We start from the raw sequence: 72,089 nt of genomic DNA, 5'->3' as shown, positions 1-72,089 counted from the left end.
TATATCAATTAGTTTTGCTATGTACGTTTTCAAGACAAAACAGTCAACCCAAACACGCCTGAACATAAAAAGATGTACCTGACTTTTTTTTTCGATGAGATTGTTGCCCATTGTTAGGATTTTTTCCAAAAACAACTGTTACTCGTGGCAGAGAGGCAAATTCATGCTTTTAAAAGATCAATTTTTTTTTATCTTTCTGTGGACTTTTTTTCGATAAAATTTATGCTTTTGCACAAAAAAGATCTATATGTATTTGCACATACCATTATCGACTGTTTTGTGAAAATTTGTCTTTAATTTTTAAGTTGATAAATATCTCGATGATCCATACTATAGCTTAAGTATATAATATGCAACAAAATCCTAAATTAAACACCTACATTAAAATTTTAGAGCCCATAGAAACAAATGTTATCAATCCAAAAATACCAACTTGGCCATTGTTACCTTCTGTAATAAAGATTTATATTTCTTTTGTTTAATTTAAACTGGATATCAGGTTGCACTTTAATATTTATTTTTGGATCTTCCAATTTTTGAATTTCAAGGTACTGAAGCCGTGCTGTACGTAGGTTAACAAATGTTATATTATAGATCAATGAATGTTATAAGATGTGAGGTTCACTTCATAAAAGCAGCAATTGTGCAGCGTATTCCTAATTCATGCCATTTTTTAAACTCTCAATAGCACAGAGTCTAGTCGAGATATGAACAGGTTCAACTTCCAGTAAGGGTTTGCATATCATATATCCCAGTAAACCTGAAAGTACGGATAACACCGAAACTATAGGCCTGCTTTTAATCTGGATCTTTTTTATTGACATACACACAGATCGACGACCTTTCACTAGGATCTATGACACATGTGACAATTTCATCTGTCCCATTGTCAGCCTCTCATTCCTAGCAGTAACATCTCCAATTGATACGTTACGTGGTGCATGTTAACATCTAGCGACCATCATTAATAGGTCTATGCTGCTAACACAAAAACTGTAACAATCAGGGTTATGTGAAAGAACGACTGAACTCGAAATTAAAACATATTTCGGTAACCATCATACGATGTATCTGCGATTCAAGTCATAAGTGACATGTTTTCACGGTCTTTAAAAAATTTAAGATACCCTGAATAGTCGTTTGAACTGTATATTGACCTCTTGTGTCGTATTCCTTTTAGTGAGGTTTTGACTGAGTGTAAATTAGCATGGGGATGATTTATGCTTAGCAGGAGACGCTTGGTTGGGTTCGTTCCGTTTGCGATTACCTTAGGTTTTGTTTTTTTTATGTTGATTTGCATATCTATGAGATTTGAAAATCCATCGGTAAACAACTGTTGCATTTAATTCAACTCTAACTTTTAAAGATATGCATACACCCACCACTAACATCAAAAATAAATAAAAAGCTTCTTAACTTTTTTTCTATTGATTTCAGAGGGAAGAGGTAATGTATGTGAGGTATGTCCACCACCTTCATATTACCATTCTAGGCATTGTGGTTGCTATAAAAGCGGTCAGTGTAAATGTAAACACGGATATTATTGCTGTCCTGTCATGTGTGGTTATGATGGAGCTTCCTATAACGGTTACACTTGTAGGAAGCCAGTACAAAGTAAGTTTATAACGAAAGAACGACAGTTTTGAAAATAACGTTCTTTCACAGTGTGATGCTTATATTTCAAATGAGGATGGAGCATTTTTAGAAGGGTTGTGATACAAAAATGAGAAAGATTTTAAACATAGAGCTGTTGTTAAGGCTTGGTAACCTTGGTAACGACACAACGATACAACAATACCTGCAATTTTTGATAGTATGCATAATAAATATAAACAGGTAAGGGCCAATGAGACATCACTTATTAAACACAATAGACTAGAAAAGACATCTGGATTGCAACAAGGTATAAATCCGTTCAAGTAAAGACAAGTTATGAATATTTTTTAAACTACCAATTCAAATTCTTTTCTCGAAATTACTTGAAGCAAAAGGCTGCAGGTAGCAGTAATAGAAAAGAATAATAAAAGGTAATAACTCTTTCTGAAAACATATATATGATCATTATAGATAAACTTTAATGTAATTCAAAACCAAAATCTATGAATTATTTTGCAAAGAAATCAACACGAAACTGGTATAGACGTATATTGTTTAAAACTTTTAGATTTGATAATTTTGTATTCCGGCATTTAAACATGTAACGATAAATCTATCTTCCTTTGTAAATACAGCTGCCTAAATCATCTGCATCGTTGTTCAATATTTGAAAAAATAAGAAAAAAAGTGTTGTCGTTTCCTTTTTGTACATAAACTTATAGTGCAAGTATTGTTTCTTATAAGGTAGAAATATACATTACAAAAATTCAGGTATAAAAACAAATGTACCCTTGGTAACCTTGGTAACGACACAATAATACAACAATACCTACCATTTTTGATGGTATGCATAATAAATATAAACAGGTAAGCGCCAATGAGACATCACTCATTAAACACAATAAAAATAATCTAGCAATCATACCACATCTCCTTATTTTTATATGAACTGCATAAACTTGCATAAGCGTTCCTTTCCAGGAAAATTGCTTCAATAATATAGTCTCGCATAATTTGATTTTATGTATAAACTATTGTATTTATATCAGTTTGATTTGGCTGTTGAACTATTGTATTATTTATGTTATTTGTTTTGTATCTTGTTTTTCAATTAATGTGCTTCAATAAGTTAGTAAAACATAATTTGTTTTTGCTGTTTCTATCATATTGTTTTGTATCTGTCTTTCAGAAAAATGCGCTTCAGGTCATGTTCATGGACACGGCAACCAAGGTCATGGCCACGGAAACCAAGGTCATGGCCAAGGGAACAAAGGTCATGGGCATGGCAACCAAGGTTATGGTCATGCCAACCAAGGTCACGGTAATCAAGGTCATGGCCAAGGAAACCAAGGTCACGGGCATGGCAACCAAGGTCACGGTAACCAAGGTAATGGCCATGGCAACCAAGGTCATGGCCAAGAAAACCAAGGTCACGGGCATGGCAACCAAGGTCACGGTAACCAAGGTTATGGACATGGCAACCAAGGTCATGGCCAAGAAAACCAAGGTCACGGGCATGGCAACCAAGGTCACGGTAACCAAGGTCATGGCCATGGCAACCATGGTCACGGGCATGGCAACCAAGGTCATGTTCATGGCAACCAAAGTCACGGTAACCAAGGTCATGGCCATGGCAATCAAGGTCATGGCCAAGGAAACCATGGTCACGGGCATGGCAACCAAGGTCATGGTAACCAAGGTTATGGATATGGCAACAAAGGTCATGGCCAAGGAAACCAAGATCATGGTCATGGCAACCAAGGTCATGGCCATGGCAACCAAGGTCACGGGCATGGCAACAAAGGTCACGGTAACCAAGGTTATGAACATGGCAATCAAGGTCACGGACATGTCAACCAAGGTCATGGCAAACAGGGTCACGGCCACGGTAACCAAGGTCACAGTAAAGCTGGAAAAAAGAGATACAACTAAGGAATTAGGCCAAGATGATGCAAAAAATTATTATGAACAATGTTTGACGAATATGATAAAAAAAACAGAGAACTTTCACACCATGTATTTGGCAGATTTGAATTGATGTTAGAACTATAAATAAAGTTGTCTCATAATTTTTGCTTCATGCTATACTTATTCCTTAAATAATGTTAGTTTATTCAAACTTACAAAATACAGCAGTTCTTTTTTTACACCAAATGGGCGAATTAAAAAAATTTATAAGCATCAGTTTATTCTCGAAACAAAATATCTTAAAATACTTATGAGTTACAAACGAGAAATGAAGATAAAGAGAACGCATGAATCACCTTATTTAACAATAAGGAGAAAAGGTTTTGCTGACGAGGACGTAAACAAGAATAGGGCGTTATTCGCCCCTTAATTAGGAGCAAAACCCTTACCCTGTAATAATAAAATGTGAAACCAACAGCCTGGTTTGTGTTAAACCATCAAAAGACAACCACTGGATTACAGGATCCTGGCTAAGGGCAGGCATTTAAAAGAATTTGGCAGGGTTAAACAAGATTGTGAGCTTCCCATTCTTTCTCTTGCCTGGGACAGCGGCGTAACAGCTATTATAAGAACATACACTAAACCAAATCAGCTTTGAGGACACAAAAAAAAAAGACAACATAAAGAAGACACCGATCCAAAAGTACTCGCAGTTACTAAACACTAGTCTTTTTGACATTATTGGTGAAAGTTTTCTAAAGTAACAAAACAATAGACAATGATATAAATAGATTAAATGGTAAATCAACAGTTGAGTTATGACGCAAATCAGTTAGGTTTGCTTCATTTTTGCAAATATATTTTTATTTGGAGGACAAAATTCTTGAATGATACTGATCACTATTTAAATATTTCCAGCCAAATTTTAACAAACTTTGTTATCCAAAAATGCATCGTTTTCTCACTAAATAAAAAATAAAATTCAGAAGATTATCTGATGGACATCAACATTGCTAATTAATTCAAAGTCGCTGGACCATGAACTAGTGGGCAGCGCCTCGAAATGGTCAACAAACTTAGATGAACAGACATTAATGTAACTTTAGAAAATATCGTTGTCTATTGTTAGTAGTTCCTATCAAACTAACTTAAGCAGAAAACTTAACATTGAGCATTGCTAATTAATTCAAAACCACTGGACCATGACCTAGGGGGCAAGGCCTCAAAATAGTCATCAAACTGTTATGAACTGACAGTATTGCAACTTTATAGAAAGTATCATTGATCGATCACAAGTAGTTCCTATCAAACTGACTTAAGCAAAAAACATAACATTGAAAATTGTTCATTAATTCAAAGTCACTATACCATGACCTAGGGGGTAGGGTCTCAAAATAGTCGGCAAACTGATATTTAATGATAGTAATACAACTTCATAGAGACGTCGCAAGATACTGGTGTCAATTACCGTCACAAGCTTACGACGTTTTGATTTTTACGAAACGTTAAGAACAGATTTCTGCAGAACATTTAATTAACGTTTCTTTCTCTAAATAAAGCAATTGTATAATATTTGAAGTGTGATGCGCTATTAACAGACTGTGGTTATGATCTACAAGTAATCATTGTGACTTTCTAAAATGTCTAAACGTTATGACATTAGTAAAAAAGTCATTGTTTTCGTCAATGTCGGAACAGATAAAAGTAACCGATGTAGCAAGTATAATGGCCGTTTTATAAAGATAAGAAGATGTGGTATGATTGCCGGTGAGACAACTCTCCACCTGAGATGAAATAACAAACAAGTTGTACTTGTTACAAGTTTGCATCTTTGCGAGGTGTGAATACGAGTTATATCAACTCTGAGTTGATTTAAGCATACTCCGCGGCTTGTTTCACAAGTGGAGTCACTGTTTTGATTTTTCTAAACTAAGGAAGTTTTTTGTAAAATATGTTATTGTATTAACACTAGTGCTTAATGTATACTGTGTCATTCACGCTTCTCGACGTTCAAAACGTTAGAAATGAGCTCAAGAAGGGGGGATATTGGATTGGACACAACTGTTTATTAATATCTTCTGTATTCTGTAGCGCACTATAAACATACATGTACCAATACGGGCTTGAGTATTTGCACTTTCAGGTCTTGTGCAAATTTGAATCATATATCTTGTTGAATGTTGTCATCTAATTTCCATATTTTTCTATTCCAACCGCCTTTGAAGGGAAAACATATATTGCGCTATAAAGGTGTTATGTCGTTTATGAACGGGGAAACAACATGGCGCTATTTCGTGGAAGAAAAGATCCACTACACTCGTTTTATGTAGATCAGTATCATGCAAAATGTAACGCAAAACAGGACACAAATTACAATTTTCACGAGCTTTGGACTATTATTTCTCATAGATTTGACATTGCACTGCATTATACTTGCAATATATAAAAAGAGGATAAATAAGCTTTATTCAAATCAATCAAATCAAATCAAATCAAGTTTATTGTACAAAAAAGGCCTCCAGCCCACGGTACAAATATTAAATTACACAATTTATAATTTTGCCATCTACAGTTACATATTACACAATAAACAATAATCACATTACATATTCACATATCATCATATTTATAAATCAGTCATCAGTAGTGTTCATTTCCACTTATATTTTACTATACATTCAAAATGTCAAAACTTCATCTCGAAATACTTTAGCTTTCATAATATATATTGCCAGATTTTTTAAAATACAAAAATCATCAGTTTTAAACAGATTAATCAGTTTTTCTTTGTTAGGATTATTATGACACCATATGGGTAAAAAATTTCTCCTTATATCACACAAAATCGGACAAACAAGTATAAAGTGGTATTCATCTTCAATTTCATTTGTATTACAAATTCTACATAATCTATTTTCCCTAGGTTGATTTTCATGTCTACCTTGTTCTATAGCAAGGCTATGATTAGAACATATAATGGAAAAAATTTCATGTTTGAGCTTAAATGACAGCTTTTGAATATTTTCATTAATAATAATAACATCTTTAATTTTCGAATAAAAAGAACATTTGGAAGAATTACCAATATAATCTGACCAAGTTTGTAAGTTCACATCTTTTAGTCTTTGTTTAAATAACAACATAAACAGTTTTATATCTCCAACACTTTGGTTTTCCCATACATATCCAAATCCATATGAAAATAATAGTTTTTGAATTTTCGTACACCAGTTTATTTGTCCATTTTCATTCATTTTGAACATCATACGGTAGCATTGTTTTGGTAGTCTGCTATCATCAAGGTTTTGTAGACTTAGAAAATATTTAATAGGCTTGCACATATAGTTTACGTAGAGTTCATAACGACCACATTCACCTCTTGCTATGTGATGATTAGTTTTTTGACCCATTCCAAGTAGCCATTTACAAAATTTATTTTGAACAGTTTCAATGTCTTTCACTTTATCTGTACCCCATATTTCCGCACCATAATAAAGTATTGGAGCTACCATGGAGTCAAATAATTTAAATCCAAGACTTATGTCTCTAGTTCCAAGTTTACACATACAATGTTTTATCATATTAAGGGCTTTATCACATTGCATACTTAATGTTTTGCAGCAATAAGTCCATTTAAGTCTGTTGGAAAAATAAACTCCCAAATATTTATAGTAGCTGACCACTTTCAAAAGTTCTCCTTTAAAATACCATTTCTCATTAGAAGATAATTTTCCACCATTTTTAAATACAACAATATTAGATTTGTCCATATTCACAGTCATATTCCACTTATCACAATATTTTTCTAAGCAATTTAAACGTCTCTGAAGATCAATCGGAGTATCGGCTATAAGCGCAAGATCATCTGCAAACAGCAGCAGCATAATGTTATGAAAGTCCTCATGAATAAAAATGCCATTTCCACCACAATGTTCCATTTCTGTTGCCAATTCATTTATGTACATAGCAAACAACCATGGACTTAAGGTACAACCTTGTCTTACACCAAAATTACATGTAAAGGTATCAGATAGTCCATCTGCTGTTTTAACTTTAGCTTTAACATTACCATAAATATTTTGTAATAGCTTTATCATTTTACCATGTAAATTTTTACACAACAATAAATAAAATAGCTTAGAACGATTAATACTGTCAAAGGCTTTTGAAAAATCAATAAATGCACAATACAAAACACCTTTTTTCTTTGATAAATATTTCATTATAATACTACACAAAATAAAAATATTGTCTACAGTAGAGTAACCACTACGAAAACCTGCTTGCTCTTCTATTATATGCTCATTTAAATCTGACCATAGTTTTAATCTATTACTTATAACACCCATACAAATTTTACTCATTACAGATAAAAGTGAAATACCACGATAGTTACCACATTCATTTCTATCGCCTTTTTTAAACAATGTAATAATTATTGCTGTAGTCCAACTTTCTGGAAAAACACCTGTATGCAAAATTTTATTAAATAATTTTAATAATACTGGCAATAGTTGTGTTGATAAACATTTATACACTTCACCTGGTACACCATCTTCACCTGGTGATTTATTATTTTTAAGCTTTTTAATTTCACTTAAAATTTCTTCAATAGTAATATCACTGTCTAAATAAGAAAAATTTTCCTCTTCATGAGCAATACATATACCACAATCAGTATTGTGAGATTTTACAAAATTGTCTACAAATTCAGAAAAGTCCTCATCTTTATCTAATATTACATCAGGGTTCAAAAGGTTAGAAAAATAGTTTTTCCATTCATCACTAGAAATATTTGACCTAGAAATACTAGATTTTTATAACTGATTTTATCAATTTCCAAAATTTGCAACTATCTCCACTTTTAGCAACATTACATAGTTCAGTTCTCTTTTCTTCTTTGTATTGCTTTTGCTTATTATCACACAACTTATGAAAAGTTTGCTTTGTTGATACATATTCATGTAGTATGATACTGTCACTTGTTGCATAAGCTTTATTCTGATATATGTTAGAAGTAAATGTTTATATTAATACTGAAAATGTATTAGAATAGGGAAAAGACGTTTTTTCGTAGTAACACCAGTATCTTGCGACGTCTCATTAAACAAAATATCATTGATCTATCGAAAGTAGAACCTATCAAACTAACTTCATTTGAAAACTTAACATTGAAAATTGCTTATTAACTCAAAGTCACTGGACCATGACCTAGGGGACAGGGCCTCAAAGTATGGTCAAACTGATATGTACTGATAGCAATGCAACTTCATACAAAATATCATTGATCCATCACAAGTGGTTCTTAACAAACTAACTTAAGTTGAAATTTTTACAATTGTTGACGCTAACTGCGACGTCCTCGTCGCCGGAAAAGCAATACAAATGTCTCGTCTTCCGCGACTTTCTTTGCAGGCGAGTCAAAAATCTTTCGCTACATTCCACCTGGTTCTGTAGGTTTATTCCTTGAAAGCCAACATCCTTTGATCTACCGACAATTTACCTGTAAAATTATGTTGGCGTTCGAGGAATAGGTGAAAGTAGTTATCACAACAAAGGTGCATGCATCAAATCAATCATACTAATTAAACAGATCGGTAAATTACAGGTAGCTAAATCTAGTTCATGTTTGTCAAGTTGTTGAAAATCATTTTTTGCTGTTACTGCTTGAACAAATATGGATTCTCTTAAAATGAAACATTGAAGAGTGTTGCATCACAAAGTCAACATGTGCATATTGTCAGGAATTCCAGTTTGCACAATTCTACAATAGACTCTTTGGACTTTGATATTTTTTCAATATTTCTATAGTTGTGTGTGCTGTAATATCCTCCCATATTACTTGATGGAATTTCTTGAAACTCGTGTTATATTAGTATGTTTTGTTTTGTTCAGTTGTTCAGGATATTTTTCTTGGTTATGATATTACACCCTTTTTTATTGAAAGTGATTCATAATATATTGTTTAGGTGTTTGCTATGTTCGCAACTCATCGGAATTCTTGTTACCCTATTTTATCGGTTTTCTTGAAACTTTGTAGAGTTGTGGAAGATATTTTCATACTTTTTTCATAGCCTAAAAAGAAAAAATCAATTTTGAATAATAAATTATTTATTTGTACACAGAGTACACAGAAAACAATACATATAACATAAGCAAACATTTAGCCGATTGACAAAAAGCAATGTGTGATCTTGCGGTGCTGATGTCGGTATCTGCATCCTCTAAGTCTTGGAGAGCTTGAAACCAGACGTCCTTCACCTCCTCAGTTGGTACCATGGGAAGAACTGCTGCTCTTCTCACCAGTCTGTTGATGTCCTCGTTGTTCGAATATGGAACTTGCAGGCCACACTCTTGAGTTTTCCGCCAGATACACTTGGTGTAGTGGAAAAAGCAACCTTTCTTGGTGATGCCAGGAAACCCAGTAGATGCTGCATTGTGTGCTGCTGTCTCGTAGTCAAGTACTATAGTCTCTAGTTGAAGTTGCAGTTGGTGTTGTTGACAGTAATCTTTAAGTAGTTGGAAGAAACGGATGTAGGTTGCTTGGTCTTTTCCTGGTAGTAACGCAAAGACGAGTGGGTACATAGCTCCATCCACAAAGCTATGTAGGGTGTTTAACTGCTAAAACGTAGAGGGACAACTGTAATAGGTACCATCACCATAAAGAGTAGAAGCTGCAGTCAAGTGGCTCAAGTTGAAGTGGGTGCTGAATATCAGGATACGGTCTTGGTCTCGATCATCAATGAGTAGGAAGTTATCACCAGTTGTCGTCTCTCTCCATTTACCCTCTAAGTTGATCTCCTGTCTTGAACTTGGCAGTTGATGTATCGTCTTACTGCGCTGGTTGTAGAGTGATGTCTTGCAGGTTGTAAATGTTGGTTTTCTCTGGACTAGTCTTTCAGAGTCGTTGTCCCAGTCTCTGTTGCGTAGTTTGACGAATTCGTCTTCATAGATTGTTGGTACTGGAGTGCTTTCAACAAGTCATCTTTCTATCATTCTTTTGAGTACTTGATCAACATTGAGTTGAACTGGATCTGATGGATGATTATGTTGATCTCTGATGTTAACTGGTATTCTATTTAGTGTGTTGATGGTAGCTGTGCAGTCAGACTTTCTGTATTGTAGCTCCACGGACTCTGGTGTCATAACCTTCTTTCTGTCTAAGTTGTGACTTCTTGAAGGCTTCTGAAGCAACTTTGTAGGCGTGACCTAGTCTCTGTTTCAGGTCCTTGGTGTAGTTGGATCCTGTGGCATCTTTCCTCAAGCCAAAAGCAATGTCCACTGGTAGTCTTGGGTTGCGGCCGAACATCAAATAGAATGGTGAGTAGCCGGTGGAATCATGTCTGATGCAGTTGTATGCATGAACGAGTGGTCCAACGTAGACTTTCCAGTTTCTCTTTTGCTCTGGCTCTAGGGTTCCTAGCATTCCAAAAAGTGTGCGGTTAAATCTCTCGCACATACCATTACCCTGCGGATGGTAGCTTGTAGTGCGAGTCTTTTTCATTCCTGTCAGGTTACAGAGTTCCTTGATGACTTTTAACTCGAAATTCGCTCCCTGGTCTGAGTGTATCCTCTCAGTTATCCCACAATGTAGTGGTTCAGTAATGCCTCGGCTGTTGTTCTTGCCGTCTGATTTCTGGTAGGAATAGCTTGTGCGAATCTGGTGAAGTGGTCGGTGATCACAAGGATGTGTTGCAGTCCTCCTTTAGATGGTTCCAGTGTCAGGTAATCCATACATACTAGTTGCAGAGGTGAAGTAGTCTCGATGCTAACTAGTGGTGCTCTATGGTTGGATAATACCTTTCTCTTGGTGCAGCGTCCACAGTGCGCAATGTACTCTTCCACATCCTTGACCATACCAGGCCAGTAAAACCGGTCTCTCAGTTGTGACAAAGTCCTGTCCCTAAGTGGACGCCAAATTATGTAGTAACACTTTCTAGGCTAATAAAACACAATAATTCTTCTGAGGAGGATTCGTTTTTAATTCTTGACAAAATAAGTATAATAAACAATGACTAAATAAATACCCTCGCATGAGGTGCAAAGGCCTCCTGAATTATCTACATGGAATTATTCAAATCTTTCCAGGATTACTAAAAATATACCTGTATATAGAATATAGAAAACTAAGAAAGAATATTATATCAAACTTCGAAAAATATCAAACACATATGACTATGTCCACCATTATATCAAAAAGTGATGACCAGAATAAAGAACAAAAGAAATATAGCGCCAAAACATAATGACCAATAGAAATATAGAAAGTGTGCGGTCCAATGAACCATGAAAAGAAAGCATTTGAAGTAAAATACAGAGAAACCAAAGTTACCCAAACCAGTAGAAAATGTCATCTGTCAATAATTCCAAATGTCAAATCAGTAAATAAAATAAACTAAGCAAATGAATATACAAATCAGTTAATTACAATCTGTAATTAATATACTCATACCTTTAATTATTCAATAAAAGTCATATGATATACAAAATACAATACTATAAACTAAATATAGAAATATACACAATTACTGTAAAACCTATAAAATACAGTCTACCACATATACTCGTGTGTAAACGGCTTTGTGGACAACCAAGAAGAGTGTATGAAGAAAGTAGCTCCCTCCGTTTTAGGTCGTTGTTGACAATGGCTGGGAGAGGTAAAGTTATCAGTACACATAGGGAGGGGGTTCTCTAGTGAACTAGAACCTTATGAGAAAATATCCCTCTAATAGAGAGTCTCAACTCAACCACCGACTCGAATAATTAACCTGCCAAATTTGTTACTGGTGTTACAGGAGTTTTGTATCTAACTAATTACACAAATTTCCTGTACTGTCATGACCAGTCATACAGTAACAAAAACAAACATCATTGTTAGTAGATTATACAATTGTTAGGTTTATGAAGTTTGTACCCAATTTTATTTCTGGTGTGTGGATGAGAGATAAAATGTCTGATGACTTAGTATTGAGAAACATGTCAGGCTATTCGAAAACTTTAATTTCTGATCAGTTTAATTATATTAAACTGACTGAACCCTACATAATTTATGATTTATTTGGTAATTGGTTCTGACTTGATAAATGTCATTTTTATTAATGAATGGTGAAAAGTGGTAAACATGGTAAGATGCAATCAAAATACTTATGTGGTTATGATTGAAAATTTGTATTAAAAATTTACTTATTTACTATTAATATTTCATGACATGACTATCCTCCCCTTGTAGGCTTGGACCTGTGCTCACTCAGTGTCAGCTTGGGCTGTGCTCAAACTCATGCTCACCCAGTTTCCAGCTTGGAAGTTATCAAATTTACTTAATTATTTCTTATGATTTTTAAAGTTTAATTAATTGTTCAATTAAAAATTTCATACAATTCATATTAACTAATAAAATATTTAAAATGATATGGAATTATAAATAAATCTCTAATATCCTTTTTTAGTTTGAAATAATTGTATTTAACTTAAATTTGTTAATATTTCTAATATGTCTTATGTTAATAAACATTTCCATTCCCAAAATTATTTTTTTTTAAATAAAAAGTAAAAAAAAATTAATAAAAATGTTTTGATTTTCTTTATTTCTTTAAAATTCATAATAATTTTAACCCCAAAATCTACTATTTTTCCTTTTCAAAAAGTGATAAAATGTTGCAATTTTATCAAGTTCACTAATTATTTTTAACAGTTAAAAACATATAAAAACATTCAAATAGTTATAAAACACCTATTTTTATTATATAAACATCTATTGAAATATTTTTGTTGGCGTTCAAGGAATAGGTAACATATAAAATGTTGGCATTCGAGGAAGACACCGTCTTGTAACTCGAATATTTTTATTATATAAACATCTATTGAAATATTTTTGTTGACGTTCAAGGAATAGGTAACATATAAAATGTTGGCATTCGAGGAAGACACCGTCTTGTGACTCGAATAATTCAGACCCTCCATGTAATTTACGACATAATATAAATATAATAGTATGTCCCGGTTGCAATCGATCTCTCCTTATCGCATAACTGAGCAGCGGAATAAACGATTGAATAGTTTAGGTAACCTGGCTTTCCTGTCGCGTAATGAGCTAGAATTAGACGCGCAAGATGTGGGATGGACATCAAAAACTAATAAACGCCTTTTTCAAACTTATAGTTTTCAGTTGTTTTTTTGTCTATCTATTTGTATTTTTTTTAAGTTGATGACCAAAGGGCGTATGCTCTACATGAAAAAAAAAACAGCAAAAAATTATCTGTCAGTATCAACACAATTCAAAATGATATTTTCAAGCATTCGAAAACAGATAATTTCTCAAATGTAAACAGTCATAATTCTTCTTCGTGAAAAATATCTCCCCATCCACTAGCTAATTTAAGCATCATTAGTGTACTGGTGTGCTTTTTGTCAACTGTAAATTATTGTCTGATTCGTTGTAACGGGGGGTGTTTTCGAAAATTTTATTAACAATAAAAAAAAATTTCAAACAAATTCGAAGAAGGGCAGATTAGAAAATTTCGGCGGTTGAAGACTAATTACCCTAGATAACACGCACAAAATAAAAGATTTTTTTGAAGTTAAAGCATTTTCAAAATCCAAAAATTAAGTCTGTCGTCGAGGGCTTTTAGAAAAAATTAAAGGGGGTGCAAGTGAAAGGTGTGTCCTACTTTCTCTTTTTCAGTACATTTGATTTTGGTTTTAACATTTTTGTCGAGCCTTCGACTTTAGTCGAAAAAGCGAGACATAGCGATCCTACATTCCGTCGGCGGCGTCGTCGTCGTCGTCGTTGTCGTCGGCGGCGTCCACAAATATTCACTCTGTGGTTAAAGTTTTTGAAATTTTAATAACTTTCTTAAACTATCCTGGATTTCTACCAAACTTGGACAGAAGCTTGTTTATGATCATAAGATAGTATCCAGAAGTAAATTTTGTAAAAATTAAATTCCATTTTTTCCGTATTTTACTTATAAATGGACTTAGTTTTTCTGCGGGGAAATATTACATTCACTCTGTGGTTAAAGTTTTTAAAATTTTAATAACTTTCTTAAACTATCCTGGACTTGTACCAAACTTGGACAGAAGCTTGTTTATGATCATAAGATAGTATCCAGAAGTAAATTTTGTAAAAAAATAAATCCATTTTTTCCTTATTTTACTTTTAAATGGACTTAGATTTTCTGCCAGGAAACAACACATTCACTCTGTGGTTAAAGTTTTTAAAATTTAAATAACTTTCTTAAACTATCCTGGATTTGTACCAAACTTGGACAGAAGCTTGTTTATGATCAAAAGCTAGTATCTAGAAGGTCATTTTGTAAAAAAATAAATCCATTTTTTCCGTATTTTACTTTTAAATGGACTTAGATTTTCTGCCAGGAAACAACACATTCACTCTGTGGTTAAAGTTTTTAAAATTTTAATAACTTTCTTATACTATTTTGGATTTGTACCAAACTTGGACAGAAGCTTGTTTATGATCAAATGGTAGTATCCAGAAGGAAATTTTGTTTTCTTCCAGTTAACATTACATTCAGTCTGCAGTTAAAGTTTTTAAACGTTTAATAGGTTCATAATAAACTATCCTGGATTTTTACCAAACTTGGACAGAAGCTTCTTACAATCAAAAGACAGTATCAAGAGGAATATTTTTATTGATTTACTTCCTCATTTTTGTTGAGCCTGCGATTAACAGAAAAAGTAGGCGAGACACTGGGTTCCGCGGAACCCTTACGAATTTTTAGTTGCATAAAGCCTTTTTGTTGTTATTCAAACACACTTAATCTATTGTTATGATTCATTACAAAGGTACTTCACTTGACCCATATATTTCAATTTTGCTACTGTGAGTTTTTAATGTTATAACATTGACATATCGAGTAAGTCTTAATATATGGAAATAATGGAATTTGAAGCAAGATGATATATAAGATATTTCTATCTTATACGTTTTCTTGACAAAATTGTCAACTAAAACATGCCTGTCTTTTCGATAAGATTATTTGCCATTTTGTGAAAATACTGTTGCCGAGGGCAGAGGTGCAAGCTAATCCTATTCATAGATCAATCTTACAGCTATCTGTGGATTTTTTTTAGTCGAATTTACGCTTATGACTGTTTTAAGATCCAAAAGTATAAGCCGCCATCTAAGGATTTGTATAGTACTATACAAATCCTTGCCCCATCATAATGAGCTGTTTTGAGAAAATTTGTCTTTAAGAGTTTACAAATATCTCTTTAAGTCCATTCTATAATCAGAGTACAAACAAGTATTTTAGTATATTAGATGCAAAAAATCCTAAATTATGCACCTACATTAAACTTTTAAATACCAAATAAACAGGTTAAATAATCCAAGTATACCGATTTGACCATTTGTGCCTTCTCCAATAAAGACTTCCATTTCTTTTGTTTAATTTCAACTGGATGTCAGCCTTTTAAGTAATATCATGCAAGTACATAAATACAGACCTTCAGAATTGTGTTACCATAGGCCAAATTGAACCAAATGTTGAAGGAATAATGTTTAGAAGGGTGACTATGACAATTTCACATTTCTTTCTGATTGGAGGAAAAGCATGGTCACCAGAAGCAATTATTAGTTCTGATTGGTCAAATTTATAAAAAATGAAGTCTCCTTTAAAGCTTCAAGGTAAAATCGTTTAAAACCTTATAGGATAGATGGCTGGGATATCTTCTACAAAAAGCTTCATTTAGTGCTGATTGGGTGACATGCCTGGTGGCTACAGTGGCAAATAGGTTTTCATTGAAGCCTACAGGAAATAAAATTTTCATCATCCTCAAAAATCAAATTCCTCATTTCATTGTCATTGCTGCCAGAGGCACATCCTGATTCTGATTGATTTTATTTCAAATTTCTTCTCTGAAATAACAATGCCAAATCTTTTCAAACTTTTTAGGAATGATGATCAGGAGACTCTCTACAAATTTTCCTCATTTACTGCTGATTGGGTGGCATACCTTGTGGCTACTGAGGAAAAATTAAGCTGATTCCCAGGTGAGCAATTTATGCTCCTTGGAGCCTCTAGTTGTTATTGTGTTACTGTCTCAATTGACATATACCACAAATCTCCTTTGATAAATATAGCTAGTGTAACTAATAGGTATATCAGAAAACCTTTAAGAAATTTGGGTATGCATGTACTATAGAGGCCATATAAAATATATGACAAAGTAAACATGTCTATGGTATGTTAAGACACCAAGAAAATTTTGCAATGATCAACCAATTCATGTTGAAAGCCATTAAACTATATAATATTGTAAGAATGCAATCTTCTTTTAGCTCTGTTCTACTACCATCTCTAGCTTTGTTGCAGCTCTTGCATGTCAGTTTGGTAAAATATCTTACCACCTTCACAGTTCGGCCTGTAGTAAGATTTTCTCCTATGAGGTGCAAAAGAAAACACTAATGGTCAAGAGAACGTGGCTACCTTTTCTTTAAAACACTAAGGCTCACAACTTGACAGCTAAATATGTATGATTGTGTTTACAGTCTTTGGACCTCAGTTTTGTTCGTTTAAGAAAACCTAAGTGTTGGAATTTTGCTATTGAATCCTCTGAAGTCCTCCACGAATGCTTAACAGACATCTTATACGTTCAGATATTTCACATTCCATCTTTTATGGTAAAATTCTATACAAAGCACAAAAATGTCGTCATTCACCTCAAAAGATAACCAAACCTTTAGACAGACTTATTTAGAAGGGATATAGTTACGATACTGTTGTCAAGTCATTAAAGATGGCATTTTTTGGAATTAATATTGATTTACGCATAAGGTCTTTGCATCGGAAATATACACATTTATTCTAAAACCAGTTGTTGGCATGATACAGGTTATGTTATATCGTATATTCTATGATTGTATGATACTACATAACAGGAGGAATTGTGCTTGATTTTCATATAATGAAGACATAATCTTTCAATCAGTATAATTGAGGTCTGGAGCTGGCATGTCAGTAACTGGTAGTAGTCCTTTGTTAATATATGTTGATTATTGTCATTTTGCTTAGTTTCTTCTGTTATCTATTCTCACATCAGAGTTGGACTTCTTTTAAAACTGAATTTTACTGTGTGTATTGCTGTGGGTTTGTTTATTCTACATTGGCTAGAGGAGGGTTGAGAATCTCACAAAACATGTTTAACCCCGCTGCATTTTTTAGCCTATCTCAAGTCAGGAACATCTGGTATTTGTTAGTCTTGTATGGTTTTTTTTATTTTTGATTCATTTATATGTTTCGAGTTTAGTGAGACATTATTGTTTGGGGGCTAGCTGAAGCCCGCCTATTGGTGCAGGATTTTCTCGCTGTGTAGAAGACCCATTGGAGGTCTTGGGCTGTTTAATGCTCTTTGGTCTGGTTGTTGTCTCTTTAAAGCAGTCCCTGTCTCCATTCTCAATTTTATTAAAAATGTTCAATTTCTTCTGCACGTTCAAAACTCTTCACATCATTTTAGATTATCTTTAAAAGCTATCTAAATTGAAGTAAAAATAATAACATGAAAGGACATATTGTGACTGTAGGATCATTGGTTGATTAATAGTCAATGACAGATTCATAAAATTGTGTTGCTTTTCAATAATGTGGTATTCCTTCTCCCGGACAAAACGACTTCCACTTATAATTGAATTGAGAGAACTTTATTTGTATTTCCTTTTAATACAATAAATAGACTCTATGTACAATTTATTACAATCAATGACAATTTACAATGATATACCAGTTGCAACTTACAGTTGAATTCTAGCCATTCTTATATACAATATTACATAGATTAGGACAGTCTTCATATAAAGATAAGGGGATGTGTTATGTTTGCCAATGTGACAGCTACCTATCAAAGACCAAACAATATGTAATTGTTGGAAAAGAGACTTGAGAGCAACTTTGGCATCCAATAAATGCAAATCCAGTCTGTAATATCATTTTCATAAAATATTTGTCAAAACCAGAATAATAATACATTTTCATGTTCAGAGAATGGTGAAACCCTAATTTGGCATATATTTTAAAAACCTCACATTATAATGAACATTTGTACTTAGTTTCAATTTTATGTAACCACAACTTTATGGTCAGCAACCTTAAGCCATACAAAACTTTAACCTGAACAGGACTGATGAATAGATGGAGAGGCCCACAGATTAGACAACAATATGTGCCTGTATTGTATTTCAGGCATAAAAATCGGCATCCTTTGTTTTAAATCCATTCAAGACTATAATGGTAATTAATATAAATATTCAAATTTTTTGGTGTAAAGTACACGTTTGTCTTTAAAAATTCAAAATATCCATTATTACAAATGTTCTACATCTATCATATCAATGTTTTTAACAAAAAAACTACTAAAAACTCATTCTTTGAAACTTTTTATGTATAAATATAATTATAAAGCCACAGATCCAGAAATTGCAAGGAAAAGAGGGGGTGGTTGATGGATAAAAAAAATCATGAATTTTAACCCCATACCCCTGTTCTGGAACTGCCAATGTCATACCTTAGTAAACCCAATAGTATCTAATATATTTCTTAAAAATACATCTAACTCACTGTATGCTAACCTAACCCACCACATATAAGAAAACTTAAGACTTTATTTTAGTCTAAGAATAATCTTAATACTTTATATAGCAAGAGCACCTTTTATAAACATGACTGATTGAAATAAACCTTATCTCCAAAGGGATTAAAAGCTTTGATTTTATTCCTTATCTGAAATTGATTATAAAATGTTATGGCAGTATTGTTTATTAAATGCAAGAATATAATCTAGCTTGACAAAGATTTGGTCATTGGACGGATACTAAATTTTTTTGGTTATTCACAAGGTACAGCTGGTGGCCTTTTTGATCTGTTCTCTAAGGCAAGTCTTTGTCTTAATCTTCTGACTTCATTTAATAGAGCTATTTCCTTCTCATCAAAAGCACGACCACTTCTTTCTAAAGAAACTGAAAAATAACGAAAATAATTTAAAATGTACCAACAGTCATCGATGTAGGGGGGGGGGGCTCCTGTAGGAAACACCTTAGGTCACTTTTAAGCAAACTAAACAGTTTTAAATAGATCTGATATTCGGTTTGGAACATGTCCTATTAAATTAGACATCAAGTTGCAATGTCACCAACCAAACCAGCCAAGGTGGCAGGTCAGATTTGAACATGTTGGAGCCATAAGTAGGAAAAAAAACCACTTTTTTCACTATCTTCCGTTTCATTCCTGTGTCTTTAAAGTTACATAGAGTATAATATTTCATTTGTCAGTTAAGGTTTTTTTAAGGATAGTTAAATGTACTTCAATTTCATATTTTGAGCAATTCACAAATAAAAATGAAATTAAAGAAGTGCTTTGTCTCAGTTGCAATCAAAGATTCCAAAAAAATTACATTTCTAACTGAATGTCCAAAAGGAATATCACTGAAACAGACATACTGAAAATTAGAATATGGTTATCAAAAAAATTGAGGTAAAAAAGATATTTTTGGCTAGTTCATTTTCCCTAACCTAGGTACACTTTTTTAGTCCTTTAAATTAGTTGAGGAAAATCTCTCTAATTATCCTGTCATCAAAACAGTTACTATTTTAGTCTACTTATAGTTAATATGACATTAAACATTGACTTAACGATAATAAAATCAACAGATCTTACCCTCAACAAAGGGCATTTATATAAGTTTGGTGAAACATGAATGAATAACTGACTGAAATTTCCTGAAAATTCAGTCTTTTTAGTGCTGATATGATCTTGACCTTTAAAATCGTTAATTAAAAATTTTCTCCAGTGCCAGAACTGAGATTTACCTACCTCCAGAAGAATTAGATGTAGTCTGTAAAGTCTGATAAAGATCTGACTGTTTTGTGCTGTTTAATGTGGTATTTCCAAGTCTTGTACCTGAAATATATAAATTGTTTCGTAAAACAACTTGACCCTTGTTTTCTTTCGAATATCTAACATGGGAAATTGTTTACATATGTTTGAAATCATACCTGTCTAACTTAATCATTACTTCAATCAACAGTTATGTTATGTTTTTTTTTTGTCAATGTTTTTACTGCAGTTCTCGCAATAAAATTAAAAATCAAACAAAAATTCCCATGTGTTACCATGCTAAACATACCCCTAATTGTGCTGTCAAAATATGAAACTGTTTGGTTCAGTAGAAGAAATAAGTGAAGAAAAGATAATGTTCATTTAAAAATTGAAAAATTCAAATGATCAGCAAACAGGAAGTAACTGTCTAACAGATTTAAAAAGTGCTCACACGTTACTACTTATTACAAAATGAACAAATTAACAATAAGTCTAAAAGGTAGTTTCTGCAAAGCTTGTTGTCATGTATGAAGGGCAGAAAATTTACACTGCCAATGGAAAAAGATGTTATGTTGGGTAGGGGCAGAAATCTTGTCTTGAAACTGGCCACCGACAGACATCTTAAATGTTTGTGGCAAGGAATCTTTAATGTGCCGTGAGTGTGGCACTCTGCTGACACAAGGAATCTAATCTACTGTGTCCAACCCAACCAGACGCGGCTGTGAATGTGTACATCAGGCACACCTAAAAGGACTCCACTCTTTACAATGGGTTTAAGCGTTGGATGGGAGAAGTTGTGGTGACCATATTACAATACCCTAGTCAACCCTTTAGATGCAAATGGTAGAGAATATGATTGAATGTGCAAATATCTGTACAAGATGATAGTGACTTTCACTGGCATACTCACTATTATTATTTAAATTATATAAGGCATCTTGTGTGAGAGATTTCCCATGCTCATGTGCAACATATCCCTCTTCTTCCAATAATCTTAATCGTCTCTGGCCACTTTCTGCTGCATCCTGTTTCTGTTCATACAGTTCCATGTGAGCAACTTCTGTCTCTGTATCCTAAATAAAAAAACAAAAAATAATAAAACATTGAAGACAATTTCCTTTTATTCATAAATGATTTAACTAAATGTTATGAAAACAACAATCAATCAATCATAAGTAGACTTTTTGACTTAAAGATTAATAATAAATTATAAATGTATTAAAAGTTATTTAATGAAGTAAATATTATATGAATTAGATAATTGAATGAATTCACAAAAAGGTACCCTCAAGTCCGACTTAACTTGATGGACTTAGGGGCACCCTTTTGTGAATTCACTCACAGTTCTAGTTCATATAACATGTACGTTTATCATGTAAAGTAGGACTGCACATACAAGGGAGATAACTGTTTGCTTCTATTAAAATAAAAAAAAAATGTGGTTCTATAAAACAATATTCTTAATTTCTGAATAAATAGCACTCTCATATATATAACTCTAATATTTTGTTATATATGATAAAGGATTTTAAGAAATAGTTGATTTCTGTTTCCACAAATTGTACTTGCAGCAGAGATCATTCAAATGCTAACCAACTTTCTTCCAAGTGACCAAATATATATCAGTACATGTATATGTGATTATTTTTGTGTCAGCTTTGTTTAACAAACAATCTAATCTTCATCAAGCTCAAAGTGCTTGTTTCATAACCATGACAATGGAAAAAATGTGTACGGTAAATTTAGCGGTAAAATGTCTCCTGCAAACAGTGAAATTAGACACAAATTTATTTTCCTGGTATATGGCACAGAAAGATTGTATTTTTAATTATTGCTGATACATCAAAATTGTTTGTGTGAAACTGCTTGCTTTAGGGAACTTCACTTTAAATAGACCATTGTTTAACTTAATTAATTTAAAAACTTCAACAGCTATAATTTAAGTAGCTCTTTCAACACCCTAATATCAAAAGAATGATGAATGATGAATACTTGGTTCATGTTCAAGCAAGATAGCTGTAAATATACTACAGGAAGACTGTTTATTTACCTTTCTATCCTGAACTTTTGTCATTAAATCCTGCACTTCTTTCTCTAATGACCTATTTTCTGCATTCCTCTTGGCAAGCTTCAAAATGAAGATAATAAAACAATAAATTATAAAATACTTTGCTTTCAATTTTTCTTTTTTGTCTACTTAAAAAAATCACATTAAAAGAAAACACTTTACACTGGTAGCAAGAAATGAACATTCTTAGAAGGGATATTCTGACCAAAATGCAACTAAAGATATAACTTGGATGAAGTAAATCACAAAATCATGAAGTAAGTGATACATATTCAAAACATCATCTAATATTTTCACATCAATAAATGTACTGGTACACAAATTGTTTACAAAAGGAAAAATATAAAATTCAATTTTAAAATAGTTATTCATTGTGATGTATTTGTTAATTTTTGTGTGAAAAATTTGACAGAAAAGTAGCTCACATTTTCATGAAAAAAAATAGACTTGACTTGATGTTTCCAAAAAATTAATACATTTACCAGTGATTTCAAAATTTCCAATGAGTTTTCATAAAATGTAAATTTTAAGTAATAAAAAAATGATTTCAATAACTTACTTGTAATGACATTGTCTCTCTTTCTAGATCCTGCAGCCTACGTCTAGACTCATACTCATTTGAAGCCCAAGCTTCAATATTCTGTTGTGATGATTTTGCTAAACCATCTTGTAAGGTCTGTAAATAAAGAAAAAATATAGCTAAAATTTAAGGACTTCATTACTACAAAAAATTACAATGAAAATACAGAAAGAAAGATGTCATTTTAAAACATCTGATAATATCTATATAACTTTAATGATAAGTAAATGTAATTCAAAATTGTTTCTGTTACCATTTTTTTTTTTTGGGGGGGGGTTCAAGCCTTATCAGTAAATAACACAACTATGTACAAATTTGAACTTGCTAAACCATAAAAGTTATGTACATATTGAAATTTCAATTTATGAAGATATCTATGCAAATTTTAAAAAACACTTGGTTCCAAATGAAAATTTGTTGGTTAACATGATTTACAGTACAGCATATAACATACACTGATTTTCCTAGTAGTTCTTTAAATAATTTCCTTTATGTGTATCATATTATCATTAAACTTTACAACAATTACTTTTCATCTTGTGGTTGCTTTGAGAAAAAGTTGTTTAAAATTTCAGATGCAGCAACAAAATAAAAAAAAATTGTAAGTGTGTACTACAGTTTGATCTTTAATGTCATAAAACACAAATTAATGTAGATTTATTCATTTTCATGTGTGTTGATAAACAATGTTTAATCTGGTTAAAATAACCAAAATATCAAACCTTTCTAATTTCCATTTGCCTTTCTCTTTCTGCATCCCTCAATTTTTCCTGTATTCTTTCCTCTAGCTCAGCCTGTTTACGATGCATATCTTGTTCAGTTCTTAGATGATGAGATGATGTAGCAAATTCTCTAAATAAATCCTGCAGAGAAATCAAAAATAATTCTAATCATATACTTCATTCTCCTTTGTAAGGGCTGTCCCAAAATTTAATGAGTGGGGGATGGGAGGCATTCAAATTAATTAAAAATGTGTGGTTGCATTTTCCTTAAAATTTTGTCAGAATTATAAGTAAAAATTCAAAATTTTATTTTATGGGTGGTCTGCTTCTTAAAAAAGTGTATCCAATACCCCCATGCATTTAATTCTGAAACAGCCTAAGGAAAAATATCAACACTTGTCGACACCAATTTTAGTTTTTTGTGGGAAGAAAAGCGGTTTATGAGTTTTTCAATATATAGTTTGAGACGTGATGCACTAAAAATTAAAAAAAAAAATTCTAAAATATTTCTTTTTGAAAAAAACATTAGAAAATTACAGGTTATATCTGAATACTGATTGTGATTTAATAGGTCGAAGGTCAAAAGTCAAAAGATGAGGATTAACCTTGGTTGTATTATAGATTACTGTTTTGATAGATAAGGACATCATAAAGTCTGGGCACCCAAAGTTTACAGAACTATACATAAAAGGTGATGCGGGGAATACTATTTCCATTGGTATTCCATCAAAAACAGTTTTCTTATAGAATAATCAAGCTATAATAAAATATTCAAAAGATGTCACTATTCGAACAACTCCCCTACATTTTCAAACTGTTTCATTTTTAATTGTAAGTTTTCCATACCAATCTAAACACTTGTAATTGTAATTGCAATTTTAAGTTTCCCATACCTGTTCAAACATTTTCTTTTGTAATTGTAATTCTAAGTTTCTAATTTCTGCCTCTTCCATAGCTGTTTCTGTTTCTTGGTCTCTTTGTAAGGCCTGAAAATATCAGAAGAGCACAATCACAGTAAAAGTTTATTTCACCGTATCTTAGCAATTATGTGTTATCAAAATCATCTTTTCATAACCTAGTGAATAAAAAAATCAAGGAATTATGGCATTACCTACTTTTTATTTGTCATAATTTTGTTCCCCTTTTTTTAATATGACTTCACCCAGCTAAAGCTCCATTGGAGCAATTATGTACTTAATGTCAGTTTTATCACTTTTACTAAAGAAAAATCAAAGAAATTTAATATTCTTCTATGATGCTACAAGATTGTCTAATGCATTTGAAGGTTTTAAACAAATTAACCTGAACTTGTAACATAAAAGAAATCAAGCTGCTGCCTATACAATTGAAAACAAATATTTGCTGCCATTTTCTGAGTCAAAATTCCTAAAGTTTATATGCTTTATAGTCTGGTCAAGCTTCAAAATCAACCTGAAGTTGACGAAAATTATCTAAGTAAGGGTATCCATAAAAGATGGATTGTCCAGAGTTTGTTTTACGAGATACAAGTAACCAAGTACACCAATATATTTCTTCTTGAAACATCATTGAACATCCAAATTTGTGGTTTATCTTTACCCACGAAATTAACAAAAATTGGTATCCCACGAATATTTATGAATCCACAGTATATATTTAACAGACCAAAGCTTTGATTTTTATTAGGGCCCCGCCGAAACTAGGGCCCCTCCGAATGGTGGACGCCCTATAGTGATCAGTCTGTCCATCCGTCCGTCTGTCTGTAAGAAATTGTGTCCACTCTATATCTAGAGAACCGTTATGATTTCAAAGTTTATACTTGACATGTATATTGACCAACACCAGAGGGTGTGTCATAATGTATGTACAACTTCCTAGTTCAAAGGTCAAGGTAAAAAAATTTGGTTTTAGTTGACAACCCCATGTCCTATGGTAAAGATTGTGTCCGCTCTATATCTTGAGAACCGTTATGATTTCAAAGTTTATACTTGACTTATATATAAACCAACATCAGAGGGTGTGTCATAGTTTATGTACAACTTCCTAGGTCAAAGGTCAAGGTCATAAACTTCGGTTTCAGTTGACAACCCCATGTCCAATGATAAAGATACAAATTTTTCCCCATGTCCAATGATAAAGATACAAATTTTTTACCACACATTATTCACAACGGGGCCCACAGAGATGGCTCCCATCTCAATGATATCTAGTCTTTCCTACCTTTCTTTGAACCTCATCATCAAGTCTCTTCAGTTCAGATTCTCTTTGTTGTTTCTGGAAATGTAAAAACTTTCTTCTTGCTGCATCTAATAATTGTAGTTCTTTTAATTTCACTTCTCTGTTCATGGCATACAATCTGAAAACAACAAAAGTCATTTGAATCGTTAATGATTAATTGACTGATTGATGGTGTTAAACGCCACTTTATGCACTAGTGGCTATATTGTGGTGCTCAGTTTTTATTGGTGGAGGAAGCCAGAGTGGCCATAGTGAACCACTAGCTTCGTCAGGAAAACTAACAATTCTAGTCAATTAAGATTGGAGTCGAATGCACCTGCCATGTACGGGATTCAAACTCACAACCTCAGTGTTGACAGGCTAGTGATGCGGTACATGGAATCTTTAGACCACTCATCCACAGACGCCCCTTGAACTATTACTGAAATTAACACTTATCTTAAGGAGTGGACTGTACAAAATATTTAGCAAGTGACTAAAATAACTGTGTACACATAAACAACATTGAATTTGGGGCTAGATGATTACCACTGATAAAATGTTTAGAGGAAACAAGTAAATAATAAAATAAAATTTGCAGCAATCTTAACCACTTTTGAATGACTTTTATTGAATACTCCATATAAAAATAAGATGTGGTATGATTGCCAATGAGACAACAATCCACAAGAGACCAAATGACACAGAAATTAACAACTATTGGTCACTGTATGGCCTTCAACAATGAGCATTTTATCCTTTAAATAGCTCTAGACAGAATTTAATCTGATTGATTGATTGGTTTTTGGTGTTAAACGCCACTCAGCACTATTGCCTATGTTAATGGGGCCATTTCTTATTGGTGGAGGAAGCTGAGTGCCAGGAGAGAACCACTGATCTTCAACAGGAAAACTGATAATCCTAGTCAAGTGAGATAGGAGTCGAACACACCTGCCACGTGCAAGTTCAAACTCACAACCACTGTGTTGACAGGCTTGTGATACAGTAGATGTACTACTTAGACCACTCTGCCATCGAGGCCCCTAATTTAATCTGAACAGACCAGTAGAAATAAAACATGTAAATAAATGGGGAATGTGTCCATGGGACACAGATGATGCCCCTGCTTGCATATCATATAAAGTTATAAAGGCATATAACTGAAGAACGATAAAAGTGACACTACCCAAATTTGTACTTGATTTGAGTTTTGTGGTAATTTGGTTGAGGCTAACTTAAGTAAGAGAACAGAAACAAAAAAATTAGCAATTTTTCCATTTGAAAAGGGGCATAACTCTAGAACTGTTAAAGTGACATCACCAAAATTCAAACTTGATCTGTATTTTGTGGTAATAAGCATTGTGTAAAAGTTTCATAACATTTGGTTGAGGCAAACTAAAGTTAGAGAACGGAAACCAACTTTGGGACGTACGTTCGGACAAGGGTAAAACTTAATCCTCCCTCCGCTATGGCGGGGGCATAAACATTATTTTTTACCTCTTTCTTTGATCTACAAGTTTCACTTCCTCATCTTGGATAAGTTTTCTTCTTTTATCCTCTGCCTCCAGGAGGAGCTGTTGTTGTCTGTACCATGCTTCTTCCTCTTGTTGTCGTTTCTGTGTTTCTTTCTGCATTTCCAAAGACAAATGTCTGAAATAATGAAGACAAAATATATAATACTTTGTTAACATGGTTTTGGCTAAGTATAAAAATTAAGACACAATTCTAATGCTTTGCCAATTGGCTATATATAGTTGGGCGAAATAACTTTCATGTTGGAATGCTGTCAACTAAACTTTATTTCAAGACAGGTAGAACATAAATTCTAGCCTTTTAATACTTTTAAACATTATCCAATCAGAACTGAAATTATAAATACAGTAAAACCTGTGTAAACCGGCCGACTAAGGGACTATGAAAAAGGGCTGGTTTGGAAAGTGGGCCGGTTTATTCAGGTTTCCGTTTTGACCGGAAATTAATGACTTGTGACGTCCGATATATTGCATGCGAAAGTTCATTGGCTATAGAAATTGTTCCTTGGAATTCAGGATACACAGGGTATTTTAACAAAGACTTTGAAGGTATAAAAATGGGACTTTAATTTTTGGCCGCAATGGACAGGAAACCGGTTTATTCAGGGTCCAGTTTACTCAGGTTTGACTGTAACGGTAATTTCAATGTTCAACTGTTCAATCTAAAACCATTTACTGTGGATTCATTATTATTCGTGGGATATCAATTTTCCTGGATTTCAAAGGTAAACAAGAACCACAATTTAAATGTTAAACAAAGTACGCATTTTGTATAGGCTATTCAGCAGATGATTGCAAAACCAAAAAATCAAACATTCACAAAAATACCATTTTTCCTTAATCTAGAAAAATTGGTACCCATGAAAAATGAATTCACAGTATCTTAAGCTCCTATTATTCTTTCCTTATTTGAAATGCCTTTTCTTTAAAACTCATAAATACTATAATGAAATTTGGAAGTTGAGTACTTGTTTTTGAAAGGTTACAACAAAATAATATAAGTGTTACCAAATTTTCTTGCTTCAGGCATGTTTCTACCAGTATCTCATTGACAATAACACAGAACCTTCTTTTTGTTTAACTTACTTTTGTCTCATATATTCCATCTCTTCATGCCTTATCCTTTCTCTTTCTTGTACCTATAAGCAGTTAATAAACACAAGATTTTTATCATGATATGTAACCTATTATCAATGAAATAAAATAACAGGCAAAATGGGTTGCAGTTCTCTCCCTTGGGAAGTAAAAAAGAAAGGTCTGTTTATAAATTAAGTACTATTCTTTCAATGCTCTTTTCGTAATTCAGTGCCACCTTATTGACATTTACGGAGGTTTGAAAAGTAAGATTTGATTGAAAATACCTTCTTTCATTAATAGCTGTCTAAACTGCAGGAAGAATTGGTTGTAAGAAGTTGACAATTAGTAACAAATTTGTTATAGAATCTGAAACCAACATATAAGTATGTGCCATGCTAGTCATGTATCAAAATGATGTCTTGATAATTTGTTTTATTGGCTGATTTTTTTCTTGGTACCATGCAAAATTTGTAAATAAATAATCTTTTACACACAGTTTAAAAATTAAGATTTTTTGCACCATGCATTTCTTTCTACCCAAAGATGTCTGTTATGACTTTGTTTCATTCACTATTTTCTAAATTTTTGCTTTGATCTTTTTGTGTGATAATCATGATGAAGTCATAAGCCAACGTCACTGATGTTGCATAGGAAAATAGAGATAAACTGATTATCTATGGTCTTTCATTTCAAGGAAGGTTTTTGGTTACATTTCATCTCAGGGAGATACACCTTAGATGTGATTGTAGAAGAGAAACTTCCTCTCATTTTCAAAACCATAGATAATCTATAATTATTTGTCTCTTTTATATATTTACCTGATAATCCACAATAAATTTAGGATATTTATTGAAGACAGGATATTGTCCTACAGTAAGAGGTTTAAAGTCTTCCAATGTCTTCTCAGGATGTATGTCTTTAGGTGTAGATTCCATCAGTCTGTAGGCTTCCTTGATCACATGTTTAATATCTACTGCATTTCTATGGTGGTAAAAATACTGAAATAGAACAATGGAAAAGATTGTAAGTTTCTACATTTTCAAAATGTGGCAGTACATTATCATTACCGTATAAGGTAATTTAACCATTTTTCAAAACTAGACAAAAGATACATTGAACTCAAAGAAAAATGTTGCTTGTCACTTTCATGAGTTTGCCCCCCTCCCCTTTTTCAGTCTACTCCTATGCCACTGCTGCATTTATCTTTCAATAAACAAGTTTATACTTTCAAATAAATATAAACGATATGAGACTTGATCCTTCATAGCAATCTAAGTGTTTTCATTGTTTAAGTAAATGCAGTACCCGGTAAGCTTCCTTGGTTTATACATACTCTATACATAAGAGATATTTTCTCATATAATATTACCCCCAAAAAAATACTGACATTATCTCTAATATTTGTTTGTCATTTGGAGATTGGGTGTTAATGGCAGATCTTCCATTGTTTTTGTTGAATTTATAAACAATTTTATAGATTTGGGATGATATAGAGCTTGACATATTGTATAGAAACTAGTCTAATGTCAAAGACTGTATGTTGCTCTAAAGATGTCTTTTGATCATTTTTGTTTTTGGGTTGCTGTATCATTGACATATACTTCACATCTTTTATTAAAATGACAATTGATATAAACTTACTTTAAAATCATCTAATTCTATACACTGCATGAGAGGACCTCTGGCTGACATGGCATAGGCTACAACCACCATCAACAGGAAGGAGGGGTGGTTAGAGAACACATTGTCAAATAACATCAACCATTCATCTCTTGTTAGAACTTCTGAGAATAATGTCTCCAGTAATGGCCAAGCATAAACCTGAAATTAACAAAAAAATAGGTGTAATAATCTCAAATAATAGCATTAAGGAGTAAGAGCAAAGACTGGTTGACTTGGAGTCAGAACAATGTGTCCTGGTAGGGTGACAAGTCTTCCTGCGGACTGTTACATTGGGAACTAGCAGGTAAAAAATACAACTCAACATGTTGGTCTAGTATAAAGCAGGGTAAATATTCATATTACAATAACATGTTCTCGTCTTGAATATGCATTTAATTTGCTGCTGGACATTAAGCAGCCATCATCATCATCATCATCAACATCAAATAGTATTCAAATAGATAGTATTCTGGTAAGAGTGGTATATCATCTTTAATCATAATAATTTCAGATCCGTATTATTATTACTAAAGACCATATCTTGTTTGATCCTTTCAACTATATCAATGCAAGAAGGACTGCTGAAACAAATTTTGGTTCTGAAATGGGTAAAAAATTTGCAGTTAAGAAGAGATTTTTTCTTCAAAATAAACTAATGAACCACAACATTATACCCATATGCACATTTGGAAATGTACCAAGTTTAAAATATATACAATAAATGATATGTAAGAGGATGTTGGAATGGTAAGTTTCAACATGGTAAACATGTCTTAGTTCTAAGGGCATAAGTCTACAAAAGAAAACATTTTGTGCATGAGCAAATCTGCATATTAGGATTCACTTCAATATAATAGTATAAACCATTAGGAGTTGGGATTGAAGCATTAGTACAAAAAAGCATAAAAACCTTTCAGAGGGTGGCATATTCCTCAACTACCCATACAGAAAAAAAATCCTGTTTTCAAATCATTATCATTTTTTGTTTACTAAGTTTGAAACAACTGACCTTAGGCCTAAGACATTGGTACTAGCAGAGGGCCTGAGAGACTAATTCCCATATAATATTCCACACATACATTGCATAGATTTACTTGTGTAGAGAAAAACAGGAGGTTAAGTTATCTTCCTTCAAAACCTAACAATGAAATCAAAAAGTCTGTTTTTAACTTCAAACTATGTAACTGACTTTTTTTCTTTCTAATCAAATTTTATCAAATATAAAAATGCAAATGAAAAATATTAAGGGAGAGGCCTTTTGATTTTTTATGTTGTGGGAAGGAATACCTCACATATAAAAATTATTTTGTCCTATCTGTTTTTCAAATGTATACATCTTTTTTTAACTTAAAATCTTTTAAAGTTCATATAAAAAAAACATTATGAAATTACTTCATACATTATATTAATATAAAAGTCAAAAAAATGCTCTCAAGATGGATAAAAGATTCACTGAACTTTTTGTGTTTTTTCTTTGAAATATATGCATCAATAATAGATTTTATTCAAATAACATTCACTTCAAATTATATTCCCATATACCACACAAAACTTAATAAACTGCCACATCATATTTGTTTTCTATATTTGCAAACTGTGAGTGGACAATCATAATTTGATTAAACATGTCAAACAAATAAATCTGCAATCAATTCTGAGTGCTAGTCAAGATGTCTACTTAAAAAAACTAAGCACTACAAAATGTCATTACCAGAACCATAAAAACTGAAAACACCAGTCTATTGTTTGACAATGTATTCCAAATGTCCTCTGAATACAGGCAATCAGTACCAAATGTCAATTATAACTGTTGAACAATGTGAACAATACTGGTCCCAGTAAGTCTGGACAGCGGTCTTCTATGTCAAAATATAGGCTAAATATGTCCTCAAAACTAAGTCAATAGGTACCAAATGAAAATCAAACAAAAACCAATCAGGTTGCCTTTTGTGTGGCATTTTGAACAGTTTTATGTATCTTTGTAGTAGTTTTTGTTTCAAACAAGTAAAATGAATTAGGTGTAAATTTTATCTGTTTACATAAAATTTGCTACATTTAGTAAAAATCTAGACAGAACATTTGAAGTTATGGGAAATCAAAAACTAATTTAGACCCCCCATCTGACTTAAATATCATCTAGGTCCATTCAATTTCTGAAATCTAAATTATGTATTGTATCATAAGTTCTTGACACTGAATATACAAACAATGAAATAATTTGCACCTGAAAATCAGGGATTCTTCATCTCTTATGGAACCTTTTTTGTAGGTTTGGTAGGGATTGGGTATAGATGGTCAAAATTTTAAAAAAATTCACAAATATGATTTTTACTTTTTGTTTAAATTGTCCAAAAAAACTTAAAATTTATTTATTTCACCCAGATACAACAATTAAACAAACAAGTATGGTTCAAGTGGTAATTACATGTAGAAAAAATATCTTCATTTTCAATTTTGAACTTGACTTTTAAATGTTGACCTACTTTGTGCAAAACTGAAGTAGCTTCAACTTCTCACACAAAAATTCATCAAAATTTAGTTGAAATGGATGCACTGTTCAAAACTACTATTTTTAAAACATACTTTCAGTCCATTTACTGTCAAGTTTGAGAATCTGGATTTGTTTAAGGCTCTATTCATTATTCTATTGGCACATTATTCTCTATTCTGAAAACCCGCCCAGACCTTCAAGTATTGTAAGTCTGGACAGTGTTTTGAGATACAATGAAAAGCATGTACTTTTTGGTGTGTAAACTTATAATTATGTCAGTGTACAGCTGTCATGACAATATATATGAATATATGGTCTCACACTTTGGTGTATTGATGCAAACACAAACACAAAGTCTTTGTCTTCCTTAAGAACATTTGTTCCTAAAGGATGTTTAGTTTAGGTGTAAGGATTAATAGATTAAATATGGATATTAATTATTGACTTCATATATAACAATGATCTGATGTATATATTCTCATAAAGCAGATGAACTATTCTTACAGAGAAGATAATATGACATTGATAACAAATATTAAATATAGCATGTGTGAAATACAGATATTAAATATATTTAATATAATATATATATTGAACAAAAGAAAAACTAATGTGTTTTTTAATAATAATCAATGACTGAATGTGTCATATTCAGGTGATTTTTTTTTTTTTGGGGGGGGGGGGGGGGGGTTAAATAGTCTGTAGTATACCATATTTTGGCTTTGTATGATGAGTATATAAATCTGTATTTATTGTAAATTTTTGTTTGATTTGTGATATTAACATATATAAAGGATGGTCATTTCGATAATCTGACAATTTTATGTCAATATTGGACACCTATTTCAAAAGACATAACTTCAGCTATTGTAAACATTTTCCTCATTTAAGTAATCTAGGCTCTATAGTGTTTAAAGAAGCCATTCCTTCTTACAAGAATTCTTCTGTTCATTGAAAGATAACAAAACATATGCATCAATGTTCAAGGTCCAGTCAGTTATTAAATAAATCAAATATTGGACTATGTTTATATGGTACAGAATTACATATATGAAACTGGCCCTGTACAAAATTAACATGCAGTTTTTAAAATTTTAGTTCACATGAATAAAATATAAGGGGTATATGTAGTCCAGAGATTGCACTGACATCTGAAAATAGATGCATGACAGACAGAAACTTTATTACATAAGACATCTGTATACAAGATATGAAGCATCCATATCATCTACCCTCTGAAATATAAAGCTTTATACAAATAGCTAGTGTCATTGCTGCCACCAGTTTAGCATTCCTATGTCTTATATTTGCGACTTTCATCACAGGTGAGACAAAAACCAAAAGACATCTAGAGGTTAACAATAGTCTTCATTAAGGTTGCATCGAGTTCATTAATAGACAGCTGCCTATAAGATATGTCAAGCTCTTTGATTGTGAATTTAATAAATTTAAAGTAGACTATCAAAGATTCACTTAATTCCCCAAATGAAAAAAACCATTAAACAAAGGACCAACCACTGACAAGGTTGGAATGATGAGGTAAAACATAAAAATATTGCTTGGCATTCAAGAAGCCTGAAAGTTTGTGTCAGATTGGCCAGTCTTTGATGGTAGGCTTTCAGACTCTCCTAGAAGTATGTCAATACAAGTGACATGAATATAGGTCATTATTATCCAATAAACTGCTTCGCTGAGCGCAGCTAGATACGCCCGCAGGGGTCCAACCCTGAATAGTTGGGGCAAAAATGGACACAATATTCAAGCTTGATTCAGGTCTGAATTTGGATTGTAATTAAATATTTGACATATCATAGGTTTCTGAATAAATGTAGTCAAAGATCTTGAAATTGGTTATATGAATTGAATTTATATTCAATTAAAGATTTCTTGCTGTTGTGCAATACTTAGTAAATCTGTTGTCAGACTATAAACAAATAAAGTTCAATTAATTTTCAATGTCATATTAGAAATTTATGAAAATAAAAAGGGAGCTTACATCAATAGATATAAACAATTCACCAAAGTTTCATGAGAATTGGTGACAGCATTTTTGAGTTATTGTCCGAAAACTGGAAAATCACCCCTTTTTTTAATGAATAAAACCCTATAACTCAGAAATGTAAATTGTAAAATTTATTAAATTCTAAAGGGAGCTTACATCAATACATACAAACAATTCACCAAAGTTTCATAAGAATTGCTGAAAGCATTTTTGAGTTTTTGTCCGAAAACTGGAAAATCCCCCCTTTTTTTATAAATAAAACCATGTAACTCGGAAACGTAAAATCTAAAATTTATAAAAATCGAAAGGGAGCTCATGTCAATAGATATAAACAATTCACCACAATTTCTTGCAAGTTGGTGAAAGCATTATTGACTTATTGTCCGAAAACTGGAAAATCCCCCTTTTTTTAATGAATAAAACCCCATAACTCGGAAACGTAAAATCTAAATTTTATAAAAAACGAAAGGGAGCTCACGTCAATAGATATAAACAACTCACCAAAGTTTTATGCAAATTGGTTAAATCATTTTTGAGTTAATGTCCGACATGTAGACGACGGACAGACGGACGGACAGACGGACAACGGTATACCATAATACGTCCCGTAAACGGGCGTATAAAATCTGAGCTCACACATAAAGCTTTATTAAAGTCAGTGGTTATGAAATGTTAGTACCTTCTTTTGGTTGAAGCTGTTATACACTGATAGATCCAATTATGGCAATAGGTAACAGGGTATCCCATTAAAAAACTATGATTAAAACTTACAAAGGTGACAAAAATGAAAAGTAGGCAACTCACAACTTTTGATGATCATAATGATGTTGATGATGATGGATGGCTATTTAATGTCCAGTGGAAAATTAAATGCATGCTTAGGACAAAACCATGTTTCTTTGAAAAAGAGTTTTCAGATTCTCGACGTACATTCCCAACACACAAAAATTTCACAACCAAGTCCATACTATCTGAGCATTGAACAAAGATGTTAAACATAACCAAAACCTTTAAACCCTGTAATACTAGGGATGTACTAGCTTTATGGTAGTACCACCCAGAAACATATGCATATTATACCAGATTACATGCATGGTTGAATGTTAATTTCATTTTTAGAACTGGCTGTCATGTGTCATTGTGTTGAAGATACTCTACAATCATTTTATAACTTGTGGAGGCAAACCAGCCAAGTTAGATTATGATTTAAGCAATGAAATCAAACCACAATATCACTATTTTACCATACTTTTTCACGTTAAGAAAAAGTCCTTAGATAAAACAAGAATATGTGTCAATAGGACGCTCCCACTAACACATTTTCATGTATAGTGAACTGCAAAATCTGGGACAAAACCATTATCTATATCAACATATATCTTTAAAGTTCATATCATGGAGGAAGATGTGTACTAAGTTTTAAGTTGATGTAAACTTACTTAATCCAATTTTCAAATCTGATACTGTTTAACTGCATAAATTGTGCAACAGACAGACGAACAGATAGGAAACATAATGTCCCCTCTACTATCATAGGCTGGACACAAGAAAGACATTAATGTGCAACAATTTAAGGAAAAATCAATCAATTCTCTAAATATAACCAACATTTGCCCTAAAAGGAAGCAAACTACAAAAATTTCCTTTTTCTATTTGATTTAATTCAAGTTTAAGAGAATTTACTGTACAATAATGTAGCTGCGAAATAGTTATACCAATACTCATAAACCTTTTTGTTTTTCTGTGTTGTTGCATTGCTGTCTCATTGAAGTATACCTAACATCTCCTTTCATTCAGACATATTGAAATAAATAGTCCATAAAGATAAATAATATTTATTTACAATTGAGCACTATGTATAAAAAATAATAAACATATATATTACATAAATAGTTCATTTGCAATATTGGTCATATTTGTAATGTACCAAAATGTTTTTATCAAGTACTGCCATTACTATTATCATCACTACTAGATATCGTAGAATCTGCAACTATTAGTCCATGGCTAAAGATGGCTGTGTCTTGATTGTGATATCCTGTATCTTGATTGTGATATCCTGTATCTTGATTGTGATATCCTGTATCTTGATTGTGATATCCTAAGTTCTCAGCAGATATGATGTCATGACTGAGAATAGGTGTTCCTGCATTAAACACAGTAGATCTGTTTATAATGTTAGAAAGTTTCTGAATAATATCTCCATACAACTTTGGTGTTCTTCCATCGTCGCCAGCTATTTCTGAACAAATAGTCAGAAGTTTTTTCTCCACTTGTATTTTTTGTCTCTTTGGTTTGGTATTATTGGTCCTGTTACGTTTATTTGCAAACCATGCTTTCACTTGCCCAAGGGAAACATTGCCTTCATCTGCCATTCTTTCCTTTTCAATTTCAGATGGGTAAGGATTGTCAAGATTTCTTTCAAACCAATGTGTCATGATTTCGATGGCTCCCGCGTTTAACTGTCGGCTTTTTGGTTTTGATGAGGACACCATGCTTCCAGACGGCATAGCTTCTTTAAGTAAATCCAGACTTGATGATACACGACTTGTCAAATGCATTCTTTGACGATCATGGAATGTGTGCACTTCGAATAATTCCGTCTGATATTGAGTTTCATCCTGAAATATCTGTCCTTTAAGTTTAGCAATTGCATCACATCTTTGGGTTTCTATCTCGGCACATTGTGTACTATAAAAATTCTGTAGTTCGTGAACTTTAGGATTATCTGGAGACAATGTTTGAAACTGAGACTGGAGATGAGCTTCCTGCACCGCAGCAAAAGACGGATCAACAATAGGTTCCGCGTCACTTCCTCCGCTGATGCTCTGGTCAGAACATAATGTGTACGGCACAGAGGCTTGGAAACATTCAGTGACTAATGTAGCCTGCAGATCTTGAAACATTGGATGAGCAGACAGTTTGTAAAGTCCTTCATTAGTCTCTTCTTGTGATTTGTCAGACTGTATCAAGGATGCCATTATTGTCACTCAGTAAATTCTGGATATCAAACTTCTGCTCTGGAATTACTTTTCACAAATAAGAAATGATAAACCTCACAAACAGTGCTCAGTTATACATATTCTAACTTCTATTCACAGAAAAATTCAACCAATCAGAACAAGTTTTGAGTCAATCAGAAAACTCCTTCTCCTACTCACTAATTAATGACTTGTCAAATTTGTAGATCACAACCCAATAAACAAACAATTAGTAAAAAATAATAACAATTTTGTTTTCAATTGTCCGAACAAATATATCATGACTGCAACTTGATTGGATGACAATGATCAGTGCTAGGGAAAATTAAGGTGTGAACATTCCCAGCCCTGAGATACAGGTGAACTGTTTTCATTCAGCTGACAGCCTTGGCAGACAATCTGACAAACTGATTTGATTTGTAAATGATACCAATAGTTTTATATTATGATTTAATTAACAGTTTTTATTTACTTGTCTCCAAAATGTCTTCAGTCATGGGAAAATTTATAAAGTTATTACGAAAAGTCATAAATTGCTGCATAGTTAGTAAGGCATGTTTTTTTTTATTAAGAATTCAAATATAGTTGCTGTTAATTAATAAAAGATAATTCTTAAATCTTACTCTCAAAGTTTATAATTCATTAAATTAAAAATTATCAATTAAAGTTTTATCAAAATCCCCCTTTTTCAAAAACAAGATTTTTTCAAATACTTTCAATTTTTTAGCTAAAGAAAACATCTATTTTCTATTTCAAATTTGTAAACTCAAAAGTTGCATATCTGTTTAAAATAATGCTAAAAGAGAAGCAGGTATTTAATTAAGATATAAATATCATATATATAAAAAAAAAATTAAGGGTTCAAAAATTAACAACTTAATTAGACAAAAAACATTTTTCAATAGATGTAAATTAAACAAAAATTTTTTAAACCTGAACAAAAATTAGGATGTTTTTAAAGAAAAAAAAAGAAGCAAAAATCACCTTAAAAATTCTAGTTTTCTATACATTTTGTAAAGCTTAAAAAATAAATGGACACCATCAAGACATATCTTTTGTTTAGATTATCAAATCATTAATCAATTTTTCTAAAGGAGATGACATATTAAAAATAACTTGTAAGAAAGAGTTACTGGACATTTTTCATAAAAAATCATGTTTAAAATAATTTTTTTTTATACAGGAAATAGTGACAAGGAATGGCAAAATTAAAATATAGATAGATCTTGACCTGTTTACTGTTTTTAACCCATCAGTTTTGTTCTAACTGTTTTATTTAGGCCAAAAACTCCAGTTTTACTCTATGTTTTATTTTGAACAACAAGGGTCATGTTTGTTGATGAATCTCTGATAATATTTTTAAACATATACCAAAGAACATTCGCACAAAGCTTTGTTTAAAATCCTTTATGATATTTCAGAGGAAAATAGTTTTGAAAACGGTTCTGTGGATGATAGATGACAAGTGATACTAATAGCTCATGTGGAACTAATGATCCAGGTGAGTTAAAAATGTCAAATTCCTGAAACATGACTAAGGGGGCATAACTCAGAATTCTCAAGTGCTAGATGATTCTGCACCAGTTTACCATATTAAATATCATAGCAGTGGTATATCACAATTATTTTAATTTTTCATTACCATACAAAAAGAACATCAAATTGCCATTAGAGCATGACCCACGAAGTGGAGCTTGAGTATATGCTTGATGGATGTGAAAGTGTCATTGTAAGCTATGGCATATCAATTCTGTTGAAATTTTATAAATTTAAGTCTAAGTGATCTTTCCACTATCATACTAAGCATTCCAGTAAACCATGAAGCAACAGTGTAACATAAAAACATCTGCAAAACCTTCAAACTCACCAAATATCATTGATTTCCAGCTCTACTTAAAATTCTGCAGCACATGCACTTTGTTGTGTTCAGGAAATTTATTTACTGTTTAATTAGGACCATATTAACCAACATTATATAACATTATATTGACGAAAGAGTAGGAGAGAAGAGAAATAAGAGGAAAAAAAACCCAAACAATTTCCTGTACACAAGAAAACCTTTTTTCAAATAAAACATCTGTTTTGTCCAGTTACAATAAAATGCTGCTGCTTCCTGTGGATTTATTTATTTTCGTGGGTACCAAATTAAGTGGATTGAGGAAAACTTCAATTTTTGTGGGTGTTTGATTTCATGGTTTTGCCAAAGTCTGCATATATAAGCCTATCAAAAATGTGCAATTAGTTGAATATTTAAACTCCTGGTACATCTGTACCCATGAAAATTGGTATTCCACAAAAAATAATAAATCCGCAGTATTACACGGGCAGCCATTTAAAGTTATATTACATTCAGATAGAGTTTAATTATTTAGACAGAGATAGCTCATGCTTCAGTAATTCCTAGGCATTTTTTTTTACAAATTCAGGACTAGACAAATGTGGCACCTAACAAGATCACAAGTTTTTTTTGTTATTGTTTACATTAACAAACAAATGGTTCTATCTAGTTCTACTCCTTGAAAGACGGACAAAGTTAAGTGATGACATGACAGAATGACTTCAATGACACAAAGGACAAAGTGAAGTGATGACATGACAGAATGATTTCAATGTCACAAAGGACAAAATGAAGCGAGGGCATGACAGAATGACTTCAATGACACATCAGACAAAGTGAAGTGAGGACATGACAGAATGATTTCAATGACACAAAGTACAAAGTGAAGTGAGGTCTTGCCAGAATGACTTCAATGACACATAGGACAAAGTGAAGTGAGGACATGACAGAATGATTTCAATGACACAAAGGACAAAGTGAAGCAAGGACATGCCAGAATGACTTCAATGACACAAAATACAAAGTGAAGTGAGGACATGACAGAATGACACAAAGGTCAAAGTAAAGTGAGGACATGACAGAATGACACAAAGGACATAGTGAAGCGAGGACATGACAGAATGATTTCGATGACACAAAGGACAAAGTGAAATGAGGCCATGACAGAATGACTTCAATGACACAAAGTACAAAGTGAAGTGAGGACATGACAGAATGACACATTTTCAAAGTGAAGCGAGGACATGACAGAATGACTTCAATGACACAAAATACAAAGTGAAGTGAGGACATGACAGAATGACACAAAGGTCAATGTGAAGTGAGGACATGACACAATGACACAAAGGACAAAGTGAATAAACATAAGGGACATTTTTGGACTACCATTACTTTTTGCAAGCTATTATTCTATTCAGTGTAGTTTTCAAAATATTATATAATCTTACACTTGCCTTTTATCTATTTTTAAATGAATGAATTAATTATCAATGAAGATTCCATGTTTCAAAAGGCAATTTTGACAGAAAGTTGAATGAAAAGTATTATTCTAAGGATTGTACACCAGGATATATGTGTAGGTTTTCCTTCTGTTGCAAATGAGTTATGAATTTTCATCTCTCAAGATTGTTTAATTTTTGATTTTCAATTCATACTTATAATATATAAACTATCGAAAGGTAAAAAAATATTGTAACTCATAGGAAACAAAGGGAGATAACTATTTGCCTGTATATTATTCAGTCTTCCTTGTGTAAAACCCCATGATCAGATAGGATATCAATGGCACTATTGCCAATTAAGCTACAAATAACAGGACATTGTGATAAATTTTCCACCAATCACAGGACTAGAAATTGCAAGCTTACTGCATGAGACATATGTGGTTTCAAACATTTTTAACACCCCTGCCTGAACACTGTATAAAACCATCCACCAATTAGAGACATATAGATTCTACCATGCCACCCGGTTGATTAAGTTATTTATTAACTCAAAGATAGTTTAATTCTAAAACTTTAAACGGACGGACAGACGGACGGACAGACTGATCACTATAGGGTGTCTGCCATTTGGCGGGGTCCTAATTATCATTCTTTTTCAATTATCTGCAAAAAGATGTGTTCTTTTTATGTGATATCATCAGGCATGGTCATCTTTTTTTATGTCGTCATAATAGGAAATTCAAGAAAAGCAAGAAAGTTTGAGGTCATAATTGAATTCTTACCAATGAAGAAATGAGATTAAACTTACCACAAGTTGATAAAAAAAATCATAATCGACCAGTCGGGGAAAGTATAAATTGGCTAAGAATTAGGGAAAATAGTATAATTTAGGATTCAGGTAGGGTATACAGTCTGACATATCAAATCCAAAATCTGAATATTACAATTCAACTTTTTCTGCAATAATTTCTCTGTTTCTGGCCTTTTAAAATACAAAGCAAGCAGTTGGTTTTACCAAAATGTTTTCTGTTATTGATGGCTTTCATTTATTAACTTGAAAAATAAGAAACTTACCTGAGATGTGACTGAGTATTTAACAAAATGTTGCAGTAAATATTTATCATGGTAAGCTAAAACATTCTCTATCATTCCCAGTATGTTGATTGGTGGATTAGGGAAGTATTCAAACCAATGATCTGCCCAGTTCACTGTAGTAAAAATAAATATATTTCAACATTTAAAAAACAAACAGCGGGTAATCTATTTTATGTTTTAATCTTTAAAGATAAAATTTTCCTGACAAAAAAAATCAAAGGCCTGATAACAATAAATTTGAAAATGAACCAACTTGTCGCTAAGTGTAATATAAATGTTATTCTGAAGCCTAAATTCAACCTTTAATATCTATCATGATACATGTTTAAATAAACACTAATTAAAATAGCATTAAAAAGTAAACACTTTTTGAATTCCTAAATTATTGTTCAGCAAAAAATGAAATAAATCCTAAAACGTAAGTGTGGAAGCTTAAAAAAACAAGCATTATAAAGTTTTGCAATATTTTAAAAAATATTTTCAATGACTGCAAAGCAAATTAACTTTACAGATGGTATGATTGACTATGTAATTTTTACTTACTCATGATGGATGACAAGATTTCAAAACACACTAAATGATTGTTCTGGAATAACTTAACAAATGGAAAAGCTAAACATGGAAGATATTGTGTCTCTCCAAATATAGGTGACCAATGTGCCATGGCTGATAAAATTCTGAAAAATAAAACCACAAATATATTAGAAATACATGTATATCACATTTTAAAAAGATTGGAGAATATATGGGCTCAAGCACAATTCTATTGCCTTTAGAATTATCACAATTTCGAGATACTTTATGTTTTATGGCTTCAAAGAGAATTCTATTGCAAACCAAAAAAAAAAAATAAAAATTTCAGGTTTTCTAGAAATAAAGTTGTTCTTCACTGTCTTGAAAACAATTATTGAAAATAAATAGAATTGTTTTTTTTTTATAAATTACCACTTATTACAGGTATACAGAAAACTAACTAAAAGCAATAATCCAAACATGAAAACCTACCTTTGTAAAATGCGTAGAAGTCTTCTACTTTTAATTGGATATTCTTCATGTATTTTAGCATAAGCAGGATGTGTTCCTTTGTCAACTAATGCTGCATATGCTGTGTGATTTTCTGGTAATCTTAAAATAGATCTCCATATAAACATTCTATATTTAGCTGGGTATTCCCCATATCCCTTTAGAATGGCTTTTAATTTTTCCATATTGAGTTGTTCTGGAAGTTCTTTCTGAAAAGAAATACAATGTTGGAGTAAATTATAGGTGAATCATGAATAAAAACAATACCAAAATTCTAAATGGAAAGACAATTTGCATAAAAAATATTAACATTGAAAATTGGTCGTAGGAGGCAGGGCTTTGAAATAATCGTCAAACTGATATGTACTGATAGTGAACTGTAAAAGTGATGCCACCCAAATTCAAACTTGAACTGTGTTTTATGGAAATAAGCATTATGTATAAGTATCATAACATTTGGTTGAGGCAAACTAAAGTTAGAGAAAGGAAAAACAAATATTCAGCAATTTTTCCATATATAAAGGGGCATAACTCCAGAACGGTAAATGTTACACCACCTATTAAAATTCGAACTTGATCTGTGTTCTGAGATAATAAGCATTGTGTATAAAGTTAGTGAACGGAAACTAATTTTGGGACGTATGTCAGGCGAGGGTAACACTTAATACCCCTTCCGCTGCAGCAGGGGCATAAAAAATGATTTAATTTTTATACTTACTTCCATTTGAAAATCTGGTTGATTTCGCCTGTTTTCTTTGCCTTTTGCCCTTGCCCCTTTCTGTTTCTGTGATTTTGAAGACTGATCTGACGCAACTGTATCTGACATTTTGTTTTCTTTAACTACCTTGACCAAAGGAGCAGGTGGCTAAAATGTCAATAAAATGGGTAATTGTAACAGCTATTAATAAACATCTAAATCCAATACAGAAACTGTTGCTAATATATTTCAGCTTTTACACACGTGCACACACTATATATAATTACAGTTAATTTATATTTTACATATTCACTTGTTTTTTTTCATTGCTAAAGCATATCCCATTGTGGCATTGTTACAAATTTTCAAATTTTACGAAAACCATTGAACCTTTTGAAGCATATGTGTCGTGAATATAGGCCAAGAGACTTTAGTACGTTATGTTATGTAATTGTTTCCCGTACTTTCGCGCACACTTTTGTAATGTAACGTAACGCTATTGTTACGTATCTATTTATCTTACGATCATAAAGCATCTCAACTAGCAAGATGTTATTTTCTTCCACAAGTATTACAAAGTTAATAACCCTTAAGATAATATGCAACCATAGCTACCAGGTAAACAACAAATAAATCTATCAAAAATAACTCAATACTAATGTTTATTTATCATAATTTTTATATTAAGATTTTAGATTTTATAAATGTTATTTTTTGTAAATATAAGAACTGAATGCAGATTTTAAATGTTTAAAATAAGATGATGTAAAAATCACCCATAGCCAGAATTAAAGAATGATTAAATTTTTAACTTAACGCTTACCATGCTGAATTGTTTTCAGAAAATGTCTAATTTTTGTTTATTTGCAAAAATATGCAAATTACATACAAATGAGCTTTACCCTGCTGCTGATGCATATTGATTCCTTTAAATCGAAGATAGGGGATCAACGGGGTGGGTTGATCAGGGTAAGGAGGCCGGGTGAGTGGGCAGGAATTTGCCCCAAAGTTGGTCATCAGGTGCAAAAAGCATCAATTTTGACGATTTTTCGTCCTATTTCTTGACCAGGAAGACTGAGGGATGCTGATAGATGTATCTGACTGTAGTCTGCATGTAGAGTGGACCCCAGTGAACACATTAATCACAACAAAGCTTAGGTTGGAGTCAAACTGATTTTGGTACAGCAGTCTAAAGAAGGTCATTTGCACCAAAAATCTGGAAATTCTTGATTTTTCCCAATTTTTGGCTTCAACTGGACCTGCAACCTGAAGTAGTTGTTCACTTAGTGGATTTCAATAATAAACACAATCAGTAGTTATATTCCCACGTGTTTACACTATTTTTTAAAGATTTAGGCCTCTGATACCGAAGGGAAGCCCACCCCTCCAGAAAAAACAAGTTTTATTCGATTTCAATTTTCCAAATTTGTATTTGAACTGAAAATGCACCTTAAACATGAGAAACATGACAATAAATAGCCTCAGGTTGAAAGAACATGCATCAACTTCGAAATTAATGTCATAAAGCTGACCTCTTAAAGTATGGAGAGCCATTGGAGCCAAATAAGGGTAGTTTGGGTAATCCCGTCATATGACGGTCACCGCATGGTAAGGGTTAAATCAGGGAAGAAAAGTTGAAATTAGCAGCCAAATAAAAAGGATTAAAATAAACAAGAACTATGAGAATGATTTATTTTGATACCTGATTATTAAACATTTATGCAAGATGTCTTTATTTTAGGGTTATTGGTTTGCTGCCTAATTAGCATACATCACGAATTTCCATATCTTAACATATATATTACCTTTCCTATTTCATCTGAGACTACATGTAGATCATAGACATGGATACTGCCATCTTCCATTGTAGAAACCATGTGACGTCCTGATGGGCTGATAGAGAAGTTGTTGACCTTGTTATCAATGGTGCCAACATCAAATAGTAGTTTACATGAATTAATGTTTATATATCTCACTATTCCATCCTGACTTAAAACACCAAGGGTCTGTAAGTATAAAGAAAGAGACAACATAGGTATACTGATTATCAAAATTCTTAACTCTATTTGTAATATACAAACCAAGAGAAAAACCTATAGGATTCAATGAACTTCAATTGTGTCGACAGGGTAAGTGTCTTCTGCTATGTATGCTCAATGACCATGGGAATCCACACTTGGTACAAAATTTCACAATATGGAAAAGGACACAATTCATAATTCTAATTCAATTCGTTTGGAACGATAATTTTCATTGGACGTTGACAAATATTTTGAAGGGATAGATTCCACGTTCTACCAGTCTGTAACTAAGAATGCCACCATTTTGAATTTCGATTTTTTTGGGGTATGTAATTTCTCAAAACATAAACAAAAAAAGTCACATTTTGTCCCTCTAAATCTTCTTTTTGTCAATATCTTAACCATTCAGAGGCGTACAAAAAGTATAAATATGTCTTGTGTTTATGTTTGACATCGAGTGTATACCTATGACATCACATTGTTTAGATGCCAAAGACAACGTAACAGTTTCGCGGACTTTTCATTTATGGCATTTTTAAGCCAAAATAATTACTAAAATGGTATTCATGAATTCATTTTAATATTTGGCATTAGAATGGAGATAACTGTATTGTATTTCAAGCTTGGCCTTCATAAAATCTACGTTTTACGAAGGCCAAGCTTAAAATAAAATACAGTTATCTCCTAAATGTCATATCAGACAACTACTCCCCAAAGACCACATAAACATGTACATGAGACACAGACACATTATATCGGTAGCTGATTCAAGATGGTGACCATAAAACTCTTGAAGTGTTGCTTTTTGTTGTACTTCCTCATGACCCTGCTTGAGGAGCTTTTGTGTTAAAAAGTGTGTTTTTATTAATTTTTCAATGACATGTTTGATCTATCTGTAGATGTTACAGATACTGGGAAAAAACCAAGACCTAAGATTTATATATATATACACCAGTTTTATGCAAAACACTAGGATGAGTTAATATTTGTTCAATATGCTATGAAAACAATAGCAAAAAGTGGTTTTATGTCCATCTTTTAATGTATTGGTTATATATTGAAATTTATGGTAATATTAGAAAATAGTCAAAATGTTAAATATCACTAAAATATGCAAAAGAGATACATATGTCGATTTTCTAATTTTCTAAATGGTACTAATTCTTGCTAAGAAAATTCACATTTCTAGAACAGGTACATCTGTCACCTTTCATGTTTCTTGCAAGTTTAACCAATTATTACCTGATTTTGTCCTGCATCAAATTTGTCAGGAAGAAAGTTGAGTTGTTTAACTGATGTGACTTTAGTAGGCAATTCTACAATACGCAACAATCTGTGTGTATCAAGATCCCACAGGTGAATAAATCTAGATCTACCTCCTGCTGCTAAAACCCTGCCATCTCTGAAAATAAATATGTAAATATGAAGATCCATGTTTGGCTTAATATGATAAAATTTTAATAAAAATTCAATGCATGCCTTTTAAATGTGCTTGTCCTACTACATGTATATTTTCAAGTCCTGCATATTATCTTTATCTATTTCGACTTGCCTGATCATATATTATGTGTTTTCCAACTTCCCCTACAGCCGTCTCATTCTCATCATCAATACTAAACTTCTCTGGTTCATCATTCAAACTGCTATTTTATGGTTCCTGATTTATGTTTACAGTTAATGCATCAAGAGATCCTTTGGTGGTATTTATTTGTCTATGACCAAAGGTATAGTTAACTGGTATTTAGTGCACAGTTATTTACTTTAAGCAGTGATATGGGTTACTAGTATCTAGTATATAGAAAAGCTTCTGTATTTTTTAACTTTTAAAGGAAGTATGAGTAATTTGTATTAACAGTTATTTCATAGTAGCCAAACTCATGTAAATTATTTTTCGCCTATGACATGGGATGACATGACATGAGATATAGGTAACTTGTATTTACTATTTAGCAGTCAGGGGCATTACTTAAACAAGTAACTTTTAAAATTACCTTTACAAGTAAGGTTGAAAACGAGGCTATATCAAATATTACTTATATAAGTAACTTTTCTAAATATTATTTTTATAGGTGTCCATTAATACAGATTTTACTAGCTTTAACAAATTTTCACAGTCTTCTGGTTATTTTTCCCATGAAATATAAAAAGGAATCCTCCTGAAACACTAATTGCCTTTCTGACGAACTCACTTATCTTTCATACTGATGCTTCTTGGTCAAATATTGGTCTCATGGGACTATTAAAATATCATTTTCCTTGAAAATCTTGAAGGTAGACAGATGTAAATAGATAGAAACTTGTGATTTAATTAAGACTTAAAGTTATTTATAATTTGTAACCCAAAACAATTACATATGTTCCTTAAATAATTGTTATTACTAATTCTTTCAAAGATGTATAAAATAACTTATTCAAGTAAAATTTTTGTCATTAATTTTAAAGTAACCTTTTATCTCTATACTTTTCTCAAATTTAATAGATTCTTAGTTTTATGTAATAAAATGATGTAAAAACTCATGAAAACTACATTTAGTCCATGCCTCTATTGAAATATAAAATAACTCTATTGAGTAATTTAATAATTTCCAAAAACACATATTACCTATATAAGTAACTAAAAAAAATACTTGTTTAAGTAATGCCCCTGACTGTTTAGTTATCTACTTAGTAGCATAAAAATTAGTATCAGCCGATTCCAACGAGTGTGTAGCTAAAGGTAGAATCTTTGGTTAGCTTCCTTGCTAGCTCAACCATGAAATCATTATTAGGTAAGGTACATCCAGCCTTTGGGTGTCAATAGTTAAGCGGAGAACCAATCAGAATTAAGTGACAGAATATAAACATTGCAAAACTAGTTTTACAAGTCAGTTTAAAAATAAGTTTTCAATCTAAATTTAAAATTTAATGATAATTATAAGCTCATTCACAAGCATGTTGTAGGTGTGTTTGATTTGCCAATTTTATTTTGATAAATGGTGAAAAGTTAACTGAAAGCTGAAATTCCTAAAATGTTTTCTTCTTCGTCAGACATTACAAATAATAATATATTTTACCTGTCTGTTGAATTTGTTACATCAAGTTAATAAAATGTAGTTGGATATGATTGACAAGTGCTGACCGTATTCACTTTTACACATACACATATGTTTACAATACACCCGGACAGGTAAAAAAGATTGGAAGGAGTTCAAAAGTACATATGACCTGATCATTCAATCTAGGTCAGATTAAATCTAAGTAGAGACATAAAAATTGGTCTTCATGGCTGCATTATTTATCTAAAACTAATTAGTAAGGTAATGTTAACAAACCAAGTGGATGTCCATAAACTCTGCAATATTTTCAATTCTAAACTGCAGTTGTTTGTTGGGTTTTTTTTCGTTGCATTTTTAACTATATATAAGTACTACAACCGTGCATGATATTAAGTAGTATGATAATTTTTCTTTTCTGTGTGAATATAAAAGATTTTAGTTCTAAAAAATATGCATATAATTATAAAGAAAATACATAACAATGTTTTATGCGTGGGGATAACACCAAAAGACATTAGTTAACCAAACTGCCTATTCACGGCGTAAATATTTAAAAAAAACGTCACTCCGCTTCTGATTTATTGTAATAAAAAGATTTTTTAATTCAATCAATAACTAAGAAATGAAATTTCATTTGCAAAGTAGTCTAGGTAAACCTTTGTATGAAACATACATATATTATAAATAATAAACAGGCCATTGATACAAATGTTTTCATTGGATGATAAAATAGCACTTTGCTCCTCCCAATTTTAAGGTAATAATCATTTCATGGTTGAGCTAGCTAGGAAGCTAACCTAAGATTCTACCTTTAGCTACACACTCGTTGGAATTGCCTGTAAATTGTTTTTCCCAGGAGATATTGGCATTTGGTATTTACTGCACAGCTAATTACTTTTAATCAACAAAACTTAAGTAGCTACAAGGTTTCCAAAAATAGGTATTGGTATATGATATATACTGGACAGTTACTTACTTTGTAGCAGCAAAACTTCTGTAACTTGGTTTTTTCCCTGGAGGTATGGGTAACTGGTATTTACAATTCAATGTATCTGATTCCCATGCAAATATTGTGTCATCTTTAAATGCAGTGATGATTGTGTTACTAAGTGGCAAGAAAGAAACCTGAAATTACAATTTACAAAAACTTTGCCTGTATGTAATTCTAACAGTAAAAAAGTAACCATTTTCATGACAGAAACACTATTTTTGTCAAACATAAGTCAAAACTTTAAGTTAAGTTTTTTTCTAAAATTCATTGGTATGCATGATTGTTTTGTTTATAATGTTTTGTTTTTTTTTTTAAATTAGAAGATAAACTAATCAGTAGACTCAACAAAATCAGATATCAGCTTAATGAATATATAAGCTATTGTAAGATCATTTCAAAACACCAAGTTTAATGTAATGACAGGAAGGAAAAATATGAAATAAAGGCTACATTCTAAGTTTACCAACATTGGAATTTTCCTCTTTTTTTTATTGCTTCAAAATTAATGGAGAAACCTTTTTAAATATACCTGAACAATGCCAACATCTTCTTTGATATTAAGTTTTCTTTTCCTCTGGAAAGTATCAAGATCCCACAGCTGAGCAGCATCTGTAGATGTTGTCAATGCATACCTTCCTGAGGCATGCACTGATATATTCCCTATCACAGATTCATGTCCTTTCATCCAAGCAACCATCTCTTTTGTATCTTAAATATATGAAATAATTGTAATATAATTTTTCAAGATTTTATTTTTTCAAGCTCAAGCATAAAAAATAATGTACCAGTACTGCAATTCTGGATTTACTTTCAGAGTAATGTATTGGAAGATTTGCATGAGATGCACTAGGTTGAGATGCTTTTGAATGTGTTCACATTTTGTCATGGTGGGATCTTTTTATAGCTAACTTTAGGGTATGGGATTTGCTCATTTATGATGGCCATATGGTGACCTATAGCTGCTTAGAAAAACGTCATTTGGACTCTAGTGGATAGTTGTTTCATTGACAATCATACCACATCTACTTATTTTCATATACTTCATAGTTTATTTCTCAGGTATTTTCATTTATCAATTCAATCTATAAATTTAACAAGTTGAAGTTAGAAATAATTTGGACATATAAAAAAAAATAAACTTTTTTTTCCTGTCTGCTAATAGCTTGTTATTTTGACAGATTTCGTAATTATTGAGTTGATTGATTGGTGTTTAACGCCACTCTAGCACTATTGTGATCAGTTCTGATTGGTGGAGGAAGCCTGAGTGTCCAAAGAGAAGAATGACCTTTGGTAGGAAAACTGACAAACCTAGTCAATTAAGATTGGAGTCGAGTGCATCTGCAAGTGCGGGACTTGAAATCACAACCTCAGTATTGACAGGCTAGTGATACAGTAGTTCGACTACTTAGACCACTCGGCCACTGAGACCGTTGGAAGTTAAACAATGATATCTATATGTTGGTGGTTGAAAACCTAACTGTATAAAAAACTTCATTGAAATGAGAAAGTTAACTGATCAATTTTTTCACATACTGGTAAAGTATGAAGGTAAGAAGCCATTAAAACAAATGTTAGAACATGGAGCCTTAAATATCTGCTGTGGTAGCACACTAACAGCAGTCTGTGAAAAAACGATAAAGGACAGTCAATTCAGTTGTCTCTTTTTGACTGATTGTCTGAGGTTGTACCAGTCAATCCATGTATATCAGATGGACAAATAACAATGGCTATACAGACTTCGACTTACCAACATCATAGCATTTCAATGAGTAATCTGATAGTCCAATCAAAAACTCAGATTTCCTTCTCAGGTCAAAGGCCAATGCTGTACATGGATGGCCTAGCTTTTGAACCAAGGAAAACCTGAAAGTTTAATATTAAATATTGAAATTATAATAAATTAAGACTTGTATCATATTCTGGTGTTCAGACACAATCCAATTTAACACTTCAGTATAGTTGTCATAGTAAATCAGTATATCAATTAAATCTTTATTTGTAATTCCATTGTTTAAATAGGCATTGGTTTAATGACAAAAATGAGTCCTATTCCAAGTAAATAACTTTGTTCTTGGCCAAAATGTTTCAAACCAGATGTATTAATTGATCTATAACCTAGAGGCTTTAGAGCCTGTGTCGCTCACCTAAATGTATCGTATGTGCATATTCAACAATGGGCTCTCTCCAACATTGAACTAAGAATATAGCTCAAGAAAAAAATCTCTTTTTTGTTGATCTTGTATTGCTGATTATTTTTTTCTTCATAGTTTCTCTCTATCTTCTTTAGTTTTTGCTCAAAACACAAAAGAAGGTAAAACTAGATATGGACAATGCTCTGCCATATGCATGAGTATAGTTCCATATATTTTAGATTTGACAAACAGTGATGTTGGCATACAACTTGAAATTGTTACGCTGTCTGTAAGACACAAATGATGCCCCCGCCTGACCATAGGGAATTATAAATTTAACACTATGTATGATGATGTAACTGTAGGAGGAGATAGCCGGACAAACCATGATCTCTGCAGCTAGTACCAAAAAAAATGACTAAGTCCAACTACCTGTCATTTTCAGAATATTTGAAAAAAAAAATCAAAATCCTGTGGTCATGCACACCTCCATTATGTGTTTAAACATCCTACAAAATATTAAAGCTGTATCTCCAAAACTGTAGGAGGAGATAGCCGGACAAACCATGATCTCTTTATGCAGCTAGTACCAAAATAATGACTACGTCAAACTACCTGTCATTTTCAGAAAATTTAAAAGAAATCAAAATCCTGTGGCCAAGTACACCTCCATTATGTGTATGAACATCCTACAAAATACTAAAGCTGTATCTTCAAATCTGTAGGAGGAGATAGCCAGACAAACAATGATCTCTTTATGCAGCTAGTACCAAAAAAATGACTAAGTCCAACTACCCGTCATTTTCAGAATATTTGAAAAAAATCAAAATCTTGTAACCATGCACACCTTCATTATATGTATGAACATCCTACAAAATATTAAAGTTGTACCTCCAAACAATGATCTCTTTATGCAGCTAGTACCAAAAAAACTACCTGTCATTTTCAGAATATTTAAAAAAAATCAAAATCCTGTGGCCATGCACACCTTCATTATGTGTATGAAGATCCTACAAAATATTATAGTTAAACCTCCAAAACTGTAGGAGGAGATAGCCGGATAAACAATGTATCCTAATCCGGACAGACAGACGGACGAACGGACAGACAGGGGTAAATTAATATGCCCCCCGACATTTTGTCGTGGGGGCATAAAAATCCTCATTTAAGGGCAATCACTCCTATGATGAGTGACAGTCTACTAACTATATCTACATAATTTGACTTGTTTGTGGATCTTGCCTTGCTCATCATTTTTGTTATTAAAAGTTTCTATTTATTTATTATAATTTTCATCATATAAGGCAAAACACAAAAAAATTGGTAAAAATCCTCATTTAAGGTCAATTACTTCAATAAGGAGTCCTTGGAAATAAAGTTTCTATCTATCTATAATGTTTTTTAAGATATAAGGGAAAAATGCAAAAAATTGGTTAAAAATCGATATCAAAGGGCAATAACTCTATTTATAACAGTTTTCAAAATAATAGACAAAACTTGCATTTTACTCCATGTTCTATTTTTATCCATGTCAGCCATCTTGGTTGGCAGGAGGGGTCACCGGACACATTTTTTTAAACTAGATACCCCAATGATGATTATGACCAAGTTTGGTTGAATTTGGTCCTGTAGTTTCAGAGGAGAAGATTTTTGTAAAAGATAATGGACGACGACGATGATGATAGACGACAGACGCCAAGTGATGAGAAAAGCTCACTCCGACCCAAAGGGGCCAGGTGAGCTAAAAAGGTACAATATCAGATCTACAAATACGTTAGGCATATCTTTTTTTCAGTAATTATAATTTGTAGTCACATCAAAATTTTTTCAGGAATTATACCTTTTACTTACATTTTTTTGTTTAGTCAAGTTTTGTTTCTGTTTATTTTATGCATGCCTATATGTGTAGGTGTAAAAAAAACTCACAAGACCATCCTGTTGTGTATTACATTTTCAAAAGTAAAATAATTAAATACAACAATATTTCTAAAAATATTATTGATCAATGAGTTGCCTTCGTAAATGAACAAACCAAGAAGTAAACTATCTTTATGCTCCTGCACACTTGCCAGAAGTTTCAAACACACGAAAATATCTACTGCTACATTTAGCAATGTTAATTTCTGCAAATTTTCTTCATGAAAATGTCCAACAAGACAATTACCTAATATGTTTTAAATTTGCTTTTACCTGTTTTTAGTAATATCAAACATGAATACATGTCCCTGATGGTCCCCTGCGACAAAACTGTCACCATTACTGTCAAATGCAGTGTGAAGAAATCGGACATTTTTACCAACATGTGATAATGTACTTGGCTGACTGTTTGTGATCTGTATCATTAAACTGAAAAAGAATACATGTGAAATTATTAAATAATTAGAGCAAAATGAATATCAAAATTAAACAAATTTAATTTCCGACAGACAATTAAATTTCTACTAAATATACATAGAAATATAACTTTATATAATGTGATAAATGCCAGAGTACATGTTTATAACTTAAAAAATATTAATTAAACTGACCAAATTAATGTGAAAATTGGAACATTTTCATTTTATAAAATAAAACATAACATTTTTACTATTAATACATTTTATTGATGTTCAAACTTTTTTTCCAGCAAGAAAGTATTGAATTTGATTTATCTTCAAAAATTTTACATTATCGAATGTGATAGTGAAATTGATGATTCCTTGATTTAATACCAACATCATACCCATTATCATGTGATGGTGTTGGTTTTCTGTGCCATACTTTACCAGATGTCTTTTTACAAACATCAAGGGACTGCATCTTATGTGGAACCTTGAGTCTGAAAAATATAAATATTTATGAAACTGCAACAATTTTCAACATATACACTTTTAAAAACCTTGTGCATCTACATGCATTACTTGATTTTCAGCTAGGAATCTTCATAAAATATGCAAAGAAATAAAATTTGATTAAAAATAAATGCTGTCTATAAGTTTTTAAACTGAATCTCCCACAAACGCCATGGAAGATATATGTCACATGTTGCAGCTGTTTAATAATTTGGTATAAATGTCCAACTGTGAATAAATGAAGTTTAATTTTTACTTAAAGAGTATATCACATCTTAATTTTTTCCTTAATGTTGTTTGTAAAGCCTGTAAAATTAGATCAGATCCATGTAAACTCATTGATGCTTTGAATAAACTTACTTGTAATGGGTATCAATTAAGTTAACACAATAGTAAGATCTTAGAATATTGTTTTTATCCATACAAACAATGATTTTGCTTTTGATAAATAAACATGACTAAATATATCTTGCTTTTCATTTATGAAAACTTATGATTACTATTGAAGCTGATATTACAGTAACAAAGATATATACAAACATCAGCAAGATCATTTGATTTATAGAAATGGTAGCAACATTTTAGATGTTTATTTATCAAAATATTTAAATTTTCATGAATAAAAATTCGGCAAAATATATTTACAAAGCAAAATTTGGTATTATTGTTCTTTGTTTGAAAATCGTGATAGTTTTTATAACTAGCTTTGATGTAAATACTGCATGTAGTAATAGCTAAGTATGAGTAAACTCAATGAGATTTGGTATCTTCTGCCTTTTTTTATAAGTCTTAAATGAAAAACTTTTCCTTGATCATCAAGACAATTTTTTATTCATGATTCATTTCGTCAAATATTTGATAAAACACTAAGGGAAACCTGTTTACATTTTAGAATGTCACTTTATTTTGAAACAATTAAAAAACACTTATTTATAGCAATACACCAACTTAAAAACCATTAAAAATCCAAAGGATTTGTAAAGTGTACACTATACAAATCTTTGACAAAACCAATAACAAAGAGTGTGAACCTGAATCAGTGAATGGGAGCAAGTGACTGCGGACACAGGGTTAGTTTATCGTACTTATCTTCCAAATGATATAGAAAGTAACAGGAATTTCATTCCAAAAATAGAAGAGACTTATTTTTTTAAAACCCAATTGAGCTTATACGGCCACATCTGACTATATTAGAACGTCAGATAAACAGAGCTTCTTCCATATACAGTACAAATTTCGCGAAAGGCTTCCCAAACTCCGAACACCAAGTTTTTTCTTGGTGTGACACCAGGAAACTCCGACATCCCTCCCTAAATTCTCGGAGAAATTTGGGAGTATTCCCTCCGACTTCCGCGTAGATTCGCTACCTTTTGTTTATTGTATTAGCGACATCTCTCCCAGTCCGGTGTGACGCGGTGTCACACCAGGTAATTAATTGCCCTAATCCTTCTGATCTATACCGTCACGCGACAGTCAAGGTATGTGAGATTACTTATGTAATTAAACAATTGTATTTCCTGTCTATTGATAATCAGGTTATATTTCTGATTGCTTGAAACAAATAAAAGATTTAAAAGCAAAACGTTGTTGTTAATTCTTTCAATTACACTGTACATTTAAAAATAGTTTTATTAAAAAAAAACTATATTTGATTTTTACCTCGTTTTTTTTCTGGTCAGTAAATTAATATTTAATTTACAAAAGAGACATACTTGTGTAAAAATAAACGGAGACTTACGCTGAATAAAAGTGGGCAGTTTAAAGGAAAATTACATGTCTCAAAGTTTTGTATACAAGTAAAAAAGAAAATATTATTCACTATTCGTTATGCTAATAAGTCCACGCCATTTTCATTTTACGATTACATAATTGCTTGAAACAAATTAAAGATTTAAAAGCAGAATGTCACACGAATGTTGTTGTTAATTCTTTCAATTGCATTAAAGTTTTATAACAAAAACTATACTTGATTTTGACCTTGTTTAAGTTCATCGGTAAATTATTTTATTTACGAAAAGAGACATACTTGCGTAAAAATAAACGGAAACTAACGCTGAATATAAAAGTGAGCAGTTTAAAGAAAATTACGTGTCTCAAAATTTGTATATGCAAGTAAAAAAGAAAATACTATTCACCATTCGTTATGCTTAATAAGTCTACGGCATTTTCTCTTTACGATTTGTTCGCATTACTTTAGGATAAATAATTACATTTCGGCTACAACAGGAATACTTCTATAGCTGCATCAACTCGTCGTTGCATAATATTCATTTACGCACAATGAATGTAAACTTGTGTGTTGTATAAAGGACAGTGATTTTAATTTTTTTTAAAAAGAAACTAATTGCCGTGGGAATACGATACACATCTCAGTGATCAACAGTCCGTGGTTGAACTTTGAACTTGACTTCGCTCACAATATTGAATGCTAAAAATAGTGACATCAATTTTGTTCACGAGATTTTTATTTGGCGGGAAATATTATCACGTAACAGTAAACTCAGGTGACCTTTCTGGATGACCGTGGGAAAATTCATTCGGGGTTTAAATTTGCTTTGGAATGATTGACATTTGTATGCCTTCAGATTGAGACTCTAGAAGGTCCTTTTACAATTGATTAACCGGAATCTAAAATATAATCCTTTTCTGAATAAACGAACACCAGCCTTCTCAGTCAACACAGGACATAAACCTGGACATTATTTATACGTCCATGGTCAACAATATACATAAATGGTAGATGAAAACAGGATGCATGTCGTTCAGTTCCTGTTGGGCGTTGATAGAGATCCTATTTGAAAATGTGTAGATCGTAAAAATCCGATCCACATTTTTTTCACATATTTCTTTCTTGTAGAACACGATATACAAATACATCATTTTGTTTTAAGCCAGTTGATATTTATATATTGAACAATTAATGAACCGGATATTGCTCACTGAGTAGGTCATAAAAGATTCTAATTGTAGTAAAATCGTCTTTGTTGAAAAAACAAAAATTATGACCTGACCGGACTATAATAAAAATACAAAATAAGTGTTTTATTCGTATTTTTATACGTTTGTACGTTTTATTTCAAATGACAATGACATGGGGCAAATACATACAAGAATAATTATCTTATTTTGAAAGAAAATGTCACATTTTTATCTGTCAAAGAAAGGAAATTTTAATACCGTGTTTTAAAGCACACAGGTGCAATCAAGATCGATTAAATGTACAAAGGTAATAAATCTGGCTAATCCGATTATGTTGTCACGCGTCATTTATTTTCAGTTCATCCGATGGGCAATAAACCAATTAACAGCCACGCGGTGTTGGGAGAGAATCTTTGGAGGAAATTGGGAGTATAATCCGTGATTCGCGGTGTGACACCGCTACACTCCGAAATCCGTGATTAGAGTTCGCGATTACAAACTCTCTGTGCGTACTGTACTGCCCACATTCAACATGATGAATATTCTGGCATTGTCTAAAACAGTCAAACAGTTTAATACCTGTATCTTTAAATCTGAAGGGACTTGTCAGGATGAAAATACTATGCTATTGGTATAATAACTGATCCTGTAAAATACTCTAATTATTATGCTATTGGTATAATTGATACAAATATCAGCAAGATCATTTGATTTATAGAAATGGTAGCAACATTTTATATGTTTATTTATCAAAATATCAGGATCCTCACGGTTCATCTTCACCAGACTCATATATTGAATTGTTATCTCTATTATTTCTGTTGCTGCTTCCGGTTATTTCAGGTAAATTGGTATCATTTGGTTTACAGGATCAGTTATTAATTATTTTTAGTCTTAATTTTTCAGTTATCATACCAATAGCATAGTATTTTTCATTTGATATTGCATATTTCATACCCTGTAAATTTTGAGTTTGCTTCCCTGACTTATTTGCATTTGAGCTTCATTTAAGTGTGGTCGGTATTGCTCTTCTTATAGTCAGTAATGTTTACAATTTTCGGGACCAAACATGTTTTGATTTGTCGCGCTTTGATAAAATTATAGATTTTTTAAGTCCATAAAAAATACGAACTCTGAGGTAAATTAAATTCATCATTGTAGTGATAATGGAATCTCAACTATCCTTAAATATATATTTATTGAAAGCTCTGTCTTTGAAAGGTCTTAAAGATTTATTTTAATCTTTTAAAATAGCAAATGTATGTCTTTCTCAAAGTTAATTCGTTTTATAAAATAGTATATGCAAAATTTATCCTTTTGTAAACTTTTGGGTTTAAGAGATTTCATCAAAGAAAAATCCAGAGCAAACCGATTTATGTTTACTTCCGGTGATAATCAACTTTTTGTGCAAAAGCCACGTCAGATTTACACGGTATAAACATCAGTAGATTTGTGTCTTAATGACAATTGATGATTTGATATACTGAAATTTCATTCAAGAAACGAGATGTCATCGAATGATATCGGGGATTGGTACCGCAGTATTCCGAAAATAACGAAATGGTGGTTTACAGGATCAGTTATTATACCAATAGCAGCGAAGTTGGGACTTTTGAATCCTATGTGGTTGTTTCTACATTATGAATCCTTAATTTACAAATTTCAGGTACATTTAATTATTAATACTTACATTTGACATGTGCATTATATCCCATTATAGCTAGCCCATACAGTTATAACTAAGGCCTCAGGCTCAGTGCTGTGGCTGAGTTCAAGTACTAGTAGTGCCTAGTGGTCTTGAGTAGTTCAACTACATGTACTGTTTCACTAGTCTGTCAAGAATGAGGTTGTGAGTTTTAATCCTGCAGGTAACAGGTTGGAGCCAACCCACCAAATGGGGAACTAATTAACTATTCCTCAAATGAGTAACAATCCCTCATTTGACTGAAAAAACTTAAGCTGCCAACATTGTCATATAGAAGGGTCCGAGGGGACATGATTGAGACATATAAGATACTTAACGGAAAATATGATCCAGAAACTAGTACATTTCTCAAATTAATTTCAAACACCGAAAATAGGCATAGCACAAGAGTTAATAGCAACAAAATTATTCACCAAAGATTTAAAACAAGTCTGAGGAAAAACAGCTTTGCAGTAAGAATTGCCAAATTATGGAACAAGTTACCAGATAAAGTAACAAAAGCACCATCTATAAATGCATTTAAAAATAGATTAGATAATTACTGGAAATGCGAAGAAATCTATTATTCTGATTATCGACCTGAAATAACCGGAAGCAGCAACAGAAATAATAGAGATAACAATTCAATATATGAGTCTGGTGAAGATGAACCGTGAGGATCCTGTACCTGAAAACATCATTAAGTATCATTAAGTAAGTAAGTATTTGAGTAATCATTTGATACAAAGGTATATAGTGTTAAAAAGGAAATTTTCTTAACTGGGTCTTTTTGCTAAAATGGCACAAATTCATAGAAAATGGAACCACTAGTACTCCTTCCAAATAACCAATTTTTTTATTTTGAGTTTTTCAAAAGTTAGTAGCCTTGAAAATAGTCAATTTTTCGAAGTTTTCATAGGATTGTAACTTCTTAGTATATCAGGTTAGGGCTATTCATCTTTTGGAAAATTTGCTGCATTTTTTATGAATATATGCCATTTTAAGTTAAAAGACTCAGTAAAGAGAATTTAGATTTTTGCACTATGAAATGATTACTCAAATGAGGCATTGTTACTCATTTGGGGGAATAGTTCCCCATTTGGTGGGTTGTACCCAACCTGGCCAGTGGGTAACATGTGGCTTCGACTCCAATCTTAATTGAGTAGGATTGTCAGTTTTCCTATTGTAGGTTGTGGTTCTCTCCCTGGACCTGGTCTTTCCCCACCAATAAAAACTGACCACCATGAAATAACCAATAGTGCTTATAGGGGTGTTTAACACCAATCAATCAGTTAAAGCTAAGGATGTCAGTAAAAGGGGAATAATTGTATTTTAAATTTTTTTGTTACCAGCGACAGACAAATTACAGATTGTCGTGATTTCTCAGCACAAGTTGGTTTATCAATGTATTTGATTATGAATACACAGCTGTGACAAGGACTAATTATAAAATGGAAAAAGTAATGTTTAAAGTCAATGAAAATGTAGTCATTCATATCATTGAGTTAAGCTTTGCCTTTAAAATTCATCTTTTAAGTTAGCATATGCATGCATTTACTAGAGACTTTAAAAAAATCTTGAATTTTTTACACACACAGTAATTTGGCGTAGCTTAAATGTTTATGGAAAATGTTTTGAAAATATGGGAATTTTCTTGAATTTTTCCATTTTGTGCATTCCTGTGTGACAATTTTAATCTTTTAAAACCAACTTCTTTCCTATGTCTATAAGAAGAGTTTCCTCCAGTACACCATGGATTTGACTATTACAGGACTTAAAATTAATTGGGAGTAAATTTCAGGAGTGTCATACTCTCAGTCTCTCCCATAAACAGTTTGACATGTTTGAGTGATGGTCAAAATTTTTTTTTAGCATTAATTAAAAGATTCTGATTTACAACAAACTGAATTTGTTACCTCATCCTAAAAAATGGTCAAAAATGGATGTGTTTACATCTAAAATTTTACTCTGAGTACAGACAACCTCATGCAGTTGGAGATGGATGGAAACTAAAAATCACATTTATGTAATTATTTTGGTTTCATATTACTTTTTGTGATATACTTTCTCAATAATGGTTTTTTGTCTCGCCTTGACAGAGTAAAAAAGCGAGACATAGGTATGCTGTTTCCGGCATCGACAGCGGCGGCGTCAACAATGTATTGGTTTGTGATTAGGTCTAGTTCATGGTGAACCACTAGTGGTAGGTCAATGATATTTGGTATGCAGTTGTATTAACATTGGCACATCTCATTACCATGGAGATTATTTGGCCCCGCTCCCTCAGTCAAGGTCTATTGACTTTGAAACTTTGCTTAGTTTACATGTATTAGTTTGTGATAAGGTCAGTTTATGGGGAACCACTAGTGGTAGGTCAATGATATTTGGTATGCAGTTGTATAAGCATTGGCATATCTCATTTCCATGGAGATTATTTGGCCCCGCCCCCTCATTCATGGTCTATTGACTTTGAAACTTTTGCTTAGTTTTCATGTATTAGTTTGTGATTAGGTCTTGGCATTTGCAAGTTTCATTTCCATGGAGATTATATAACCCCAACCCCTAATTATGGTTCATTGACTTTGAAACTTTTACATGCCGGTAGGTTACAAGTTAATGTTTGTGTTTAGGTTTGTTTAAAGGGAACAACTTATGAAAAGTCAATGGTATTTGGTTTGCAGTTGTATAAGCATTGGCACATCTCATTTCCATGGATATTGTTTAGACCTGTACCTTCAGTCATGGTTCATTGACTTTGAATGTTTGCATAACTTGCATGTTAAAGTATTGCTATTTTAATTTCAACATCTCTGTGTTAACAGTTTATTTATTAGAAACTTTGAATCTGAATAAATATTGTTCTAATTTGTATCTTTTTTTATATATATCTATTTCAGTTTTGGAGGCCGCTGACAGCTGTACTATTTTATCCAACAGGATTCCCATATTTGATAAACCTTTATTTCTTATATTCATATTCTACCAGAATAGAGACAGGTATGTAAACTATTTATATAAAAAATATCTAGTATATTAAGTACATGCTCATGTTACAAACAATTTATCTGCACTATTGATATGTTCTTTCTTGAATTCATTTATGATTGTCATGTTGTGGTTCATGTATTTATAATATGCTTATGGATTTAACATTTAAAAGGCACACAACTATCTTACTTACACACTAGTTTATAAACACCAAGGAACACAACAACACACAAGTGATAAAGTTGACATCCAGATTTCACCTCATACTGTTTTTGTACATTACTGCATAAACAGAATTTGAACTTATATAAATTTGTGTTGGTTTTTGGTTCTTACATGTATTTTCTAAAGAATGCCATGACATACATTTTATCAGAATTTTAATTCTTGAATTGCAAGATTTGTTTCTCTTTTGAGAAGATTTATTCTAGGGAAATCAAATTTATTTGTTAGATGAAGAGCTCTTCTACATGTAAAAAGGCATGTTCATTAAAAGTTTTGTTTGTTATAATTAACTTTGCAAGAATGCATGAATTTTTCAAGTACTGAAATAAAAATTGACACACTGATTAATCATTATAACTATACAAAACATGCTTATGTCATTGTTATATCATATACATGTACATGTACACGTATATTCATAATTGTGTGCAAATGTCAATTTCATTTCTAATGAGGTCTGCAATAAATAAGGAGCATGTTTTGTTGAAGAGCTCTTAACAATCATTTTATTATCAAAATTTGAAATATAAATGTATTGGGATGTATAATGAATTATAAAACAAATAAATTACTGCAAGTTCCAGCAGATTTGTGGTATGAAAATATTGAGAAAAAATTAATGGTTGAAATTGTCATTCAAGCTGTGTACTATACATGTTCACATCTAATAAAAAGGAAATAACTTGCCTCTGATTGAATGAAGTGTATTTGGTTTATGACTGCTACATGTATATATGTCTAGGAGCCCAATTCCCTTTCTTCATCAAGTTGTTTAATATCAGAAATCAAATTCTGATGAAACAGCAAAATTTTTGTGGGGAAAATCTTTAGACTTGCAAGATATACAGATAAACATTTGTATTCAGTATTTTTACAAGATTAAGAGATGAAAACAAGGAAGGACATGGATTGACTGCTAACTGTGGACAAGTTCAAGAACAAAATTAACATGTGTTGTAGTGTACATTGCTTTAGTTTCTTCATGATTATAGTTTTTCATGTTTTTCAGGTATATATGATGGCAAGCCAGCAGAATATGCCTTTATGTGGCTCTTTAACTGGTTAGCACTTGTTGTATCCTTTTAAACAAATGTGGATGAATGAAAACAAATTTGGGATAAATATCAATTAGACAGCAGCCTGACAACATCATTTTACCACAGATATATATCTTAAATTTCACTAGAAAGTCATGGGAAAGTGCCCAAATTTAATAGCAAACCCTTGGCACCAAATTTCTTGAATTAAAAAAAAAAATCCACAATTGCTGACAAGATTCTGGACCTTAAAAAGACTCTAAATCAGAGTTGTCATAAAGACCATATTAAATGCACCATGGTACCACATAGTTATATTTGTATGGCCCTGCCCTTGGCAATGGGGGCATTAAACGTTATCCTTGATTGTCCTTACGTGTTTCTGTCCATCCCATGTTCGTTTCCACACTCTAACTTTAGTTTTCCTCATCCAAATTTTATGAAACTCTTACATAATGCTAGGAACCTCAACATGCAGAGAGAGTTTTAATTTTGGCAGTATGTCATTAACTGTCTAGAGTTATGCCCCTTAGTAATTTGGAAATTTTTGCACTCCCAAGTTTGTCTCATCAAAATTTTATAAAACTCATATGCTATGCTTACATGCAGACAGAGTTCGAAATTTGGGCATTGAGTCACTTACTGTTCTAGAGTTATGCCCCTTTTTAAATTGGAAAATTGCAAAGTCCGAGTGGGGGCATTCGTTTCCTCAGACACATTCTTCTTTTATTTACCAATGTGTTATTGGTGACAATGGAGTTATCTGTAGAAATCTATAAATAAGAAGATTTAGAAAAAAAATCAACATTTGGTAACAGTAGTGGATAATTTTTTTATTTATTATGGGGGATTAACATCAGAGATATTGATTGATTTTTGATGATCGAATGACATGAAGTGTTTTTTTAATTTTTTGTGGATTTACTTCAGAGTTTTGCCTTAACTGATGAAAACAGATAATTGGATTGGTAGCTGAAATATATGTAAGTAAAATGTAGTAGTATAGAAAATAAGATCAGCATACAGTTTTGTCCAAAAACATGAAAATATACTCATATTGATTATCTCTTAATTAATAATCTCCCTATATAATTTCAAGGTTTTTAAAGGTTGAATAAATGAAATTCTTGTTAATTCTTGGATTTGTATGCTGATTTCATAGAAAAAAAGAAATACAAATTTATATAAATTTAAATTGTTTTGAGAAAATGTTGAAACAATGAAATGAGGGACTCTTGAAGTAGTAATATTTTCTCCCACAATAAAAATTGATACCTATGAAAATGAAAGAATTAATGGAGTACACTATAATACATACATGTACATTATAATCACACTTTTATTTACTCTTTATAGTTACTGATGGATCCTATGGTGTTGAGTGTTTTATATGTGTGGTGTCAGTTAAATAAAGATCAGATCGTACAGTTCTGGTTTGGAACACAGTTTAAGGTGGGTACATGTAGTTAATAAAATTGAGAATGGAAATGGGGAATGTGTCAAAGAGACAACAACCAGACCATAGAACAGACAACAGCAGAAGGTCACCAACAGGTCTTCAATGCAGCGAGAAATTCCCGCACCCGGAGGCGTCCTTCAGCTGGCCCCCAAACAAATATATATACTAGTTCAGTGATAATGAACGCCATACTAAACTCCAAATTGTACACAAGAAACTAAAATTAAAAATAATACAAGACTGACAAAGGCTAGAGGCTCCTGACTTGGGACAGGTGCAAAAATGCGGCGGGGTTAAACATGTTTATGAGATCTCAACTCCCCCCTATACCTCTAGCCAATGTAGAAAAGTAAACGCATAACAATACGCACATTAAAATTCAGTTCAAGAGAAGTCCGAGTCTGATGTCAGAAGATTTAACCAAAGAAAATAAACAAAATGACAATAATACATAAATAACAACAGACTACTAGCAGTTAACTGACATGCCAGCTCCAGACTTCAATTAAACTGATTGAAAGATTATGTCTTCATCATATGAATATCAGGCACAATCCTTCCCGTTAGGGGTTTAGTATCATACCATCATAACATATATGAGAAGAACATAACCCGTGTCATGCCAACAACTGGTTTTTAAATAAATGTGTTTAGTGCCGATGCAAAGACCCTATAAGTGAATCAATATTAACGCCAAAATATGCAATCTTTAATGACCTGACAACAGTATTGTAACTATATCCCTTCTTAATAAGTCTATTTAAAGGTTTTGTTAGCTTCAGAGGTGAATACTGACATTTTTGTGCTTTATAAAAAATATTTCCATAAAAAATTGGATGTGAAATACCTGAACGTATAAGAAGTCTGCATGTTGAGCTATATTTACGAATGATGTCCTTATACCGATGATAAAATTAGAATATTACACATATATGTGATCAGACCTATTGTTATGGTCATATCCTTCACAAAAGTATGTTAACAAAAAAGGGCCAAGTGAGCTTTTCTCGTTGTCGTCCATTAACTTTTACAAAAATCTTCTCCTCTGAAACTACTAGACCAAATGTAACCAAACTTGGCCACAATCATCATTGGGGTATCTAGCTTAAAAAATGTGTCCAATGACCCAACCTGCCAACCAAGATGGCTGACATGGCTAAAAATAGAACATAGGGGTAAAATGCAAGTTTTGTCTATTATTTTGAAAACAACTATAAACATGATAAATAGAGAAAATCTGATTAGGACGAAAATGTTCAGAATGCTGAGCTCTACCAATTGTTCATTGACGTCAAAACTGATTTAGTAACTTGTATGCCAATGTTCATGATGTTACAAAAATAATATTGTGTAAAATATGTATAAACTGTATGTAAATTTCCTTACCCCTTCTTAGTGGCTTTAAAATATGAATAATGACATTAACAGATTTGTGCAGTATATTTTCTTTATAACTGTCATATTGTAATGTTTATGTTATTTATTTTCACAATAATTACATAAGATGTATGTTTCATTAAAATACGTTATTCTGATTGGCTTACAGCAATCTCACGTCATTCTGAAATCAAACTTCATTTCAAACTAAATTGTAACTTGCATGATGACACGAGCTTCTACAATAAAGTGCACAGGTAAATAAAAGAAAAATTTGATAGTAATCGTATTTTCGTGATCATAGAGAAAAAATGTAAGTATAAGTATTGAATGCTTCTTTTAGTAATTTTATAGGGGTGTAAAAGCGTTGACCGTGCACACATTTTTAGTATGAAGCGCTTCCACGCTTCATACAAATTTACTTCAGTCAACGCTTTTACACCCCTATGAATTTACAAAAAGAAGCATTCAATTCTTAAATAAAATATTGTTTACACTATCTGTTATTCTGTAAATCAGTTTGTTTTCAACTAGATCATATGTAGATAAGACTTTCATTTCTTCTCTTATTTTTTGGCCATATATATAAGGTATCAAAAATAGCTTTTCTTTATTATGATAATTTTCTGGAGGATTTTTACATGTTCAGTATCTATTAATTGTGCATTGTCAGAATATTGACATTGTAAATCATTGTTTTTTTAGGTTTCCCATATGTGAAATAACAATTCAAGTACCACAATTAACTGTCAATATTTTTGTCATTTTCAGGCCATGTATTTGCCATGGGTTTTATTTGCTTTCAATGCTATTATTGGAAGTGGGTAAGTAGAAACTTTATACTATAAATGTTATTAAAAATTTTGAGCCAATTTTCTATATTGATTTTCACACTGTTTTTACTTTAGGCATTGAATGCAACTCTTTTATCATGTGGTATCTTAAACCTCTTATAAAAAAAACTATGGTGGTATTTCTACACATTGAAAACTGATCCCAAGATATTGAATTGAATAGAACATCTTCACTTTCATTTTCACAAACAATTTAATGCAATGGTATTTTTGTGGAGCAGACATGGATAACATGTATTAGGAGAGGACTTAACATTCAGTTAAAAAAAACTATGTTAAGGTACTCAATCATACAATGAAATTGGTTTCTTGTAATTTCATTCCAATTCATTTCAGTTGCTTATTTTTTTTCTTGATTATTTTATTTTTAATAGGTAAGGGAAATGGGAAAATTCTGATAAAGCAGGCTAAAATACTCTGAAATTAGTGACTGTTTCAGGATGATTTAGTTAATTTTTTTAAATAATGTATGTCTTAACATGATAGTTCATTCATATATGTTTTTTTTCTAGTGGCTTAGCACAGTTACTTGGTATAGTTGTTGGACATTTGTATTTCTTCTTAATGTTTAAATATCCCCAAGATTTTGGAGGAGCTACAATGTTACGAGTACCAGCCATATTGTAAGTTTAATCAGCAGCATGATCAAATTCAGCAATATTAAAGTAAAACTTAGACTGAAATTTCAAAGTGGATGTACAATAAAAAAATCACCAATTGCAATTTCAACAAATATTAATATGAAAATTTGGAGATTGTATAATTGTAAATGAGACAACTATCCACCAGACCAAAAGACATGGATGTAAGTAACTATATGTCACTGAAAGCCAGAAAGGCCTTAAAAAGTTGTTTTAAGCTGTTTGGTTTGTTTTGTGTTTTTAAATAGCTAGTACAACAATAAAAAAATATCACATGCAAGTAAATTGGTCAACAGATAATTGGAGTAACATTAAGTTAATTTATAATGTAACATATGGTATTTATACTTGATAATTGTTGAAAACTGAACAGTGATCTAAAGATGTCTTGTTTGGTTTTATATTGTGATGTATCATATGGTAGCTTTACTTTTTGTCATGTTATAAATGTCTTCTTGTATTCGTATGTAAACTTGAAACAATCAACTTTCACACTATCAGTATGTATAGCTAGTTTCCCATTGACTTAATTTGAGTTAGAGTAATTTCCCTTCATCACCATGTTAGAGGGCATCATGTCAACGTATATTTGTTCCACCTAAGTTAACAGAAGTTCCACTGGAAACTTTGTTATAAACAATGTCATAATATCTGTTCCTGTTGGAACAAATATTCTATACCATTTATTCCGTTAGGAACATTTATTGTAATATTTATATCAGTGGAAATAATATTCCAGAATATTGTTTCCATTTGGAACTTTAATTATGAAGGAACTTCTATTTCGTGACAATCATACACTAATTCTTTCATAAATTAACCAAATTCAACTTGATAAAATGACCACAATTTTTTTTGCAAAATTTTGTTTTTGTACAATTTACATTTGTTTTAAGCAGTCAGTGTATAATTCATTACCACAATCTGATAAGGTTGAGTGTATTACATGTTATAATTTGGTTAGTCAAGTTGAAAAATTAACTAGTTTGCCATCCAACTCAAATTACATCAATGAAAAACTATAAATTCTTTTCCATATTGTTTTGTAGCTACAAATGGTTACCAAACAGAAGAGGTGGAATGTCAGGATTTGGTCAAGCACCAGCCAGCAGACGACAAGATGGCAATGATAATGCTAATGGTGGCCGGCATGCCTGGGGAAGAGGAAATGCTCTTGGGGATTAAGATGATCTGAAATATAGAAAACACCAAAATGCTTGAATATATCTGGTGAAAAGAATTGTGTAAACTTCATGATGTTCACCTAGACCAGTTTCATAAAGGACTGAAATATAGATATTTTTCAAGTGATATTCAATTTAAGTTTGTTGACTTTAAGTTGAATGCATTGTACAATGTACAAATATTGAAATCAAGACTCTTTTATTCCATAAACCATGAAATATTCACAACTTTTCGAGTAGCACTATTTTCAGGGTGAGAGCTGAAACAAATAAAAATAAATTGCCTTGAAATTTGACAGATATTTAACAGTAAATGCCATATGAGCACATTTATCTAAACAGCTGTAAATGCATTTTTAATCTTTTAGAGGGACTATGTTTATTTCCATGAAACCATATCCTATTTTATTGTCTTACACATTAAACCATATGCCTGTTTTTAATTAATGTTTTTGTTTTGTTTTATTTATCCATTAGCCAATGAATGCTAAAAATATCTGTCTATTTTAAAATTGTGGTGTTTCAAGCATCAAATGCTATCAAACATTTAAAAAACCAAAGATAATATTTTAACTCTTTGTAGGTAATAGAATGAATAACGTTCACTTGTTCTTCTCGAAATCATTCTGAACAAGATATTTGTAGAGATTGCAATGTTAAAGTATCTCTCCTTCAGCATACTCACAGAAGAGATAAGTTACTCACTCGACTGTTATCTGAAATTGTTTGACAGCCATTGTTCATGCACTGTTTGCACATTTTCCTGGACTCATTCAATTGTAAAATTCATGTGCCATGATGACACTATTTATTCAATTCAAATATATATTTGGGAAGGAGAATTTGTTTCTGACTAATTTAGCAGTAATCATGTGTTTGTTATTTAAATTTCTTCTTCTTCATGAATGAACCTCCACATAGAAAAACTGTTTCACAAAATCAACTTCCTTTGACATTCAATGTCTTCATAATAGATAATTCTTTTTTGCCATTTTGTCATGTGATAAATCTGTTCACCAGTTTATTTACCAAAAAAAAAAACCCACAATGTACTGGTTCAAGGAAAATACTTTTTTAGTGAGACAATATGTATATTTTTGGAATGATTTTTTTCATCATTCATTTTACATAATTATACTTGTGTATTTGATTAATTACTTGTAAAATAAGCAGAAGAAAAATGATAACTTCGTGTGTTGATTCTGAAAGAGTGCATGCAGTCTACTGTTATTTACTCTTTGAAATTTCTCTCTTAGTCTTAGGACAAGAAAAGATACATTTCTTGATCACTAGTCGTGTGTTGAAATGCAAATAGATTTTACCTTCAACCACATGATACTGGGACCTATGCATGTACATTGTTATTTAATTAATTCACCAACTCGCATAAGAATGTATCTTTTTCTTGTAAGGATATAAATGTGTTATAACAAGAAGCATAGTTCATTCTATCTTAAAGTTGAGATGTGTTTACAATGAATTTGTCCAAATATGATTTTAATGTTAATTTGCATGAAATTATAAACTAGTAAGTAAGAGAATTTTGTATTATAAAATTGCCAATCAAGTCAGAGATCATTTGGCCAGAGTTAAAAACATAATTTCACAACACCCTTCAATTTGTGAGCAATGGTTTATAGACTCATTTTCCCCAGTGTCTCCTACTTGGATTATAGTTGAACCTTTTATATATTTTATTGCAATGTGATGCAGTTGAAAACATATAGAAGAAATACAAGATCATGTCAAACTATTAAAGTAGTAGATCATTTTTATTTTTTCTTGAAAGTAAATATGTATGCTAATAACCATAAAATTTGGAATGTTTTTGTAAACATGATTTGGTCTGCTTATTGCAAAACTACTTATTGAATTTTTTCTTTACTTTTTTATTCTTTTATTCATTCCTTTAACTGAAATAAACACAAAGAAATTACTTGCCATATTCAGCTGTGTGTTATACACACTTATTTTACCCAAGACATATAATTGGTAGAGGGGTGTGTATTATACAGTCTACAGACTCTGAAGGAGTTGTTTTCTTCACTTTTGTATCATTTCAAAGTACAGATGTGAAATCTCATGAGATTTGGTGATAAAAAAGGGATGCAGATAATACACAACCAAATACGGTATATTTATACTATTTGAAACAGCTTCAATTATATCTGTACATACTAGTCCAAGTCATTGAATTCATTCAATTAACAATAAGAATTTTTAGCTGAAATATTTTCAGTGTTTATTACTTCATTAAATCATTATATCATTCCATGCCTATCTTTTCAGTTGTGTGTAACTGCTGTATTGTGTGTATGTCATCAAGTAATATAAATATGTTGAAATTAAATAAATATTGTTTATGAATTGTGTTGTCTTTTTCAAAACATTAGTGATATAAGAGCATGCAATTAAAAAGAAATAATCCAAAATCCGAAAAACCTATTTCACTCTGACAAAAGCACCTGTACTACTGAGAGAGGAATTTCATAGATTCCCTTTTACCCCATATTTTATGGCAGAGGGGGCATTAAGTTTTACCCTTGTCCATCTGTATGTACGTCCATCCTTTTTTCTGTATGTCCCAAAATTAGTTTCCCTTCTCTAACTTTAGTTTTCCTCAACCAAATGTTGTGTAACTTATACACAGTGCTTATTTCCACCAAACACAAATCAAGTTCAAATTGGGTGGCGTCACTTTCACCATTCTTGAGTTATGTCCCTTTATAAATGGAAAAATTTCTAAATTTGCCGTATTCACACTCCAATTTTAGTTTGCCTCAACCAAATGTTATGAAACTTATATACAATGCTTATTACCACCAAACACAGATCAAATTTAAATTTGGGTGGCGTCACTTTCACCGTTCTGGAGTTATGTCCCTTTAAGAATGGAATAAACTGCTATGCAGGGCGCAGCTTGAAACCACTACGAGTTTGGACCCTGAACAGTTGGGGCAAGTATGG

The 72,089-nt window shown here is 32.0% G+C and overlaps 2 protein-coding genes across 2 annotated transcripts; one reads left to right on the top strand and one right to left on the bottom strand.

The window, feature by feature from the left end:
• Positions 1–18,165: 18,165 nt before the first annotated feature.
• On the bottom strand, positions 18,166–58,754 carry LOC127703185 (TBC1 domain family member 31-like). The gene is made up of 24 exons (XM_052207714.1): positions 58,631–58,754; positions 54,646–54,741; positions 54,114–54,269; positions 51,539–51,654; positions 50,321–50,499; positions 49,777–49,925; positions 47,008–47,167; positions 45,550–45,750; positions 43,766–43,912; positions 43,030–43,256; positions 42,568–42,701; positions 42,004–42,137; positions 30,153–30,332; positions 29,330–29,509; positions 28,521–28,573; positions 27,400–27,552; positions 25,906–26,041; positions 24,600–24,692; positions 23,707–23,847; positions 22,964–23,080; positions 22,387–22,464; positions 21,247–21,409; positions 20,331–20,417; positions 18,166–19,477 (listed from the first exon to the last, which is right to left on the bottom strand). Exons 2-24 carry the CDS (start codon positions 54,720–54,722, stop codon positions 19,347–19,349), a joined length of 3,192 nt encoding a protein of 1,063 aa, XP_052063674.1. The 5' UTR covers positions 54,723–54,741; positions 58,631–58,754; the 3' UTR covers positions 18,166–19,346.
• A 291-nt stretch (positions 58,755–59,045) lies between these two features.
• On the top strand, positions 59,046–71,489 carry LOC127703193 (derlin-1-like). The gene is made up of 8 exons (XM_052207726.1): positions 59,046–59,339; positions 62,255–62,354; positions 63,580–63,644; positions 64,564–64,590; positions 64,964–65,059; positions 67,215–67,267; positions 67,810–67,920; positions 68,988–71,489. Exons 1-8 carry the CDS (start codon positions 59,181–59,183, stop codon positions 69,121–69,123), a joined length of 747 nt encoding a protein of 248 aa, XP_052063686.1. The 5' UTR covers positions 59,046–59,180; the 3' UTR covers positions 69,124–71,489.
• Positions 71,490–72,089: the final 600 nt, after the last annotated feature.

Source organism: Mytilus californianus, unplaced genomic scaffold (genome assembly GCF_021869535.1).
Source record: "Mytilus californianus isolate M0D057914Y unplaced genomic scaffold, xbMytCali1.0.p SCAF_5, whole genome shotgun sequence".
Lineage (NCBI taxonomy): Eukaryota > Metazoa > Mollusca > Bivalvia > Mytilida > Mytilidae > Mytilus > Mytilus californianus.
The sequence above is the reverse complement of the archived record's forward strand: the minus strand, read 5'-3'. Positions and strand labels throughout refer to the sequence as shown.

Excerpts from the sequence above, each read along its gene's own strand:
- LOC127703185 (XM_052207714.1), bottom strand. The coding sequence starts at position 54,722 with ATGCAGTCCCTTGATGTTTGTAAAAAGACATCTGGTAAAGTATGGCAC. Across the intron at positions 51,655-54,113 it reads TTTGATATTACTAAAAACAG|GTTTTCCTTGGTTCAAAAGC; the intron begins GTAAAAGCAAAT and ends TTAAACTTTCAG. Across the intron at positions 50,500-51,538 it reads ATTGAAATGCTATGATGTTG|ATACAAAAGAGATGGTTGCT; the intron begins GTAAGTCGAAGT and ends CATATATTTAAG.
- LOC127703193 (XM_052207726.1), top strand. The coding sequence starts at position 59,181 with ATGTCATCGAATGATATCGGGGATTGGTACCGCAGTATTCCGAAAATA. Across the intron at positions 59,340-62,254 it reads CCTTAATTTACAAATTTCAG|TTTTGGAGGCCGCTGACAGC; the intron begins GTACATTTAATT and ends TATCTATTTCAG. Across the intron at positions 62,355-63,579 it reads TTCTACCAGAATAGAGACAG|GTATATATGATGGCAAGCCA; the intron begins GTATGTAAACTA and ends CATGTTTTTCAG.